Genomic DNA, 70,963 nt, shown 5'->3' on the forward strand with positions numbered 1-70,963 from the left:
GCTGGGATGCTATGCCCTTCACCCGGAATTAACTTGACCCCGAGTGAGGCTTCGAAGGACAGCTAAGTTTGGCAGGTGTACGTGGGAGCTGACAAAGTCAGGAAGGGGCCAAGACGAGAGTGAGCTCTCCTCAAGCCGGCCTGGTGGAGGAGGAGGGCTGAGGGGCGCTCGCTCCGTGTGCACCTACGCTCCTTGCTGGCAGAATCACGCTCAGCTTCTTCAGTGACTTGGGTTCAGCTGCACCTGAGGTTGTGTGAAAACATGCACAGCCCGACTGCATTAGCCCCGAATCCTCCAAGAAGCAGTCACCAAGGATTGGGATCAAACACCCAAGGTCTTTATTTGGGGAAGTGATTGTGTGAGAGAAAATAAGGAAGGAGCTGGAGGCGCTGGGAGACCCTCCAGGCCTCGGTGCAAGTCTGAGCCTGAGTGAAGGAGAGAGGGAGAGAACGTGAAGTGGGGTGTCCTAAACCGCCTCCCGCCCCGCCACGGAGCAGTCTGTAGAAGTTTCGACAAAGCCGTCGGGGAATCCTGGAGCCTGTATCTCTCAGGAATGGGTTGATATCCCTGCCACAGTCAGTCACTGTCTGGGAGTTGGGGGCATTTCTGCTCTGACCCTAAGGACCCACCACACACACACACAGGCACACCCGCTGGGTTTCGTAGGCCCTTCCATCAATCCAGGGTCTTGGCTCTGCCAGATTTTCCTCCTCCTGGAGTTGGTGAGGAGACTTCAGCAGTGTGAAAGAGGAGGAGAAGATGAAGGAAAACGGCCCTCCATGTCCAGCCTCAGAAAAGCACATCCACAAAACCAGCAAATCTTTCTTTTGTCAGTGTTGACGGCCTTACCACGTTGGTGCACTGCAGGTATCATGCTAAGAGCGTCTCTATTTTGCCCCCTCCATCTTCCTAAAGAGCCCCTCCTAGGAAGAGTGCGGGTGGGGTGAGCAGAGCACGGTCGTCTGTCCTGCTGTTCATGGGTTAGTAGGAGAAACGTCTGGGAAGGTGTGACTTTGGTCAACCCCAGAGGGGGGGCAGCGTGCTCTGAGGGCTGTTCAGCAGGAGGGGGCGCCCACCGAGGGGGGCCATGCAGACGGGCAGCATGGCGGTGGGCAAACTGGAGTTGGGGAGCCTGGGGGGGTGATTAGGGAGGAGGGCCCTGCATGGCTCCAGGGAGCAGGTGAGAGGCGCCGGGGCCATGGTGCCGAGCAGGAAGTATATTGATTTGTGACAGACTTGAAGGGGAGGGGAGAGTCAGCGCCGGATGGAACACCCCCGGGCCGCTGGCACTTCTCTCCTCTGGCTGAGGAGGAGAGCACTCTGGGACCCCACACGCAGCTCTGGCCTCAGCGAAGCCCACTGTGGTCTCTGCTTTCTCTCCAGGACAGCCTGGCCTTGGTCATTCCAGAGCAGCCCAGGGGCTGTGAGACCCCGAGCTGAGTCCTTGCTCCACCTGACTTCCTCCTGTCCTCCTCATGACCCCAGCATCTCTGCCATCCTGTGCTCTCTGAGCCAAGTGATTAATGCACAGAAAACTCCCCAGGAAGAACAAGACCAGGCTGACCTCTGAAATGGAAACCAAGCCCAAAGGGGTGTGATTTGCAACCTGGGCGGCCCCCTGTCATAGATCATGGGTGCCAGGAGAGAGATCTGAGGAAGAGGAAGGAAGGTGAGAAGAGGGGCAGGCGGAGGGAGTGGGTGAGGAGGGATGGGAAGAGATTTCCCGCTGGATTGGGAGCTCCATGAAGGCAGGAGCCAGGTTCGTCTCATGTCCCAGGGCCGGCAAGCAACTGGCATGTAGTAAGCACTCAATGAACGTTTGTTGATTGATTGATCGATCCATCAATTGATTGATTTTGAACAAGTTCATCTAGAGGGGCTGTGCAAAGGATGGTGAAAATGTTTTGTTTTTTTTTTAATTAATTAATTTATTTTTGGCTGTGTTGGGTCTTCGTTGCTGCATGCTGGCTTTCTCTCGTTGCAGCAAACCGGGGCTACTCTTCATTGCGGTGCTCGGGCTTCTCATTGCGGTGGCTTCTCTTGCGGTGGTCTCTTCTCTTTCACCTCTGGGTGAAAAAGGCAGGAGTCTTTTTGTAGAATAACTGTCCTTTAGAGAAGTCTAAGCAGGGGCATGGAGGGGATCTAGAGTGGGCACTTCAGGGAGAGACCTCCAACTGATCCTGTGAGTCAGTCAGTCACCAATGTCCCATAGAGCATTCAAGGAGGAAAGAAGACAGGACGTGAAGGATGCTCCTCTGGGATGTGCTGTGTAGTCATTTCCTGCTGTGTCCTTGCCATGCACATATTCTTCAAAGAGGACACCTGCATGGTCCAATATGACAGCCACTAGACTTGAAATCTGGCTGGACCAAATTGAGATGTACGATAAGTATAAAGTACACCTGGATTTCAATGAGTGGTAGTATGAGAAAAAACATTAAGTATCTCATTAACACTTTTTCATATTGATATGTTGAAATGAAACTATTTTGGATATAGTTGGGTTAAATAAATTATATTGTTAAAATTAATTTCATCTCTTTTTACTTTTAATGTGGCTATTAGAAAATTTAAAATTATATGTGTGGCTTGTGTTATATTTCTCCCGGACAGCGCCACCCTGCACACTGTTGCACATCGTGCTTTTTTTCCATGTTGTGGAAATTATTCCAGATCAGTACATACGGAGCTGTCTCATTCTTTCCAATGGCCTCACGGTATACAATTGTGTAAAGATATTATGATGAGGTTTCAACATGATGCGTTCGTAGGAATTACAAAATCCCCAGGAATTCATTGCTGGGAGCTCTGAGTCTTTCATTACACAATTTAAAGGCACAAAGGGAATTCCAAGTGGGACCTTGCAGGTTGCAGGCAGTGGGAGAACTTAGGGTCAGATGTATGGACCGGTGAGCCATGCACACAGAGAGACCCAGATGCCATTGAGGGGATGCGTCATACGCTGGAGAGAACTAAGACTCAGGTGTGGAGGAAAGCTCACAATTGGGAGGCGAAGGAAGACGAAGAGGAAACAGGAAGCAAGTAGACAAAGGACTAGTCAGAGTGAGAGAAGAACCAGGATGGCCCAGGGCCACAGAGGACAGAGAGTGAAAAGCATTTCCTAAAGGAGGAGGGAGTCAAGTGTAGGTGTGCATCATAGGGACACAGGGCCTTTAACTTCTGCAAAGAGTCTTCAGGTTTGTGACTTAAAATCATTACGCGGTTAAAAAAAAATAAAAGCTATTTTCACACTGAACATATATTAGTCATTTAATATATATTACTGAGTCCCTTCTGTGTGCCAGGCCCTGTTCTGAGGTTGGGTTCAGAGGTAAATAAGATTCCTGCTCTCAGGGAGCTTATAGTTTAGTGTGGAAAAGAGATAATAAACAAGCAAATAAATTTAAAAGACTACAGGTAGATGTAAGTGCTAAGAATGAAATGTGATATCTGGAGACTGGGGTAGGTGGTGGCATGGCGTCATCAAGGAAGGCCTCCCTGTGGAGGTGACACTGAGTGGAGATTGGAACAAGGAGAAGGGGTCAGCCACGTGACTGCCTGAGCCAGAAGTAAATATGAGTGCAACCCAGTGTTCTAACTGCCATGGGGAGGCTTGTGAGGGGTCTAGTCCAGTTTGGAGGGTGGGCAAGAGATCAAGAGAGAAAGTGGTCACCAAGGTGAGTCTTGATTGATGAGCTCCTACTTGTCCAGGAGACAGCCTGGCTGGCTCAGGACAGAGCTCAGTCAGTTGGAGTGTAGATGCAAGATGAGGCAGAGGGCCAGGCAGGGCTTCTGTCCTGGAGGGATTTGTAAGCCATGATGAGAAATTTGAACTTTATCCTGAGGGCAGTGGGAAGGCATGGAAGGGTTGTAAGCAGGACAGAGACCTGGTCAGCTCTGACAATAAGGGTCCCTCCCACCACGATGTAGAGAATGGACGGAAGGGACAGAGCTGGAGGCAGGGTGAGAGTTCAGGGGATTGGGGGAGTCATCTGAATGAGAAAGGAGGGTGTCCTGACCGGGGGTAGGGTCCAGGATGGGAGAAGGGTGGGGAGGAGAGATTTAGAGAGGGATAGAATCGACAAGACTTCAACCTTGCCTGACTGGATTATGAGGGAGAAAAAGACCAAAGAAGACATCCCGATTTTTGGTATGGAACACAGGATGAAGGCTGCCACTCAGTAGATAAACAAGACGGGCATAAGAGCAAGTATGGGATGAACAGACGGCTGTATAGCTATATAATGGAATATCATTCAGCCATAGAAAGAAATGAAGTACTGATACATGCTACAACATGGATGAACCTTGAAAATTTATGCTAAGTGAAAGAAGTCAGATACAGAAGACCACATATTGTGTGGTTCCGTTTATGTGAAATGTCCAGAGAATAGGCAAATCCACAGGGATGAGTGGTTGTTAGGGGTTTGGGGAGAGAGTAATGGGGAGTGACTCCTTAACGGGTACAGGGTTGTTTTGGGGGGCGGTGTGATAAAAATGTTTTGGAATTAGTGGTGATGGTTGCACAGCATGGTAAATATACTAACACCACTGAACTGTACACTTTAAAATGGTTAAAGTGATGAGTTTTATGTTTATGTGAATTTTATCTCAATAAAAAAAGAAAAGGAGCAGGTTTGGGATGCAATGATTAGTCGGGGAGAGGTGAATTTGGAGTGTCTGAGACACATGGGGGAAATGCCCAGGAGGGAGTTGTGACATTTGACTCATAAAAGAGGCCGCAGGTGGAGTTATCAATACAAACAGAGCCACAGAGAAGCCACTTCAGCCTCAAGCTGTCCCTCTCCTTCTGGTCCATCTTATTTTGGGGGCCCCTGCTCACCGCCTTAGGTCTGTGACCATGGAGACAAAGGTCAGGTTACCCTTCGTGTTAATCATTAGTCTTCTTTGTGATGCATATTTCTTATTTTCACGTGAGCCCTAGTGCACACACCGTATAACAATAAGAGCTACCAAGGCAGCCCCAGCCCACCACGACTTATACATTTTGTCACAGTGCGACCTCAGAGGCAATTCTATGGCACTACAGATTTCCCGGGGCAATGCTCAGAGTTACTCACTGGTTGGTTTCTCTGAGGTCAAATTAAACCCCAGGTCCACCTGAAAGTCTTCCCACACTCACTGTAATCGCAAGTGTTCTTTTGTTTTTACTTCTTTGATTCTTATGGACTGAGCTTCTTTTCTACATTTCACATCTCCATTTATAATTCTTTCCCCTCAGCAAGAGGTTTATAGTCATTCAGTTACCACGTAATGCAAATATTTGATCTTTTCATGTGACTCTTCATTTTTTTTTTGGTTGACTGGGTAAAAATCCTACCACTCATTTCTTCTCCCGACTCTTACATTTTTATCATCTCCAAAGAATTAATGGTTTCCTGTTTTCTCTTTATAATGTATCAGGTGTGTATCTATTGACAAATACCCTGCTAGGCTGTGAACTTCTTGAAGGACAGTGTCCGTCTGTGTCCTGTGTCCTAGGCACCCAGTTGGGGCCTGGCATAAGGGAGGGTCCCAACTTGGGGCTATGGAATCACCCCCAAAATGCAAATGGGCTTTACGTAATGCCCAGGGCCATATGCACAGTTTTTGTCTTCCTTCTTCCTTCAACTTCCTGAGTCCACATAAAGGCCTTTTTTGTAACCATGGTTTGCCCACTTTTGTTTTCCTCCATAATCTTGTCTAACTGGCTCCTAAAGCATAATAGTGGTTATTCAGAGCTCAGAATGAGGGATCCTTCTTAATGCTTGAATAGGAGAGAATCAAGAGACAGACATGGGAGCTTCCCTGGTGGCGCAGTGGTTGAGAATCTGCCTGCCAATGCAGGGGACACGGGTTCGAGCCCTGGTCTGGGAGGATCCCACATGCCGCGGAGCAGCTGGGCCCGTGAACCACAACTGCTGAGCCTGCGCGTCTGGAGCCTGTGCTCCGCAGCAAGATAGGCCGCGATAGTGAGAGGCCCGCACGCCGCGATGAAGAGTGGCCCCCACTTGCCGCGACTAGTAAAAGCCCTCGCACAGAAATGAAGACCCAACACAGCCAAAAAAAAAAAAAAAAAAAGATAACCTGAAGGTGGTGCTGCTTTTTAAAAAAAAAAAGAGACAGACATGGAAACCAGCTCAGGACTCAGAACCAAACAGACATGACTTCAAATTCTCATTCTCCCTTGTGGTAGTGGAGTGGCCTTGGGTTGATTATTAATATCACTGCTTTTTAAACTATTTGTGCTGAAGTATTAAGTTTAAAGATTTTTAAATTCATCATAGATCAATATTTTTATACAATACAGTACTTTCTGCAAAAGGCAAAATTACAGCTTAACTGGTAAAAAGATCAGTGGTTGCTAAGGGGAAGGGGGAGGAGGAGGAGTTGAGTAGGTGAAGCACTGGGGTTTTTAGGGCAGTGAAACTGTTCTGTATGATATTGTAGTGGTGGATATATGACATGACCCATGTGTAAAAGCCTGTAATACTTTACAGCACAAAGAGTGAACCTTAATGTGTGTGAATGAAAAAATATTAATTTAGGAGGTCAGGAATCCCAGGACAGAATGCAAAATGTGTCAAAACAATCTAACTGTATTACAAATGTATGAAACAATCTCACTAATAGGGGTGGAGGAAATGGTGCTGACATAAGTAACTGTGCAGATGAGTGGCCTATATAAGACTAAAGGCAAAAGAAACTGTGTATCAAATTGTTTCTCCGTTGGGTACAGGTTAACAATTCTGATGTACACTGGTATTGAGCAATTAAGCAAACGGTGATGGCAGCAATCAGGTACCTCCCTGTTAGAGTGGGAGGTTACAGGTAAGCAGGGGAGGAAGATAGAGTTATCTATGGAAATGGATTGGTGTTGGAGACATCAGCATGAACTCATGTTTAGCTTAATATAGATACAGATGATTTTATACAAAATATTTATATATATATGTGTGTATGTATGTGGGTTAGTATATACATATATTTTCTTGTTCTGTCAGCTTAGAGATGCTGTGGTAGCAATGGGCACAGCTAGCATCAAGGATCTTGGTTTCTAATGCCATTCTCCAATAAAAAGGAGCCTGGGCTCCTTGGAGAAATGACTAATTCTAGGATTCAGGCAAGAAATACAAAATATGAACTGGAGCATCTTGTTTGTTTTTTTTTTTTAATTTTTTAATTTTATTTTTTTATACAGCAGGTCCTTATTAGTCATCAATTTTATACACATCAGTGTATACATGTCAATCCCAATCGCCCAATTCATTACACCACCACCCCCACCCCGCGGCCACTTTCCCCCCTTGGTGTCCATACGTTTGTTCTCTACATCTGTGTCTCAATTCCTGCCCTGCAAACCGGTTCATCTGTACCATTTTTCTAGGTTCCACATATATGCGTTAATATACAATATTTGTTTTTCTCTTTCTGACTTACTTCATTCTGTATGACACTCTCTAGATCCATCCACGTCTCCACAAATGACCCAATTTCGTTCCCTTTTATGGCTGAGTAATATTCCATTGTATATATGTACCACATCTTCTTTATCCATTCGTCTGTCGAAGGGCATTTAGGTTGCTTCCTGGCTATTGTAAATAGTGCTGCAATGAACACTGGGGTGCATATGTCTTTTTGAATTACGGTTTCCTCTGGATATATGCCCAGTAGTGGGATTGCTGGATCATATGGTAATTCTATTTTTAGATTTTTAAGGAACCTCCATACTGTTCTCCATAGTGGCTGTATCAGCTTACATTCCCACCAACAGTGCAAGAGGGTTCTCTGTTCTCCACACCCTCTTCAGCATTTGTTGTTTGTAGATTTTCTGATGAAGCCCATTCTAACTGGTGTGAGGTGATACCTCATTGTAGTTTTGATTTGCATTTCTCTAATAATTAGTGATGTTGAGCAGCTTTTCATGTGCTTCTTGGCCATCTGTATGTCTTCTTTGGAGAAATGTCTATTTAGGTCTTCTGCCCATTTTTGGATTGGGTCGTTTGTTTGTTTGTTTTTAATAATGTGAGTTTTTTGATTGTTTTTTTAATTATTATTTATTTATTTATTTATTTTTGGCTGTGTTGGGTCTTTGTTTCTGTGCGAGGGCTTTCTCCAGTTGCGGCAAGCGGGGGCCACTCTTCATCGCGGTGTGCGGGCCTCTCACTATCGTGGTCTCTCTTGTTGTGGACACAGGCTCCAGACGCGCAGGCTCAGTAGTTGTGGCTCACGGACCTAGTTGCTCTGCGGCATGTGGGATCTTCCCAGACCATGGCTCAAACCCGTGTCCCCTGCATTGGCAGGCAGATTCTCAACCACTGCGCCACCAGGAAAGCCCGGGATTGTTTGTTTTTTTAATATTGAGCTGCATGAGCTGTTTATATATTTTGGAGATTAATCCTTTGTCAGTTGCTTAGTTGGCAAATATTTTCTCCCATTGTGAGGGTTGTCTTTTTGTCTTGTTTATGGTTTCCTTTGCTGTGCAAAAGCTTTGAAGTTTCATTAGGTCCCATTTGTTTATTTTTGTTTCTATTTCCATTACTCTAGGAGGTGGATCAAAAAAGATCTTGCTGTGATTTATGTCAAAGAGTGTTCTTCCTATGTTTTCCTCTAAGAGTTTTATAGTGTCCAGTCTTATATTTAGGTCTCTAATCCATTTTGAGTTTATTTTTGTGTATGGTGTTAGGGAGTGTTCTAATTTCATTCTTTTACATGTAGCTGTCCAGTTTTCCCAGCACCACTTATTGAAGAGACTGTCTTTTCTCCATTATATATCCTTGCCTCCTTTGTCATAGATTAGTTGACCATAGGTGTGTGGGTTTACCTCTAGGCTTTCTATCTTGTTCCGTTGATCTATGTTTCTGTTTTTGTGCCAGTACCATATTGTCTTGATTACTGTAGCTTTGCAGTATAGTCTGAAGTCAGGGAGTCTGATTCCTCCAGCTCTGTGTTTTTCCCTCAAGACTGCTTTGGCTATTCGGGGTCTTTTGTGTCTCCATACAAATTTTAAGATATTTTGTTCTAGTTCTGTAAAAAATGCCATTGGTAATTTGGTAGGAATTGCATTGAATCTGTAGATTGTTTTGGGTAGTATAGTCATTTTCACAGTATTGATTCTTCCAATCCAAGAACATGGTATATCTCTCCATCTGTTGGTATCATCTTTAATTTCTTTCATCAGTGTCTTATAGTTTTCTGCATACAGGTCTTTTGTCTCCCTAGGTAGGTTTATTCCTAGGTATTTTATTCTTTTTGTTGCAGTGGTAAATGGGAGTGTTTCCTTAATTTCTCTTTCAGATTTTTCATCATTAGTGTATAGGAATACAAGAGATTTCTGTGCATTAATTTTGTATCCTGCACCTTTACCAAATTCATTGATTAGCTCTAGTAGTTTTCTGGTGGCATTTTTAGGATTCTCTATGTATAGTATCATGTCATCTGCAAACAGTGACAGTTTTACTTCTTCTTTTCCAATTTGTATTCCTTTTATTTCTTTTTCTTCTCTGATTGCCATGGCTAGGACTTCCAAAACTATGTTGAATAATAGTGGTGAGAGTGGACATCCTTGTCTTGTTCCTGATCTTAGTGGAAATGGTTTCAGTTTTTCACCATTGAGAATGATGTTTGCTGTGGGTTTGTTGTATATGGCCTTTATTATGTTGAGGTAGGTTCCCTCTATGCCCATTTTCTGGAGAGTTTTTATCATAAACGGGGTGTTGAATTTTGTCAAAAGCTTTTTCTGCATCTATTGAGATGATCATATGATTTTTATTCTTCAGTTTGTTAATATGATGTATCATGTATCACATTGATTGATTTGCGTATGTTGAAGAATCCTTGCATCCCTGGGATAAATCCCACTTGATCATGGTGTATGATCCTTTTAATGTGTTGTTGGATTCTGTTTGCTAGTATTTTGTTGAGGATTTTTGCATCTATATTCATCAGTGATATTGGTCTGTCATTTTCTTTTTTTGTAGTATCTTTGTCTGGTTTTGGTATCAGGGTAATGGTGGCCTCATAGAATGAGTTTGAGAGTGTTCCTTCCTCTGCAATTTTTTGGAAGAGTTTGAGAAGGATGGGTGTTAGCTCTTCTCTAAATGTTTGATAGAATTCACCTGTGAAGCCTTCTGGTCCTGGACTTTTGTTTGTTGGAAGATTTTTAATCACAGTTTCAATTTCATTACTTGTGATTGGTCTGTTCATATTTTCTATTTCTTCCTGGTTCAGTCTTGGAAAGTTATACCTTTCTAAGAATTTGGCCATTTCTTCCAGGTTGTCCATTTTATTGGCATAGAGTTGCTTGTAGTAGTCTCTTAGGATGCTTTGTATTTCTGCGGTGTCTGTTGTAACTTCTCCTTTTTCATTTCTAATTTTATTGGTTTGAGTCCTCTCCCTCTTTTTCTTGATGAGTCTCGCTAGTGGTTTATCAATTTTGTTTTTCTTCTCAAAGAACCTGCTTTTAGTTTTATTGATCTTTGCTATTGTTTTCTTTGTTTCTATTGCATTTATTTCTGCTCTGATATTTATGATTTCTTTCCTTCTGCTAACTTTGGGTTTTGTTTGTTCTTCTTTCTCTAGTTCCTTTAGGTGTAAGGTTAGATTGTTTATTTGGGATTGTTCTTGTTTCTTGAGGTAGACTTGTATAGCTATAAACTTCCCTCTTAGAACTGCTTTTGCTGCATCCCATAGGTTTTGGATCATCGTGTTTTCATTGTCATTTGTCTCTAGGTATTTTTTGATTTCCTCTTTGCTTTCTTCAGTGATCTCTTGGTTATTTAGTAACGTATTGTTTAGCCTCCATGTGTTTGTGTTTTTAACGTTTTTTTCCCTGTAATTCATTTCTAATCTCATAGCGTTGTGGTCAGAAAAGAGGCTTGATATGATTTCAATTTTCTTAAATTTACTGAGGCTTGATTTGTAACCCAGGATGTGATCTATCCTGGAGAATGTTCTGTGTGCACTTGAGAAGAAAGTGTAATCTGCTGTTTTTGGATGGAATGTCCTATAAATATCAATTAAATCTATCTGGTCTGTTGTGTCTTTCAAAGCTTCTGTTTCCTTATTTATTTTCATTTTGGATGATCTGTCCATTGGTGTAAGTGAGGTGTTAAAGTCCCCTACTATGATTGTGTTACTGTCGATTTCCTCTTTTATAGCTGTTAGCAGTTGCCTTATGTATTGAGGTGCTCCTATGTTGGGTGCATATATATTTATACTTGTTATATCTTCTTCTTGGATTGATCCCTGATCATTATGTAGTGTCCTTCCTTGTCTCTTGTAACATTCTTTAATTTAAAGTCTATTTTATCTGATATGAGTATTGCTGCTCTAGCTTTCTTTTGATTTCCATTTGCATGGAATATCTTTTCCCATCCCCTCACTTTCAGTCTGTATGTGTCCCTAGGTCTGAAGTGGGTCTCTTGTAGACAGCATATATATGGGTCTTGTTTTTGTATCCATTCAGCAAGCCTGTGTCTTTTGGTTGGAGCATTTAATCCATTCACGTTTAAGGTAATTATCGATATGTATGTCCCTATGACCATTTTCTTAATTGTTTTGGGTTCGTTTTTGTAGGTCCTTTTCTTCTCTTGTGTTTCCTACTTAGAGAAGTTCCTTTAGCATTTGTTGTAGAGCTGGTTTGGTGGTGCTGAGTTCTCTTAGCTTTTGCTTGTCTGTAAAGCTTTTGATTTCTCCATCGAATCTGAATGAGATCCTTGCCGGGTAGAGTAATCTTGGTTGGAGGTTCTTCCCTTTCATCACTTTAAGTATATCATGCCACTCCCTTCTGGCTTGTAGGGTTTCTGCTGAGAAATCAGCTGTTAACCTTATGGGAGTTCCCTTGTATGTTGTCATTTTTCCCTCGCTGCTTTCAATAATTTTTCTTTGTCTTTGATTTTTTCCAATTTGATTACTATGTGTTTTGGTGTGTTTCTCCTTGGGTTTATCCTGTATGGGACTCTCTGCGCTTCCTGGATTTGGGTGGCTATTACCTTTCCCACGTTAGGGAAGTTTTCGACTATAATCTCTTCAAATATTATCTCAGGTCCTTTCTCTCTCTCTTCTCCTTCTGGGACCCCTATAATGCGAATGTTGTTGCATCTAATGTTGTCCCAGAGGTCTCTTAGGCTGTCTTCATTTCTTTTCATTCTTTTTTCTTTATTCTGTTCCGCAGCAGTGAATTCTACCATTCTGTCTTCCAGGTCACTTATCCGTTCTTCTGCTTCAGTTATTCTGCTATTGATTCCTTCTAGTGTAGTTTTCATTTCAGTTATTGTATTGTTCATCTCTGTTTGTTTGTTCTTTAATTCTTCTAAGTCTTTGTTAAACATTTCTTGCATCTTCTCGATCTTTGCCTCCATTGTTTTTCCGAGGTCCTGGATCATCTTCACTATCATTATTCTGAATTCTTTTTCCGGAAGGTTGCCTATCTCCACTTCATTTAGTTGTTTTTCTGGGGTTTTATCTTGTTCCTTCATCTGGTACAAAGCCCTCTGCCTTTTCGTCTTGTCTATCTTTCTGTGAATGTGGTTTTTGTTCCACAGGCTGCAGAATTGTGGTTCTTCTTGCTTCTGCTGTCTGCCCTCTGGTAGATGAGTCTATCTAAGAGGCTTGTGCAAGTTTCCTGATGGGAGGTGGAGCATTTTGTAGAAATGCAGAAAGTTAAGGAAGTGCTCATCAATAGATGAATAGATAAAGAAGATGTGGTATACGTGCACACACACACACACACACACACACACACTGGAATGTTACTCTGCCATAAAAAAAGAATGAAATCTTGTCATTTGCGACAACATGGATGGACCTAGAAGGTATTATACTAAGGGCAATAAATCAGAAAGAGAAAGACAAATACTGTATGATTCCACTTATATGTGGAATCTAAAAAACAAAACAAATGAACAAGCATAACTAAACAGAAACCTGAGTCATAGATACAAAAAACAATCAGGTGGCTGCCAGAGGAGAGGGTGGTGGAGTGATGAGAGAAATAGGTGAGGGAGATTAAGATGTACAAATTTCTAGTTACAAAACAAATGAATCACAGGGATGAAATGTACAGTGTAGGGAATATAATCAATAATAATATAACATCTTTGTATGGTGACAGATGGTAACTAGACTTATTGTGATGATCATTTTGAAATGTATAGAAATATCGAATCACAATGTTGTGAACCAGGAACTAACATAGTGTTGTAGGTTAACTATACTTCAAAAACAAACAAACAAACTCATAGAAAAAGAGATCAGATTTATGGTTACCAGAGGTGGGGGTGGGGGTGAAGGAAGGGGGAATTGAATGAAGATAGCCAAAAGGTAAAAACTTCCAGTTATAAGATACATAACTACTAGGGATGTAATGTTAAACATGATAAATATAATTAATGCCACTGTATGTTATATATGAAAGTTGTTAAGAGAATAAATCCTAAGAGCTCTCATCACAAGGAAAAAATGTTTTTTTCTTTTTCTTTTGTATCTGTATGAAATGATGAATATTCACTGAACTTATTGTGGCAATCATTTTCTGATGTAAGTCAAATCATCATGCTGTCATGCTGTACACTTTAAACTTATATGATGCTGTATGTCAATTGTGACTCACCAAAGCTGGAAGGAAAAGAATCAGAAAAAAAGAGAATTACTAGATAAATGAAACATAAAAACCAAAGACATAAAATATTAATCCCAAAATTTTACATGATAATATGCTTATTTTATTTTTTATTTATCAAATTGTTGGGTATCACTGAACCTATTTTATGATTATAAATCCACAGTGATTGCTTAGAGTATTTTTTCTGATTAAAAATAAATTGTAGCACAATCAGATACCCTTCATCTGACTTTTAATATATTCTAATTCAATTACATAGAGCAGAGACTGGCAAACTTTTTCTGCAAAGGGCCATACAATCTCTGTCCATAGCTTTTCAACTCTGCCATGGTAGCATGAAAGCAGCTGTAGACAGTATGGAAACGAATGGATGTGGCTGTGTTCCAATAAAACTTTATTTACAAAAATAGGCAGCAGCTGGATTTGGTCTGTAGCTTGCCAACCCTTCACATTTTAGCCAAACATTTGTGAAATTTATCAGTTTCCCCAAGAGTGTCTTGGTTTTCAAATCACTATCTTGTGAAGCAAACTACTCATTTTTTTTCTTTGTGGAATTTTTTTTTCAAAAATTTCTTGCTTTCAATGAATATTTCTTGATGAAATACAGAATATTTCATGAATACAGAAGTCTTTCCAATGACATTATAAAGTGAAATAAACATCCCTAGAGGCATGTTTATTAAATACATAGAGGTATTATTTCATTTAGTACCAGAGTTTCAATATTGTCAAAAATCTTCATTTAATTTCCATGAATTTTTTCTCTGATATTGTTCCCTTACATTGATCTATTTACCAGTTCTTAGACCAAGACTATACTTTAAGTTACTATAGTTTTACATTTTGATGTCTGGCTAGTTACTCAAAATTTATTTTTCCATGTGAACTTGAGAATCAAATTTTCAAGTTTTGGGACTTCCCTGGTGGCACAGTGGTTAAGAATCTGCCTGCCAATGCAGGGGACACGGGTTCGAGCCCTGGTCCGGGAGGATCCCACATGCTGCAGAGCAACTAAGCCCGTGCACCACAACTACTGAACCCGCATGCCACAACTACTGAAGCCCACGTGCCTAGAGCCCATGCTCCGCAACAAAGAGAGGCCACCGCAACGAGAAGCCTGCGCACCGCAACGAAGATTAGCCCCCGCTCGCTGCAACTAGGGAAAGCCCGCGCACAGCAATGAAGACCCAATGCAGCCAAAATAAATAAATTAAATAAATTAAAAAGAAAATTTTTTTTCAAATTTCAAAAAATAACATTAGCATTTTAATTCTAACTGCAGAGATTAATATGGGGAGAATTACATATTTATACTATTTAAGCTTTTCATCTGGGAACATGACATGTCTTCCTATTTATTCAGGACTTTCTTTTTTAAATCCTTCGTTAACAGTTTAAAAGCTTTCCCCATATGACTTTCTCACAATTCTTTTAAAGTTTATTCCTAGCTGTTTTATGCCAAATGTTTATTATATAAGAGAGAAGCAACTTCTCTGTCACAGTGCTGTAGAAGTTCCCAAACACCTCCTCTCAGTTTCTGTAGTTATCTCACGGTGACCAGCATAAGTCTGAGGGCTACATTTGGGAATGCGCCCATTTGGACCTCTCTGAGCCTCAGTCTCCTCTGGGCTGACATAGGACGGTAACCCCCTTCTCGGGGATTGTTATGAGGGAAGGTAAAGTGTTCCCAGAGGGTACAGAGCAGACCCCTAACTGAGGGAGGCTTTCTCATGCGCTCCTCAGGGCCCTCGAGGAGGCATGCCTTCTCTGCCTACATCCCCCAAACGCTGTAGTTGTTCCCCATGCTTCCCACCCTCCAATCCCCCCTTCCCAGATCCAAGTCAGGAGGGGGTGGGGAGAGGGGAATCTCCCTCCTGGATGTGATGTGACTCCAAGGTACAAGAACTTGGGCACAGAAGCTCCTTGACAACCAGCCTATTTCCAATACTCATTCGCACCTGCTCTTATTCGGTGTCTTCCTCTGTGTCCTTTCTCCCTCATTTCCACATCCTTCTGCCTCTTCTGCCCCATTTCACAGACTATGCCATCTCCATGGCCTTCCTCCTCTGGTACATCCTCGGAGCCATCTTTCCCCCTTCACTCCTTTCTACTCTCAAGCCTTCTTTAATTGCTGGTTGTCACTCTGGGAACCCAGGACGAGTCAACACTTTTTATGTGCGCCTTCTCCCATCGTTGGTTCCTCCCAGTGGGAGATTGTTGAGCGCTCCTGCCAGCCTCAGCCACTCCCCAGCCTCAGCCCCACCCTGGTCACCTCTCACATCCCCTCCACTTCTCTTGCTTGGTGGCTGCCTGGCCCTGTGTGCCTCTGCAGGCTGGTGCTCACGTGTGTCCCTTGCCTCTGGCACAATAAGTCATTGGGCCCCCGAGACTTCCCGTCATTTGCAACCTGCCTTGACCCACCTCCACTGAACTCCTCAGTCTGTTCTGCATCTTCCCAGCTTCTGCCCTTGAGTCTTGTTTTCCTGCCGGCCTCAACCTACCCCTCAGACCTCACTCTTGGCCCTGCTTCACTGTCTATGAGCATCTGTGTCACATTGTCCCACTGGCTGTGCTGTGGTCTGTAGCACTATCCAGTCTGGCCTGAGACCTTACACTCCCCTAGGACGTGACAGGTGTGTGTCCCTGGTGAAGGGATTTGCAGACTGTCCTGGTTGTCAGGGCTGCACAGGCCTCACCTTTTTCTGTCTCTGCCAGAGAGCCCTCTCCTTTCTTTGCCTGGTTAATCCCTACAGTCTTGAAAGATTCAGCTAAGGTGTCACCTCCTACAGGAAGCCTTCCCAGATATGTGCTTACCTGTCAGGCTGGCTCAGCTGGGAATGCCAGGAGGACAGAGACTGTGTCTTTCCAGGCCTAGGCAGAGCTGAAACTTAGAAAATATTTGTCCACTGAAAAGAAAATCACTTGCTTGTGATTTACTTGGCGCTTGGCCTCACATCTCCCTGGGCCCACCACACATAATGTCTTTTGAAGAACAGCTTCTTTGATTACATTTATGTACTGTGGGGCAGGGTTTTGTGACAGCCATGAAAATGCACTGCTCAGGTCTCCTGCTGCAAGGAGCATAACTGACTGACAACCCAGTTGCTGCTTCTCTATGTCTACCGCCACCTTTGCCCAGAGGCCATTCCTTCCCCCTACCCTCCACCCTAGGCTGCTCCCAACCAATGCCTGAGCACAGTGAGAGTATAATGCAGGCCCATTCCAGCAAACCGTGGAGCTTCTCCATTGCATGACTCTGGCTGGAGGACACCCTATTGGCCTGATGAGAACCATCTTAGAACTGGGCTGTGACCTAGGACTCTTCCTACCCAGTCCTTTTTCCTTTCCTCTTTCCCTGAATCGTGGTCCAAAGGCTGCTCTCACCCTCTCTGGTTCCCTCCCTGTGGTAGCCAGTCTCCAAGATGGCGCTCAATGATCCCCACCTCCCAGTATTCGTGTTCCTGTGCAGTCCCCTCCCACATTGTACCAGGTTCGGTCTGTGTGACCAGTAGAATATAGCACAAGTGATAGTATGTCATTTCTGAGATAAGGCTATAAAAGGCACTGTGGCTTCTGTCTTGGTTGCTCTCTCCCTCTCTCTCTCTCAGATAACTTGCTCTGGGGGAAGCCAGCTGCCATGTTGTTGAGCAGCTCTAGCCCACACAGTAAGGAGCTGAGACCTCCAGCCAAGAGTCACCTGAGTGAGCTTGGAAGCCTTTAGCTGACCGTTTCCCCGGCTGACTGCTCAACTGCAACCTTCCAAGAGGCCCTGAGCCAGAAGCACCTAGCTAAGTCTCTCCAGATTCCTGACTCTCAGAAACTGTGAAATAATACATGTTTGTTGTTTTAAGTCACTAAGTTTTGGAGTAATCTGATCTGCAGTAATAGATAACAAATCTACTCCCCTTCTTTCAGAGGCTTTTCCTCCAATTAATCTTTTGCATGTCTAATCCTGTCATGGCAACAGCTTTTCAGAGGACTGAAACAACATAGGTGTCAACAGATGACAATAAAAACAGGTGACAGTGGTGGACACTTCTAATCATGCATCATTTTAGTTAATCTTCACAACAGTCCTATGATAAACTATTATTGTCTCCATTTTATAGATGAGGAAACCAAGGCACAGCAATGTTAACTCTTTTGAATGTGGAGAGAGAACTTAGAATAGCAGAAAGAGCTGTGTTTACCACAGGGGCTGCTAGTTATGGCTCAGCTGTGTGACTCTGGACAAACCGGTTCACTCCTCTGGGCCTCAGTTTCTTCATGTCTACCATGAGGGTACTGAAATAATTGGTCTTTGAAGTCCTTTTTAAGGGTAACAATAAGGTGTCTCTAGGATTCTGAGAGACTAACAAAACTAACATGTAATAGGTAAGATCATACACACAGACACGTACACATGTGTACATATACAAACATATAAGACCCAAATGTCAACTGGAGTCATCCTTTCCTTGAAGTCTAGAGATGGTGGGTTCAAGTCCCATCCCACCTCCCTCATCAAGTTCAATTCTTCTCCCAGACACTGAGAACCCTTTGGTGGTGGGGGATTGGAGGGAATGCTCTTGTGTCAGCCCCCCACACCCTGACCCCTGCTCCAGTTTCCTGCCTGGTGACTTTTTGGGCTCTACCCTGCACAAGGCAGTTCTGCTTTTCTCTCTGTCCCAGTGCCAACCCAAATGTGAGACAAAGCCTTCCTCTCCTGGATCCTGGCCCTGTGCCCCAGCCCCATGAGGCACTCCCCTGTAGCAGAACACTGACTGTGGTCTCCAGGCCACTGGCCGCATGGCACAGCAAACAGCTGCCTGTCACAGAGGGGCAGGCAGTCTTCCTGTCACCTGCGTTAGGCCTGCCCCCAGCACCCCCGACTCCCAGCCACCCAGGCCTCCCCTTCTTGCTGCACAGAGCTGTCAGATAAAATACAGGACGTTCAGTTAGATTTGAATTTCACATGAACAACAAATGATCTTTAGTATAAGTATGTCCCAAATACTGCATGGAATATATAAAATAATTATCTGTTGTTCATATGAAATTCAAATTTTACTGGATATTCTATGTTTTTATTTGTTAAATCTGGCTTCCTCTCTTTTTCCAAGGCTTCTCCTCGCCTCTCCCTCTAAGATCACCCCTGACACTCCAGATTCTATTCACTGTGTAAGTCAGAGCAATTCTGATCTCCCCAGACCTCATCCCCAAAGTCAGCCCAGGTCCGTGCCTGTGCTTCTAAATCCCTCACGGACATCTGCTCCCTTATTGGCTCAGTGCACCTGCAGTTTATGGTTTTTTTCTTGAATTCCTTCCTAAACAGCACTTTCATCCCCTGTTGCTGGCACAGAAGTCGTCTTAAACACAAAAAGGCTTCCCAAGCTATCATCAGGGTATAGAAGGGTTGTCAGAGCCTTGATAATGCAAATAACACGGATAAAGAAGAATTTGCCAGCAGAAACTGGTCAAAAAGGAAAACCAGAAAGGGGGCCCAAGAAGCTGAACCAGGTGGGGCAGCCTGATGGGAGGGGAGAGGCCCTGGGACAGGAACGCGGCTCTCCACTTCCCAGCAACCATAACTCACAGTAGCCCAGCATTAGCCGTCTGATAGTATCAGGGAGTGTGGGGGGAAAACAGTTTCACCGTCAAATAAACTTGGAAAATTTCTTGTAAACTTGTTCATTTCACAGCCTTGAATAGGCCAACACACACTGTGAATTTCCAGGAGGGGGTTGAAGTGTGCAGCCTTCTCCAAATGCAACTGGCTTTACAAGTCCTTTTTTTGGGAAAGTTATTCATGTGAGAATGTTCTGCTTTGGGAAATGCAGCCTTATACTCCCCTCTCCCCTAATTCTGATTCTAGGCTCACCAAGCTACTTAATTTGAGTGTTCAGATACCCACAAGTTGTGAAGGAAGTGCCCTGTCATCAGACGCAAGTGTTCTAATCCTTGCGAAGGGACAGACCCCACTGAAGATGAACAGACTAGAACAGGGGAGAATAAATCAACAGGCATCAAGCATTCAGCCACCTTGGGAGTTTTATCTTATATTTTCAGTTAACTAACTGGCATTTTGGTTTCTATACCAGGTGTCCTCCAGTGGGTGTGGTGAGCAGGCATCTTTTCCCCAGAGGCTGGGGCACTGACAAGACCTCACTCTTGGACGCTGGGCTGAGAGGATGGGCCCGGCCAACGTGATCAGTAGGCTCCTTGTCACCTCCCATTGAGCACCTTCCAACTCTAGAATTATGGGCTTTAGGAAATGTGGCTCTTTCATAAATGTTACATTTGCTGAGGATCAAAGGGGTCATCGTGGGTCGACCATCTTAGCAATAGGCAAAATAGGCAGCTAGTGGCCTGAGGTGTATGAGGGAGGAGAGAATTGAGAAAAAGGGGAAGGATGACAAAGAAGAGGAGAGATGAATCAGGGAGGTGCATAATTAGACACGGACAGGAGATTTGGTAGGTGCCCAATACAGCAGGGCAGTGGGGAGCAGAGAGGTGTGGGAAACAGGAGGGCAGAGGAAGCAGGCTGCTGTGGGCTGGGGCTTCAGAGCAGTTTCAGGTTGAATGCAGGAGAACAAGCCAGGAGGAGATGCATGTCCTAGCCTGGGAAGGCCGAGAGGTGGCTGTGGGTCTGCACAGCCACCTGGAGTTCTGCAGTAGTGGACAGAGTGTGGAGACCATCCCTGCGGGAGGCACCTGCTCTGAGCTCTCACATGGGGAGAAGGGGCAGGTGAGGGCCTGACTGGGGTGCTGAGTGATGGCAAAAAAACTCTGAGGACTGAGAAGTCAAAGCCTCCCATGCCCCATCTTCCTTTTCATCAGCCACTGCCCTGGTCCTACTCCTCTGATCCAACCTGGTTGTAAGAGGAGAGAGAGCTTCTTGTGGGCCTGTGGAGACCAGCACGGTCCCCCTCTAGGGGAGCCCCACCTTTGCCCCCACCTCTGCCAGGATATCATGCTGCTGATTCCATTTCCTCTGCCTGGCCCCGGGGTCTGAGCCCACAGTCCCCTCCTCTCTGCTTGTGACAGCCCCACCCTGCACCCCATTCCCCACCCAGTTCTCACAGCAGCCCAGATTGAAACTGAATTTGAAACATTCCCTTACTTCCTTGTTCCTCTTGGCACTGGGATCACTGCCGTCTCAGCCCCAAAAATCCATGGTGCCAGCACCCTCTGGAATCGGGGACCCACCCAACCTGACTCAGAGTCCCACAGTGTTTGACCTGAAAATGGCTATAGCAACTGACTAGTCCAACCTCATTTCACAAACAGGAACCTGAGACGCAAAGTGGTAGCAGCCGCCCAAAGTCACACAGTGGTGAGACTGTCCAGGTTTCGGTATCTCCATGACCTCCCTGAACCAAAGCAGCGCCCACACAGAGAGCTCCTGTGATCAAAATCCAGAGCTCATTTTTTCCAGCCTCCTGCCTCCAAGGGGTTGATGACAGCAGGGGTCGCTGCTGTCTCATAACCTCTGGAACATGCAAGGACCACTCTGGCTGCCCAGTGGCAAATCCAGTCCTCTTCCTTCCTCAGGCCCTAGCACATATTTCTACTCACTGACTTAACATAGGCCATCAAGTAAATGGTGTCAATCTAAATAAAAAGGTAAAATGAGGTAAGATAAAAATTGTCAAAAAAGATGAGTTTATTCAGGAATAGCAGAGGAATTCCAATTCAGGACACACATGGGCAGGAACGTACAGAAGGGAGAATTCAGTTAGAGTCTGTTAAAATAAAAAACAAATGGAGACCAGCTTTGAAAATTCCTGAGCAGACAAAACCAGTTCAGTCATACAAACAAAGCTCAAGTCAGCTTCTTTTGCGAGACCAACCTGACTTGGGTCATTTCTTCTTCATACCTCTGGAAACCATAAGCAAAATTTCCCAAGGTTGATATGAAGCAACTCCTGACCAACTCTCCATCATTTAAGAAAACTCCAATATTATCAGTTTTCTGTAAATCTGGCACTTACAAAAAAATCAGTCTCTCAGTCCTTAAATTTTGTTTTCCTGAGGGCACAGGCAAGAGATTTTCCATTTTATTTCCTCAGGTTCCATTTTAGATGGAAATTCTTTCACATTTCCCCTTTTTGATCAAGATTTTTCACAGAAAGCATTACTCATCAATTATGCCATTCAGGTGTTTTTGTTAATTTTTGTCTAAGGTATAGTTCTTTAAAAGGTTTAAATGGTTTCTGTTTAAATGGTTTGTAAGCATTAAATTAAAGGCCACCCTGGTGGATTCAATGTCTATAGGGAGTCCAGAATTTTGTTTAAAGACGATTTGGAGTCTGCTATAGTAATCATGAACATACTTGGCAGGCTTTTGGGTGCACGCCTGAAATTTGTTCTAGTTTAGTAGTTTAGAGAAAGCCCTTGGAATGGCAAGATGCAACCTTTGAGCATGGTACGAGCTTGGTCATATAACATACGAGCTTGGTCATATAAAAAAGCTGGTGGTTGACTTAATTGGAATTCTAAAGATTGTTTGGGGCTTTCCCAATTAGCAGTTTTCATCCAATGCTGGGCTTGACCTTCTCCAGCAAACATGTGGACTGACTGATAAAGATCGGAGAAGTCAGGTTGATAAATTTGAATTGCAATTCTGAATTCTTCAGCGAATCTGAGGATCCTCAGTTACCTTGGGAAAAATCTTTTATTATAGCTCTAAATTCAGCTTTGGTCCATGGTACTTAAGAAATCCTCAGGAGGCCTAATTTTATTTACTTATTTTTAATTGAAGTATAGTTGATTTACAATATTGTACTAGTTTCAGGTGTACAGCAAAGTAATTCAGTAATATATTTTTTTTCCAGATTATTTTCCATTATAGGTTTTTATGAGATATTGGATATTGTCACCTGTGTTATACAGTAAATCTTTGTTGCTTATCTATTTTATGTATAGTAGTATGTATCTGTTAATCCCATAAGGCCTAATTTTATTTTATTTTTAAAAATAAATTTATTTATTTAATTATTCTTGGCTGCGTTGGTTATTGTTGCTGCCTGTGGGCTTTCTCTAGTTGCGGTGAGCAGGGGCTACTCTTCGTTGTGGTGCACGGGCTTCTCATTGCGGTGGCTTCTCTTGTTGCAAAGCACGGGCTCTAGGCACGCAGGCTTCAGTAGTTGTGGTGCACGGGCTTAGCTGTGGCATGTGGGATCTTCCCAAACCAGGGAATGAACCCGTGTCCCCTGCTTTGGCAGGCGGATTCTTAACCACTGTGCCACCAGGGAAGTCCCAGGAGGCTTAATTTTAAAAGGGAATGTTTTAACAGGCTCAGTTGGTTAGTTTCAGCACTAGAGAAGAAAGGGAGTTCAGATAAAGGAAGGAGATTAGAAAACAGCAAAGGTGATATAGAGGAGGCAGAGTAATGGGATTAGGGAAACATTGGCTGGTGCTGCTGAGGAAGAGGCCTCAAATGCTTTTTAAAAATCTGGGCTAAGTGAAATAAGTCAGAGAAAGACAAATTCTGTATATCACTCTTATATGTGGAATGCAAAAAATACAACAAACTAGTGAATATAACAAAAAGGAAACAGACTCACAGATATAGAGAACAAACTAGTGGCTACCAGCGGGGAGAAGGGTGGAGGGAGGGGCAAGATAGGGGTAGGGGATTAAGAGCTACAAACTATTAGGTATAAAATAAATAAACTACGAAGATATATTGTACAACACAGGGAATATAGCCAATGTTTTATAATAACCGTAAATGGAGTATAACATTTAAATATTGTGAATCATTATGTCATACTCCTATAACATATAATATTGTACATCAACTATATCTCAATAAAAAAAACTAGAAAAAAATTTAAAATCTCCTTGTGTATTTGCGTCTGTTAACTTAGAAATAGTATTTTGTAAAGAAGCAGTTTTAGAATTCTGAATACTTTAGAAGCCTTTAGTTACCAAGTAAAATAGCTATTCCATTCATAGGTTTAGTTCTATTGACACAGTCTTCTAATTTAGTCCATAGAAAAACAAGTTTGGGGAGATCTAGGGTTCCCCATAATGGCCATTGAAGTTCTAAATTATCTTTAGTAAGGTTGGTCCATTTAGTCAAAAATGCATCTGAGGAGAGACCATAATTTTTTAACATAAAACCAGCCAGGGTCCTTGAAGGAGGGCCACCCTTAGAGCATTCAGATGACCGGGATCACATATCTCAGAGGTTTTCTTCAGAACAAAAGAAAATTCCTAAATAGCCTGAAGGGGGTGGTTTCAGAGTTGGGAGTTGTGTTTTGTTTCACAGAGTGCCTTTCATGGGATTCTCTCTCTCTCTCTTTTTTTTTTTTCCCCTGGCAGACAGCCTTTGTCTCAGTTGTTTGACCCATGACCCCATCCCTTGTTACACAGAAATTGTCTTGCAGTTGGCAGGCGACCTAATGTCAATCTGGCCTGTCCACAACCAACTTAGCTCTCATGGGAGTCTTGCTTCAAGATCGAAATCTCTCATAACAAGGAGCGGGGAGTGCTCTGATAGTGTTTATTTGCTTGACCTGTGCCCACCGACTATTTATTTACTTATTCATTCATTCATTCATTCATTCATTTTTGCTCTCAAGAATTCCAAAGGAATTATACCAAAATTCTAGCGTGCTTCCAATAAGAAAACAAACAAGTACTCTCCAAAAAGGACAAAGACTTTAAATAGAGCCCAAGTAAAGTCATAAAGTTGGAGAACTCAACCAAAGGGAGGGACCTCAGAATCTGAGCATAGACTCACCAAACTGGAAGTCATGGGTAACACATGGAAGCGATGAGTACAAGGGGCTCAGTGCAGGCACCTGGCTGTATTCTGAGGGTCGTCGTCCTTTAGAGGTCGTTTCCTTTGGATCTTACTTCAGACGCCAAGGAATGTTGATCTAAATAAAAAGGTAAAATGAGGCAAGCTCAAAATTGTCAAAAAGATGAGTTTATTCCTGAATAGCAGAAGAATTGCAATTGAGGACACGAAAACTGTAGCAAGCTACAGGCAAGTCTGATGAGGATTTGGGGTAGTCTGTATTTATGGGCAGGGACTGTAGAGAGTAGGGGACTCAGTTAGAATTTGCTAAAATAAAAAACAAACAGAGACCAGCTTTGAAAATTCCCCGAGCAGACAAAACCAGTCCAGTCATACAAACGAAGCTCAGTTCCGCTCATTTTGCAAGACCAACCTGACCTGGGTCATTTCTTCTTCATGCCTGTGGAAACTATAAGCAAAAATTTCCAAGGTTGATATGAAGCAACCCCTGATCACCTCTGTACCATTTAAGAAAATTCCAATATTATCACTCTTCTGTTAATCAGGGATTTATGAAAAATCAGTTTCTTGGTCCCTAAGTTTTGTTTTCCTGGGGACCCATACATGAGATTTTCCATGTTATAGCTTCAGGTTCCATTGTACATTGAAATTCTTTCACGGTGGCTTCACCTAGGTGAGCCTCAGTGTATTCACTGGGGAAGAAATAGAATGGTCCCAGTAGACACTTCCTCTTCACAGTGGTACAGTATTTGTAAAGCCAAAATGAGATTCAGATGCAAAAGTACTTGGGACGGGAACATGTGAGGCCCTCACAACGTGATGGGGAAAGGAGACCTGAGTCCTGGCTCTGCTCAGGCCAGTGGCTGTGGCTGCCCTGACCCCCTACCTCCGAGCCACAGGGATTCTGGCTGACACTGTTCCCTCACCTGGAGTGTCCTTCCTCCAGCCCTCAGTGCACCCATCTGACACCACCTTCCTTTTAGGAAGAGACAGTGTCCCCTGCTTTGGGAATCAGATGGAACTGGTTCAAATCTGTGCCAGCTAGCATGCTGCATGGTCTTGGTCTCAACAGCTTCCCCTCCTCTTAGGAAAAGTCTGAGATCCTTCAGATGGCTGATGAGACCTACATCTGTACTCCTTGAAGTGTCTGTTTCTGGCTACCTGCCTCAGCATCACTTGAGGAAACAGGTAAAAGTGCAGGTGCTCTGGCTGAGACTTGGTGGAGGGTGGGCTCCAGAGCCAGCCTTGAAATCAGCTCCCCCAGGAGATCCTTATGCCTGCAGAGCTTGAAAACCTGAAGGATCTGACTCCTACCCAGCTCTCTAGCTTCATTCCACTCATTCCCCTGCCTTGGCCCCAATCCCTCTGGCCTTCTTTCAGATCCTTGATTAGGCCAAGTTTCTAGTCACCTCAAGGCCTTAGCACATGCCATCGCTCTGCTCACAGCCATCTTGCCCCACCCCTCCCTGGCTAATTCCTGCTCCTCCTTTAGCTCCTGCCTGCCCCCCGCTAAAGTAAGTGCTCCTGCTGTATATCCCTAGAACGCTCTCTACTTTCTTTCATGGCACTTATCACAATTTTATTTTTTTAATCTCTTTTCTCTGGCAACTTTACTATATAACTTTTCAAAATCAACTTCAGTAGATAAAATTTGCATGAAATAAAATGCATGTATTTAAAATTTACAACTTGATGAGTTTTAACAAATGAATATTGCCATATATAAGCACCACTATAATTGAGATAACAAATCATTCCTATCATGCCAAAACATGCTTTTTGCAGCCAATCTCTGTCCCAGGAAACCACAGCTCTGCTTTATGTGACTATAGTCTTGCCTTTTCTAGAATTTCATATACATGGGATTATACATTATCATGCTTTTATATCTGATTTCTTTTGCTTGGTCTAATTTTTTTTTTTTAATCAATCATCAATTTTATACACATCAGTGTATACATGTCAATCCCAATCACCCCATTCAGCACGCCACCATCCCCACCCCACCGCGGTTTTCCCCCCTTGGTGTCCATACGTTTCACAATTACTGTTTGCTTGCCTTTCTGTTTAATATCTGCTTCCAGACCAGACTGAGGAGGGCAGAGACTGGCAGTCTTGCTCCCCACTGCCTTTATCTCTGCTTCTAATCTCATACCTTGCACAGACAGGTGCTCAATAGACATTATTTGTACAAAAAATTAACATCTGTGTTTAATTTTCTCATCTGTAAAACAGGATAAACACCTACTTCAAAAAGTTTCGATGATTAGAGATAATACATCAAAATGCCAAACATAGTGGATACTAAATAAATCATAGCTTAAAAAAAAAAAAAAAGACCAGAAAAATTAGATAACCAGCACAAAAGAGCTGGCATAGACCTTTAAGCTTAGTAGCAAGTAAATTCCAGGAGGATGGTTCTGTTTTATTCCCCTACCTGTGCAGGAGGTGGCTGGCACAGGTACCAGTCATCAGGAATATTTGGAGCCTCTGGGGGAAGGGGGAAGTGAAAGGCAGAGGCTTGTGTGGCTTCGGGCTGCTTGCTGGAGGGACATGCCTCATCCCAGAGCTGGCTGAGGCCCAGAGGAGCTGGCGGGCAGGTGGCGGGCATTGCCTGTGTGATGCACAGAGGCAGGCTTCTCTCTGCTCAAGCAGAGGGAAGACAGCATGCTGAGGTCCCTGGGTGAATGTAAGTCTAGCTGGCCATCATGGGCAACATAGCTTAGTCATGACAAACAAGATCTGTGCTGACGCATCTCACCCCACCAGACCACGGGATCCCCATGGCAGGTGGCTGGGTCTTCCTTCCTTCCTTTCCTTCTTTGTATCTATCTTTCTTCTTTTTCTTTTTTGGCAAATGAGAGTTAAGTATTTATTATCTGATAATGCTTTTAGTTTATTTTTCTGCAATGATTATTTGGGGAAAGAGTGTTTTCAGGGAGGAAAAAGTGACACACTTACAAGGTTCCCAAAATTGGACAGAATGTTTATGAATAGAGCTCTTCCTTTAGGATTTTTCTACCAGTAAGCTCCTAGCACCTAAATTTTCACATGCTGCACCACGACCTTTCTCAAAACGACTGCCAACTTCTACAACCCAACAGCTTTTCAACCCACCCAAGTAAGGGCGGTGGACACAAGGTACAATGGGGCAGACTCAAGCGAAGAGTGAAATGTCAGTGTAACCCCCGAGGAAGGAGCTGTGGCAGCTTAAAACTCAGGATGTCTCTGAAAATATCAACACAATCAATGAGATACGAAACTGAATTTTCTCGATTTTTGTGGTGTTTAGTGTTTCTGTTAAAGTGATTCATAATTTTTGTGGTGGATTTAAGTTAAGAAGAAAGAAGGACAAAAATCCCAGAGCCTCCTGCCAAGCACCTATTAAACAAAACCTAAAGTAGCTTTGATTCTCCTCAGTCAAGCCTTTTGGCCTAGGAGATAGATAACTGCAAAACCAACCTGGATAGGCTAAATAAGGATGCAAAAGCCAAAATAAAGAAAAATACACAATCAATGGCTTGATGTTACATATGGCTGTAATGCGGAAATACTGTAAATGGCAATATAGTGTTAATACTGTCAACTAATCAGAAACTTCTGAAAACAGGCAAGGCCTAAACCATAAGAATAAGTATAGCTTATGTTTTAAGTCTATCAGCTTGGGATTGAAACTATTCCATGTCTGGTAGCGTACACCCTGAAAAAAAAATGCACAGCTAAAACAGATGAGACAGAAAGTACCCCAAACTTAAAAGACAAGAGCATAGCTCTTAAAGATAAAAATCCTTACTGGGACCACAGAACTTACTGAAGGGGGGCCATTCCACTTAAGTTTTCTTTTCATTTTAAAACCCTATTTTCCCCAACTCTATGTACCACCAGTCCCTACATTCAGGAAACCTGCACAACCCTCTTACATAGTCTCATCCACCAGAGGACAGACAGCAGAAGCAAAAAGAACTACATTCCTGCAGCCTGTGGAACAAAAACCACATTCACAGAAAGATAGACAAGATGAAAAGGCAGAGAGCTATGTACCAGATGAAGGAACAAGAAAAAACCCCAGAAAAACAACTAAATGAAGTGGAGATAGGCAACCTTCCAGAAAAAGAATTAAGAATAATGATAGTGAAGATGATCCAGGACCTCGGAAAAACAATGGAGGTAAAGATCGAGAAGATGCAAGAAATGTTTAAGAAGGACCTAGAAGAATTAAAGAACAAACAAACAGAGATGAACAATACAATAACTGAAATGAAAACTACACTAGACGGAATCAATAGCAGAATAACTGAAGCAGAAGAACGGATAAGTGACCTGGAAGACAGAATGGTGGAATTCACTGCTGTGGAACAGAATAAAGAAAAAAGAATGAAAAGAAATGAAGACAGCCTAAGAGACCTCTGGGACAACATTAGATGCAACAACATTCGCATTATAGGGGTCCCAGAAGGAGAAGAGAGAGAGAAAGGACCCGAGAAAGTATTTGAAGAGATTATAGTTGAAAACTTCCCTAACATGGGAAAGGCAATAGCCACCCAAGTCCAGGAAGCGCAGAGAGTCCCATACAGGATAAACCCAAGGAGAAACACGCTGAGACACATAGTAATCAAATTGGCAAAATTTAAAGACAAAGAAAAATTATTGGAAGCAGCAAGGGAAAAATGACAAATAACATACAAGGGAACTCCCATAAGGTTAACAGCTGATTTCTCAGCAGAAACCCTACAAGCCAGAAGGGAGTGGCATGATATACTTAAAGTGATGAAAGGGAAGAACCTCCAACCAAGATTACTCTACCCGGCAAGGATCTCATTCAGATATGATGGAGAAATCAAAAGCTTTACAGACAAGCAAAAGCTAAGAGAATTCAGCACCACCAAACCAGCTCTACAACAAATGCTAAAGGAACTTCTCTAAGTGGGAAACACAAGAGAAGAAAAGGACCTACAAAAACGAACCCAAAACACTTAAGAAAATGGTAATAGGGACATACATATCGATAATTACCTTAAATGTGAATGGATTAAATACTCCAACCAAAAGACACAGGCTTGCTGAATGGATACAAAAACAAGACCCATATATATGCTGTCTACAAGAGACCCACTTCAGACCTAGGGACACATACAGACTGAAAGTGAGGGGATGGGAAAAGATATTCCATGCGAATTGAAATCAAAAGAAAGCTGGAGTAGCAATACTCATATCGATAAAATAGACTTTAAAATAAAGAATGTTACAAGAGACAAGGAAAGACACTACATAATGATCAAGGGATCAATCCAAGAAGAAGATATAACAATTATAAATATATATGCACCAAACATAAGAGCACCTCAATACATAAGGCAACTGCTAACAGCTAAAAAACAGGAAATCGACAATAACACAATAATAGTGGGGGACTTTAACACCTCACTTACACCAATGGACAGATCATCCAAAATGAAAATAAATAAGGAAACAGAAGCTTTAAATGACACAATAGACCAGTTAGATTTAATTGATATTTATAGGACATTCCATCCAAAAAGAGCAGATTACACTTTCTTCTCAGGTGCGCATGGAACATTCTTCAGGATAGATCACACCTTGGGTCACAAATCAAGCCTCAGTAAATTTAAGAAAATTGAAATCATATCAAGCATCTTTTCTGACCACAACATTATGAGATTAGAAATGAATTACAGGGGAAAAAACGTAAAAAACACAAACACATGGAGGATAAACACTACGTTACTAAATAACCAAGAGATCACTGAAGAAATCAAAGAGGAAATCAAAAAATACCTAGAGACAAATGACAATGAAAACACGACGACCCAAAACCTATGGGATGCAGCGAAAGCAGTTCTAAGAGGGAAGTTTATAGCTATACAAGCCTACCTCAAGAAACAAGAACAATCTCAAATAAACAATCTAACCTTACACCTAAAGGAACTAGAGAAAGAAGGACAAACAAAACCCAAAGTCAGCAAAAGGAAAGAAATCATAAATATCAGAGCAGAAATAAATACAATAGAAACACAGAAAACAATAGCAAAGATCAATAAAACTAAAAGCAGGTTCTTTGAGAAGAAAAACAAAATTGATAAACCATTAGCCAGACTCATCAAGAAAAAGAGGGAGAGGACTCTAACCAATAAAGTTAGAAATGAAGAAGGAAAAGTTACAACAGACAATGCAGAAATACAAAGCATCCTAAGAGACTACTACAAGCAACTCTATGCCAATAAAATGGACAACCTGGAAGAAATGGACAAATTCTTAGAAAGGTATAACCTTCCAAGACTGAACCAGGAAGAAATAGAAAATATGAACAGACCAATCACAAGTAATGAAATGGAAACTGTGATTTAAAATCTTCCAACAAACAAAAGTCCAGCACCAGATGGCTTCACAGGTGAATTCTATCAAACATTTAGAGAAGAGCTAACACCCATCCTTCTCAAACTCTTCCAAAAAATTGCAGAGGAAGGAACACTCTCAAACTCATTCTATGAGGTCACCATCACCCTGATACCAAAACCAGACAAAGATACTACAAAAAAAGAAAACTACAGACCAATATCACTGATGAATATAGATGCAAACATCCTCAACAAAACACTAGCAAACAGAATCCAACAACACATTAAAAGGACCACACACCATGATCAAGGGGGATTTATCCCAGGGATGCAAGGATTCTTCAATATACGCAAATCAATCAATGTGATACACCTTTTTAACAAATTGAAGAATAAAAACCATATGATCATCTCAATAGATGCAGAAAAAGCTTTTGACAAAATTCAACACCCATTTATGATAAAAACTCTCCAGAAAGTGGGCATAGAGGGAACCTACTTCAACATAATAAAGGCCAAATATGACAAACCCACAGCAAACATCATTCTCAATGGTGAAAAACTGAAAGCATTTCCTCTAAGACCAGGAACAAGACAAGGATGTCCACTCTCACCACTCCCATTTACCATTGCATCCAAAAGAATAAAATACCTAGGAATAAACCTACCTAGGGAGACAAAAGACCTGTATGCCGAAAACTATAAGGCACTTTTGAAAGAAATTAAAGATGATACCAACAGATGGAGAGATATACCATGTTCTTGGATTGGAAGAATCAATATTGTGAAAATGACTATACTACCAAAGCAATCTACAGATTCAATGCAATCCCTACCAAATTACCAATGGCATTTTTTACAGAACTAGAACAAAAATCTTAAAATTTGTATGGAGACACAAAAGACCCCGAATAGCCAAAGCAGTCTTGAGGGAAAAAAAAGGAGCTAGAGGAATCAGACTCTGATTTCAGACTATACTACAAAGCTACAGTAATCAAGACAATATGGTACTGGCACAAAAACAGAAACAGATCAATGCAACAAGATAGAAAGCCCAGAGGTAAACCCATGCACCTATGGTCAACTAATCTATGACAAAGGAGGCAAGGACATACAACGGAGAAAAGACAGTCTCTTCAATAAGTGGTGCTGGGAAAACTGGACAGCTACATGTAAAAGAATGAAATTAGAACACTCCCTAACACCATACACAAAAATAAACTCAAAATGGATTCGAGACCTAAATGTAAGACCGGACACTATAAAACTCTTACAGGAAAACATAGGAAGAACACTCTTTGACATAAATCACAGCAAGATCTTTTTTGATCCACCTCCTAGAGTAATGGAAATAAAAACAAGAACAAACAAATGGGACCTAATGAAACTTCAAAGCTTTTGCACAGCAAAGGAAACCATAAACAAGATGAAAAGACACCCCTCAGAATGGGAGAAAATATTTGCAAATGAATCAATGGACAAAGGATTAATCTCCAAAATATCTAAACAGCTCATGCAGCTCAATATTAAAAAAACAAACAACTCAATCCAAAAGTGGGCAGAAGACCTAAATAGACATTTCTCCAAAGAAGACATACAGATGGCCAAGAAACACATGGAAAGCTGCTCAACATCACTAATTATTAGAGAAATGCAAATCAAAACTACAATGAGGTATCACCTCACTCCAGTTAGAATGGGCATCATCAGAAAATCTACAAACAACAAATGCTGGAGAGGGTGTGGAGAAAAGGGAACCCTCTTGCACTGTTGGTGGGAATGTAAACTGATACAGCCACTATGGAGAACAGTATGGAGGTTCCTTAAAAAACTAAAAATAGAATTACCATATGATCCAGCAATCCCACTACTGGGCATATACCCAGAGAAAAGCATAATTCAAAAAGACACATGCACCCCAATGTTCATTGCAGCACTATTTACAATAGCTAGGTCATGGAAGCAACCTAAATGCCCACGGACAGAGAAATGGATAAAGAAGATGTGGTACCTATATACAATGGAATATTACTCAGCCATAAAAAAGGAACGAATTTGGGTCATTTGTGGAGACGTGGATGGATCTAGAGACTGTCATACAGAATGAAGTAAGTCAGAAAGAGAAAAACAAATATCGTATATTAACGCATATATGTGGAACCTAGAAAAATGGTACAGATGAACCGGTTTTCAGGGCAGAAATTGAGACACAGATGTAGAGAACAAACGTATGGACACCAAGGGGGGAAAGCGGCCAGGGGGTCGGGGTGGTGGTGTGATGAATTGGGCGATTGGAATTGACATGTATACACTGATGTGTATAAAATTGATGACTAATAAGAAAAAAAACAAAACAAACAAAAAAACCCCCTATTTTCTAGCAACAAGTTAAAGACAGCTCCACTTGCATTAATCTACAGAACCGTCCATATGCCAGTGTGAGGCTGCTATTCCAATACCAGCACAGCTAGTCTGCCTTTCCACTAGTGGTATTTTGGCAAAAATGTCAAAGACAGGACAGGTCGGTGGGTTTCTCCCTAAGAAGGTCATCCCGTCATCCCTCTCTTTCCCTCCCCAACACGATCCCCAGCTCACGCAAAAAAAATAAATAAATAAAGATTGCAGTAGTAGCCTCAGCGTGCGCTGCCAGTCTGCCGGCATCGTCTTGCTGATCACTTGTCCAGAGCGTTAGGTTCTGCGAGGAGCTGCATATGAGCGTGGACTCCCTGTAGGAGTCTCCACCATTGAGAGTGTCGAGCTTGGCAATAGCGCCATTGAAAGTGGTCTTGGCCAAGTGGCAGGCTTGCTCTGTGGCATTCTGGATCTCATAGTAGAAAACGCAGTAGTTAACAGCCAGGCCTAATCTAATGGGGTGAGTGGGCTGAGTGTGCCCTTTGCTGACCTCATGGGCTTCGCTACAGGTCTTCTCAGATGACTCCTCGAAGGTCACCCTCTTCTCTCCAGTGGTGGCTTTGGCCAGGTAGCAGTAATAGTCCCCTTTCATATTCAGGTAGAACACTTTGCTCTCATACTGGCTGTCCTGGCAATTCTTGATCAGGTAGTTATCCAGCAGGCTCAGCTCATCCTGACGCACCACCTTCCAGCTCCTTCTCTATTTTTTCACGGTAAGCACGCACCATGTCTACCTGCTCGTTACCCTCTGCAGATGTCTTCTGCTCAGTGCTACTAATGACCCTCCAGGAGGAACGGCGTGCCCCAGCTACACTCCTGTAGGCCACAGAGAGAAGGTTTCCTTCTTCGCTAGACACTGGCTCATTCAGCTCTGTCACGTTCTTCGTGGCCGCGGCCCTGTAGTCCTGGCGCTCTGCCTGCTCCACCAGCCGGGCTTCTGCACCAGTTGCTCGCGGTCCACCATCTTCACGGGCTGTTTCGGGCCGGGCGAGGAGACCGGCGCAGCCTGGAGCCCGGGTGCCAGAGGGACCGACACAGGCTGCGGCTAGAGCTGCGACCCTGGGACCGGGCGCGAGGCATCTGCCGGGTCTTTCTTATTCTCTGGGGGTCTCCCCTGCACCCAGCACAGAGCCGGGCACACAGTGGGTGCTCCCTTAATGATATCGGATGAATCTGTGGATTCATTAATGAGCAAAATGGCCTGGCATGGTGGCTTCAGTCTTGGGGGAGGGTCGTGGGCGTGTGTGTGACACTTTAATGGACCGGGGGCGGGGAGAGGATGACTTAAGAAGAGACAGGGGAGGCAAGGGCCTCAGAACTGGGAGTGGGGGTGGTCAAGGAGTTGAAGGGGTGGGGAGGCAGGCCTGGACTCAGCGAGACTTGGTGGCTGCCTTCAAACGTCTGAAGTGCTGCCCTGGAGGAGGGAGTTGGGGGCTGATCGGGCATGATGAGAAGCCAGAACTCATTAAATATAAGGAAGTCTGTCTAAGAGTTTGTACTGTCAAACACCAGCACAAAGGTAGTGAGTTCCCCATCACTAGAAGGGCTCAGCCAGGGCTGGGCAGTGCTTGGTGGGGCTACTGTAGAATAATGTCTCAAACTTTTTTTTTCCAAACTACAACCCATATAAAAGTATAGTTCATGCTGTAGTCCTCCTCTACACATGCACAGAGAGTTTTTAAAAATGCTAGTGCTGACCCACTCTGTTCGCATGAGACCCTACTGTCTGGTGCTCAGCACAAGCCTGGGGAATGCATCACACTAGTTGGTCCCAAGGCCCTGTCAGGTCTGGGACCCTGTGGCTGTCTTCTCAAGGAATTCCAACTCCTGTTAATAGTCAGAGGAGAAAAACTCATTTAGGAAGGTAAATCTTCGTTTTAAAAACTCACAGAACATTTACTCTTTTCTTATAAAAGAGTACTTAGTGTTGAATATACCAAAGAGCAAAAAGAATGAATGTCACCGACCACTCAGAGAATGCCAATGTTAATATTTGGGTATATTTTATTCCAGGCCTTCTTTTTTTTTCTCATTGTATATAGCTCTTTTAAAAACTTTTGCAATAACATGGCATAAATGATTTTGTGAACGTTTTACTGCACACTGTTTTATTGTTTTCCCTGATTGCTGCATATTCTTCCACAAGATTATTTTTAATGAATGCATTATATTTCATTGTACTAATGCATCATAAGAACTTAACCAAATTCTAGTTGTCATCAATTAGGCAATTTCCAGTTTTTGCTATGTACGTATGTCTTAGTATACTTGGCCTGTAATTTCATTTGGATAAATTCCTAGAAGTGAATTTTGAAGAGTAGAAGTAAAATCTTAAGACTTTCATTATATATTAACAAATTACTTTCCAGAAATATACGAATTTATAATCCCAAGAGCAATTATGAATGTGAGCTTCTCTATATGCTCACCAATCCTGGCTATTGTCATTTATTTGAAATCTTTACAAATGTGATTTTTTTTAAAAACTGGTATCTTGTTTTGATTTTACATTTCTTTAAATACTAGTGGGATTGAAAACCTCTGGGTATTTCTTTGTTTATTCATGTCCTTTGCTCCCATCTTTATTTTATTTTAAAGTATTATTATTACTTTGTAATAATAACATATGATATTTAATATATAAACAGTAAATATATATATTTATAAACATATAAATATTATGTTTATATATTAAGGATATCTTGCAAATATGTTGCAAATATTTTTCTTCAGTTGTTTAAAATTGCTTTTCAAGTTGACTTATGCTTTTTGTTTTACATACAGGGTTAACCTTCTTTTAAAATATTGCCAAATGTATTTGAAATGTTTGGACTTTGCATGTGATTCTTCTTTCTTCACTGCCCCCTCTGCCTCTTCCCTCCCCACCATGCACACTACAGATGTAGATAAGCAAGTACTCTTTATGCTTGGTGAGGGTTATCTCATTTTCCAATCTCATTTTTTTTCTGCCACTCTCCAGGTCACAGTCAGATTATGACCATATAGTTAAACAGAAGGGTCATGGTAGAAAAGGCAGCTGTGGATATTCTATGTTCTAGATTACTCATCCCTATAATCCCAAACTGCAGCCATGCTGGGGATTCAGGCCCCACTCTCCTTCCTGGGCACAAAGCCCTGTCACCCTGACTCTGCCCCACGTGGGACAGAGTGGGGTTAGCCTGCACTCCTCCTGGTGTCCTCACCCCTGTCCCTGATGGGCTTGTTGGGAAGATTCCAGGGTGGAAAGGCTTTCGAAGCCCTGCCTCTTGGGCCGGGCACAGCCATTCCTGTCTGGGATCGGGCCTCTCACAAGCCCCCAACCTCCATCTGCCTTTCCAGCCCTGACCGCTCCACCAGCACACTCTCTTTCAAACTACAGGTGCTTTCACCGTTGGAGGAGGTTAAGTAGCAAGAGTGAAAAGCTGTGGAGAGAGACAGACCTGTGTTCTAACTCTGACTCTGGCCCCTGTTAGCTGCAAAATCCTGGACAAGTTACTTAACCTCTGAGTTACTCAGAGACACTTAGTTAGTTATCTGCATGCAAGTAATTTATTTACATATATGCGGCAGGACAGCAAATAGGCTGTTGGTAATGAACAAAAGCAAAACAGGATTTTTTTTTTTTTAATGTATTTATTTATTTATTTTTGGCTGTGTTGGGTCTTTGCTGCTGCGCTGGCTTTCTCTAGTTGCAGTAAGCGGGGGCTACTCTTCGTTGAGGTCCGTGGACTTCTCATTGTGGTGGCTTCTCTTGTTGTGGAGCACGGGCTCTAGGGCACACAGGCTTCAGTAGTTGTGGCACACAGGCTCGGTAGTTGTGGCTCGCGAGCTCTAGAGTGCAGGCTCAGTAGTTGTGGCATACGGGCTTAGTTGTTCCGCGGCATATGGGATCTTCCGGGACCAGGGATCGAACCCGTGTCCCCTGCATTGGCAGGCGGATTCTTAACCATTGCGCCGCCAGGGAAGCCCAGGATTTTTAAAAGACGGGAGAGGAAAAATTTTTCTGGGAACTGTGATTTTGTTTTTATATTTTCTTTGTCACTTGATAAGTGGGTGGCTGGGTGAGAGGCCCATTTAGGCAATCAGCCCTGAGCAGGCTGGCTGGGCCTTGGAAGGCAGCAGTTTTCATTGTTTATGGATTCTCTGGGAAGCTTGAGAGTTTAGCATGTGGTATACAGGAGGGCAGACTCTGTGAGGTCCGCCATGCCCCTCATGTAGGCTGAGTCCTCACCACTCCCTCATGCGAATCTCTCCCAGTAACCACCTCCCGGGTTAGAACTGTGAAGGCTTTATGGGTAAATACCTGTAAACGTTAAAACAGTACAGTCAGGTCTGCTATAATGCTTGTCTCAGAAATACTAATTTGTTCCAGTGCAATTGACATATGAGGGAACAATTCGAACCTACTGCAAATTTCACATTTGCTGATGAATGATTTCATCTTCGGGAAACACTAGGTGAAAGCAGAAATCTGCACCCAGATGAACCAAGCCGCCTAGGAATACAAAAAACACACATGGCCACACCCCAGACATCTCCAGCTACCTCAGTTCACCATATCCTTCCATATCTGGTATCACATAACTGATACCCTCGACCGTCCACCATAACACGCAGCCACCCATGTCCAGGAGCCAACATCCCTTCCAACACCCACATCCAGAAGCCAGCTTCAGGTCTTTCTTGAGGTAAAGTGCCATACTTATTATAGTACTGATGAACTTCTTAACCATTCAATGTGTAAAACCATGCTACTGTTTTTACTAGGTGTATTTTTTACGTATCATTGACAAAGTTTTTGAGTGTTGTGCCCCAACCTCATTTTCCCCATAAGCCCTGTGATTTTTATTCCACGATTTTGCAGAGCGCTGTGAATTTTAGTAACACATATGCAGTACTATAGCCAGGACCAGCTACATAATATGTGGGGTCCAATGCAAAATGAAAATGTGGGCCCCCTTGTAAATAAAAACATTTATTGAGAATCATCAGGGGTCAGGCACTGTGCTGGGCGCGGAGACCTGGGGGAAGGGAGTACATGGCACTTGAATGAGTCGCCCTAGTAAACCCAAGGTAGGGGAAAGAGCCAACAAGCTGAGCCAGCTCACTTGGGTTTCCCTGGTGTCGGATGTTGGGAGACAATTCTCCTTTGGTCTCTCCTGTTTCTGCAAGTCTCTGGAGCAGAGGTACTGACAGCCTTTTGTTCTCCACTATCTTTTCAAGGATGTTTATAAAGTGTGAACAGCCTTGGAAAACAGAGATAGTGTCTCCCTCTGAGACAGAAGACTAATTTGTTTGCCATCCAATATAACAAAGATAACATCTACATTGGGGGAAAGGTTGGGCAGGTTTTCTTGCAGCCCCTTACAAAGATTGGTGTTTTCTAAGGTCAGGGTTCCTCAGCTATGATACAAATCCATTGTGTCCCAGCATTCACTTGGGCCTACCTCTGCACTGCCCAGTGGGACTTTGGGGGCAAGGGAAGCCAATGTGAACATGAAGTTCAGGCTACTTGCTGCTCCTTGAGTAATAAAGTCCTTTGTCTCTCTCTTCTACCTGAATCCATGAAACTGTGCAGGCCAGTCCAGGAGAGACCAGGAGGAGAGGCCAGGCTGGGGCACTGGGCACCTGGGAAACACCTGACTGAGCAGGATGGCAGGCAAGGAAGCTAAGGTTTGCCTGGGAAAGAGCCTCAGCAAAGACCTGATGAATAAGCTTCATTCAAACCCTGAGGCACTGTGAGGACCAGCCAGGTAGAGTTGGAAATGGAAAAGACAGCTGCAGGGAGAAGGGAGCCGGGGCAGGAATCCCTGGGGGCAACCCGAGGGAGGGCCTCCTCCTTAGCAAGCAGGTGTAGGCCACCTGGAAGCGTGGTCAGAGCTTCCTGATTTGGGGATGGGAGATGGCGGCAAAGCCAGTGAGGAAGGGTCTGAGGTCTCAAGGAATCTTTGGGCACCGGAGGGAAGCCGGGAGCCTCTGGCTAGTGCTGTTCCTGTAGAAAGCCCCTCCTCCCAGAGATGATGACTTTCACACCCTGGTTCCCACCTACCTTCCCTCTCTCCCTCCCCTCCACGAACTCAAAGTCCTCCATCCCAGGTAGAAAACAGAAACACCCACCCAAGGAAACCCCCAAACACAAGTGCCTTCTGCACAAAGTCCCCCTCCTAACCCTCGCCTCCCAACACAGCAAGCTGGGAGCTGTTGCTCCTTGCAAAGCAGGCTCCTGGGATGCTCCTCAGGCCCTTCTCCGCAATTTCCCTCCTTTCTGAGGCTTCTCTCACTCAGGACAGTCATTCTAGAGTCCAGCCAGGTACCCAAAGGATTTCACCTCCATTCCAGGAAATCTGGGTGAGTCAGCTGCGAGTACTTCCCACGTTTCTCATAGTGCCATGCAAGCTGGCAGCACCAAACTACTAACACCTTGTAGGAGCCCTAGTTTCACTGCCTCATTTACTCTTATTACCACTCCTTCCACGCCCACACCTGGGCTGCATCCACAGGGGCTGGACTCCTGATCTGCCTCAGTCAGAACGACCATCTTCCTGTGTTCTGGGGACTCTGCCCACAGCCCTTTCCCGTGGTTCGGTAGTTCAGGGTCTGGCCTGGATGCCTGAATCAAACCTGTAAGTTTGCTCAGCTCTTCCCTTCTGGCCTCTGCATTTTCTCCTTGCCTTCCTCACCCGCTGTACTCATCTGATGAAAGGCTGTACTTTAGGTCCTGAGAAGAGAACAAGAAGTCGTTGCTTTTTGTTTGTTTGTTTGTTTTTAATACATTGATCATTTATACAGAAACACAGACTCACGGATATGGATAAAAGCACCAGTGAATTTTGATTTTGCCTCTCATTCCTGCAGAGGGCTGGTGGGGAAGGAAGGAGAGGCTTTAACCAAAGAATAAGGGTTTGGGTTTCACGTTCTTCATTTTTTTTTTTTTTTTCCTTTGCTTCCAGTTTATTTTGACATCTATAGTAACAAGAGTCATAACATGGGTTTTAATTAAATACCATAAAGCAGTTGGAAAGAAACAACTCCCTTAATTGTTTTACTGGTAGAAAACCCTCTGGTCAAAAATCTCACCTAAACTCAGACACATATATCTGTTGTCACCTTGATATCTTCACTTGAGTATCTCATCGGTACCTCCTACCTCAATACATCCCCAAACTCGAATGAATGACTGTAGGTCTGATTTGCCAGGTACAGGCTCAGTTTATGTTGTTGTCCCAGTTGCTCCAATGGTGCCTCCTTTCATTTTCAAACGTGTGCTGCTCGGGACAGAAATACTATGGTCACCCTACCGAAAAGAGACTCATGTCTTCCCCTCCTGCAACCTCCTTCCATGCCTCCAACTTACTACTCCACTGATGTTCCCTTTCTCAGTTACTGGCACCATCCTCCTTCCTGTGGCTCAAAGGAGAGCAGAAGAATGACCCTCTCCCATTAAGCCTTGTGGGTTCTATCTCTGAAACCTTTCTCCAACCAAGCATTTCTCTACCTCCCTGCCACTGTACTTCTCCATACACCATCATCTCTTGCCTGGGCTATTCTATGAGGCCTCCTCTCTCATCTAGTCTCGCTCCTTCGCAACTTGATCTCCACCTTTTTTGAACCAAAAGTCGGATCACGTCACCCCTGCTTAAATCCCTGTAATGGTCTCTCATTGCCCTTGGATGAGGAGTGCCAAAAGGAGCAGCCTTTTGTGATAGGCCCTAGTGTGATAGCCTAGTGTGATAGGCCCAACAAACCATGAGTTTCATGTTCTTAATCCTTTAGGCAAAGTACAGTGATCTTTACTCCGATGGCATGGGGTGGGGGGTTGGGGGGTCCTCTGAAAGCCAGGTCCTTACAGGTGTGTGCCTGCTCTTGGCAGAGGGGCAAACTAACCAAGGGCGGTGGCCTAACTATCTCAAAGGGACCAGGGGTTTGGGGTTTGGCTACCCAGGACTGTTAAAAGCGACCAGACATTCAGGGGCTCTCCAGGCAATAACAGTCATGAAACATTTCAAAGCATTTTTAGAAAGCCAATCTCACACTTAAATTAGGCTAATACGATAAGTATAAATTATATATACTAGTATATCACATATCACAATAATTTAATAATTATACAATATATATTATTTATTATAAGATATTGGAGCCTACATTTGATGTCCTGACATACAGGTTGCATCCAGGGCCTGTAGGCTTTCACTACTCTGTGAGATAGTCTAGTGTCAGAATAAGAAAAAAGCCCTCAAAAATATCCTTCCAGGACTGGCCTCTTCCCTGCTCTTGCATGTTATGCTTCTTAGTAGCATGGATTAGAAAGAAGATTAGGTGGATTCAGTACGATTGCTTCTGATTCTCGGAACCTCATTGTCTCGAACAGGCCCCTCTCCCCCAGCCTCTAAAACACAGTCCTTGAAGAACTTCACTGACTTGCATAATCACTGCATAAAATGAGCTTATCTGCATAAGACTAACACCAACTCGCTGGATCTAGCCTAGCTGACCATCTCCCAGTTTACCAGTTTACCAAGACCCTGGTGGGGATAGTAACCTCACAAGCCTGTGGCCAGGCTTGCCCACCCCCACTGACCATCTCCCTTCCAGAGCAATTCACCCAGCAAGAATCCTACTATAACCCCCTCACTTTCATGAGCTGGCCTCTCCACCCAGAACAACCCCAGACTCTTACTTGAAACCACTTTTTGGCTCTTTTTCTATGTCCGCCTTCCCTGTGGGGGACACTGTTTGTTGAGAACCTTCTATGTGCTAAGCTCATAGGAATGATTATTATTATTCCCATTGTGTAGGTGCGGAGACTGAGGTTCAGCTAGGAAGCAGCTGGCCCTCGGTGACTCCAGAGCCCTTGCTCTTTCCCCAGGAGCACTCACTCTGCCTTCAGGGGGCTCACACCCTCCTTCCCCGAAGGAGAACAAGCCAGGTGACTCCTCCCTCAGGCTAATCTCTTGGACCTGGGGCCAGGTCCTGGCAGTTTATTCTGGACCTGGTACCTCGCGACTAAATCAATCTCTAGACTCCAGAATGAATGTGAACTTCATTTCAGTGAAAACTTCATCTTGCCGGCCTTGCGGCCACGTGGGGAGCAGACTTATCAATCATAATCCTCTTGCCTCTCCCCCCCTCCTCTGTCCCAGGGCTCCAGGTCTCCAGGGAGTGTGTGTGTGGGAACTGGGGAGAGAGAACATTCCAAGTGCACCTGAAGAAGTCATTTCAAGGGGGCAGGGCAAGGTGGGAAGTTACTTTCTCCCATCGAGGGAGCGTCTGGGTCTGTGTAGATGAAAGAGAAAATGTCTGGATCTAGTTCTTCCCCGCCCTTGGAGAGTGGTGTGTGCGTGTGTGCGCAGGGCAGGGGTGGGGGGCAGGGAGTGGGCTGACCAGCCCAGCTGTGGAATGCCTGAGGACAGGGTGGGGTGGTTTATTTTTAAATATATTGTCCTGTCCCTCACCCCTTGCCCACCCTTATTTTCTTCTCCACGTTGAGAAGGAAACCAGGAAGTGTGACACTTTCACTCAGCTGTAGTAAGCCCACACTGGGGAGCGAGTGCAAGGCTGAAATCGCGGTGGCGGTGGCGGGGGTAGGTGCGGTCAGCTCCCTGCTTTTCTGCTGTATCCACTTCCCTGGGCAGTGGAGGGTGGTCTCGGCATGGCAGGAGGCCGCCAGGCTGGGGGCTCCTGGGTCTGCTGCCTGCCCAGCTTCCCCCCTCCCTTGGGAAGTTAGATCAGGTGATTAGTCCCGCCCATTTCCCTGGGTCACCCAGCCTGGCTTGTGGCTCAGGGGTGACAAGGGCAGGCGTTTGGGAATTTCCAGGGCCAGCCCGGGGGGAAGTGGCTCACCTGCCGGGCTTCCCTGCGGAGGCCATTTGTCCTCTACCGTAACGACCCACACGTACCCTTCGCAAGCTTTCTTCAAAGGGGTTTTATTGGGCTGGATAAGTGTCCCCCCAAACTCATGTTGCCTCAGAATGTGACCGTATTTGGAAATACAGTCTTCACGGATGTCATCAGCTAAGTTAAACTGAGGTCATGCTGGATTAGTGTGGACAGTACTCCAATGACTTTTGTCCTTATAAGAAGAGAAAAGAGACAGAGACACACAGCAGGAAGATGGCCATGTGGTGACGGAGGCAGAGACTGGAGTGATGCAGCTGCAAGCCAAGAAATGCCAAGGATGCCGTCAACCACCAGACGGTAGAGAAGGCAAGGAAGGATTCTTCCCCGGAGCCTTTGCAGGGAGTGTGCTCTTGCCAGCAACTTGATTTAGGATTTCCGGCCTCCAGAACTGGGAGAGAATACATTTCTGCTGTTTTAAGCCACCAAGTTTGTGGTACTTTGTCACGGCAGCCCTAGGAAACGAATACAAGAGAGATCCTCTTGGACTGCCCTCAGTGGGTCTGTTCCATTGCTCAACATACACTCAGACCTCAGGACCGCAAACCCAGAGGGCCCATCAGTAAATGCCCCTCCCCCCATACCTAGATCCCTCTAGACTGTGACCCTGTGAGGGCAGGGGCTATATCTTATTCATCTCAGCATCCCCTGTGCTGGGCACAGTGCCTGGCACACAGGTTCACAGAATAACAGGGCTGTTGGAGTGCCAGGCTGACCCTGAGTTTTGCTGCCTCCACTGTACCCTGGGGAGCAGGGCTTGCTGGGCCTCCCTGGCTCTGCTCTCCTTCCCTCCCCTTGGCCGACCCCTCCAGCTTCGGCTAGTTCCTCTCCGCGGGGAGCTGGGGAGAAGGAGAGGACCTCACTTCCCAGCTAGGATTTGCTCCAGGTCTATTTCCATTTTCTTCTTCTCTGTTCCTCTGCTTAAGTTCCCCCACCCCATCCCCTTCTCTTTCAAATTCCTTCTGGATTACTTTCTCTAGAATATCACCTGGGCTATGTATCAAGTCTCAGTTCTTCAAATGAGAGGCCTGGCAGCTGGTCCTGGATCAGGGCTGGGAGCTCACCCAGGAAGGCATCCTTGAGGGACTCTGTTTCCCAGTCCACCTGCAGAGTCCTTAATCCACCCATCAATTTTAGCTCACCTGACTAATGATCTCATTTTACTGTTGGTTTTGCCTCTACCGTTAGACTGTCAGCATTAAACCCCAAGTGTCTGAGAATACGCTCACACCCTGTAGACTTAGCTAATTCATGTTCATTGACTTCCTGCTGTAGGAGAAGGAAGATCAGAGCAGTGTAGCAAAGCATACCAGTCCTGATTCTTGCTTAAGGAAATGAACTTACATAGGCAATCACCTCTGCATTACTTGTAATAGGGACAAGTAAATAGCCTGTGTCCAACTTAATTAAATAAATTATATGGCAGTCCACTCAATGGAACATTATGCTGACTTTAAAAATGTGTGCGTGAAGTGTTTCATAACAATGAGAGGAAATGTTTAGGTTTAAAGTTATGTGGTAAAGTAGAATCCAAATTTATCTATGATGTGATAGATTAAAGCTATGTATATGAGCTGTTCCTGGAGAAGTAGCTAGAAATCTATCAGTGTATTAAGAGGGGTTTTTCAAACGTACTGATGATGTTTTTCTCCTCTCTACTTTTAAATATTTTCCGTATCTGCTATCGTGAGCATGTATTACTTTCAAAAGGGGAAAAAAACAGCGATGGTAAACTTTATTTGAAAAAACTCTTTAAGGCCTGGGCTGGGCTCTCTGTCAGAACCCTGTGTTGGAAGCCTCTGCTGGCCGCCCTGTCTGAGAGGGCAGGAGGCCCCATCATGACAGCCCTTACTGAGCATTGCCTGTGGACAGAGGTTTAGGCTAGAGGCAGCGGGTCTGACTGGGGTGCTAGGAGTGCACAAGACAACCTAATAACCATGGGAGGAAGAGTGCAGAGCAGAATGAACACTGGGGGCGTGGGCGCAAGCCCGCATCTGCCGCTGACCAACCGTGTGACCTGGGACACTCCCTTCTCTGTGGGCCGGCACCTCTTCCATGGCAGAATGAGCAGTGTGGACTCCATGATGGGCAAGGTTCTTCCGGTTCTAAAATTATGTTGAGACTTTTTTTTCTTTCAGAATTTGAGAAGGGAAGCCTACCCGTGGTCACAGATAGTGAATCTGAGCCCCTAGGTGCTGGCTTTTTGACTGAGCACTGTTGCTAATTTCCAGGACTGAGTTTTCTTCTCCTTAAAGTGGAGTGAATGGATAAATTTAGACTCCTGGGCCTCAAGTCAGTCTGCCCCTTCACCCCTGCCCGGGCACTCAGCACGGAGCCTCCTTCCTGGGGACCCCAGGCCTGGAAGATGTTGCTTGGGGAGGCATTAGTCCCCCTCCGCCACAGAGGGAAAATGAGAAATGAACTAACTGGCGTGAGAACGCAGGGCACTTTTAGAGAAAGGGCCTTGAAGCCCAATCCTGGGGGAATGACAGGGGCCTTTGTGTGGCCCAAACACCAGGGCCCCGGCTTCCACCACAGCCTGGGAGTCAAGATCTCACAAGCAGAGCTTCGCCTTTGTCACCTTGGCTCCCTCCTCCGCAGTGGCCTGACACCAACACATAGCACACTCCCGTGGCGGGTCCAGCCATGGGGGAGCCCCTGCCCCAAACGGCGTCAATCCCATTGGTCTGTATGTTTTGCAGCCTGGGAATCTTGTCCTTGCAGGCAGATCTCCCCCTCCTCTGTGTAGCAGAAGCCACACCCACCAAGATCATAACCACCACCCCTCCCCTTGCTGGACTGTTGAGTACAGAGCAGTGGTCAGAGAACTTGGAGTTGTGCAGATCTGGATTTGAAACCCAGCTCAGATGGTCAGTCTCTATATCGTAAAATGGTCATCCTCTTTTTTTTTTTTTTTTAATTAATTGATTTATTTTTGGCTGCGTTTGGTCTTCGTTTCTGTGCAAGGGCTCTCTCCAGTTGTGGCAAGTGGGGGCCACTCTTCATCGCGGTGCGCGGGCCTCTCACTATCGCGGCCTCTCTCGTTGCGGAGCACAGGCTCCAGACGCGCAGGCTCAGTAGTTGTGACTCACGGGCCTGTCGCTCTGCGGCATGTGGGATCTTCCCAGACCAGGGCTCGAACCTGTGTTCCCTGCATTGGCAGGCGGATTCTTAACCACTGCGCCACCAGGGAAGCCCGGTCATCTTTTAAATGAGTGTCTCAGGTTGGGTCCTGCTGGAAGCAAACACTGAGGTGGAGTGAAATGGAAAAGTTTATGGGGAATAACACCTGTGAAAGGACAAGGCAGGAGGCAGGATTGGGTGGGAGCCAGCACAGCTGACAAAGCCACGAAGTCCCTACAGTTTCTGTGGGATGTGCTGAGGCGCAGACTGCCTCTTAAAGGAATCTTGTGGGACTGGAACTAGCCAAGTCCTTGCACCACTGCCTTGCTCAGTCATTGACCTGAGGGTCACCATGAGAAGAGAGTGCTCTTGGCTTGAAAGTTGAGGTGCACCTGAAGGAGCTAACAGCTGGCGCTACCAACTAACCACTCTCCTTGCAGCCAACAGTGTATCCATTCCTAAAGGCGTATCTCTGCGTCTACCTTGGGGAAATAACAGTTCAGCATATAAGCCCCCACCAGCAGAGGATAAGCGCTTAGGGCATGTTAATTCCATTCTTTGGCTTTGGAGCCAGGCAGACCTAGGCTCGAATTCCAGCTTTGCAACTTCCCCGTGTGACCTGGGCAGGAGTGATTCAGGGCAGTTAGCATTCCCCAGTTCCACCTGATCACACAACCCGGACCGTGACTCAGTCATGACGAGAGTGCGTGTTCATCTCCCTGAACGTCAGTTTTCTCAGATGTGAGATGGGGATGGTGATATGTACCTTGCAGGGCTACGGGGACATACACAGGGCCTGGCACTCTAGTTCAAGCCTTAAGATTGAACAAATCAGGATGAATAAATATCTGACTTCCTGCCCCATCTCAATCTAGGTGTTTTAAGGCTGGCCGGGAGTAACTTTATTAGCAGCATGAGGGTCTATCAGGGCATAAATTATATGGAGGTAAGCAATTTTAACCCCACCCCCAGATGAGAGTCTCCCACTTTGGGTAACCTAGGAGAGAAGTCTCCTTTAAAGATCTTGACACGCTGCCCAGAACCCAGGCTGAGTCTATTCAGGCCACATCTGTATCTTCCTTCCATGTGAAAATGTCATAATCTTATCCTTGCTCCAATTTACTGATACCCCAAGTCAAGACTGAACTCTCTGGCCCCCCATGGAATATCAACCTCAATTTGGTTTCAGATTCTTGCCCCCGAGTACGCCCAGCAGTCTGCAGGTCCAGGAGGTCTCCACCAGACAGACCTCCGGGAATCTACTCATCTCTTCCCTTCTCACTCACCCCTCTCTGTCCCCATCAGATGCCTTGGGAGGGGAGAAGGAAGGACAAATAGAGAAAGAGGGGCATTTGTCATAGAGACCCGGAAGCATACCAACCCTGGAAAATGGGCAAGCCAAGAGGTAGCTGGGCTCAAAGGGAAATGGGAAAGGAACTGGAGGCAGGCAGGGAGAAGATGAATTAGATTCACACGTGCCAACATCCTAAAACCCAAAAGAGATGCAAGAAAGACTCAGTATGCAAATGAGCCTGGAATTCTTTTCCAGACTCCTCTTCATGCCCTGCTTCCCTCACTTGTTTCTACCTTCAGGGATGATGTCAGGATGAAACGAGAGGCCAAGTGCCCTCTACAGGTGTCTTCACACCTATAAAGCACTTTTACGTGTTTGAGCTCATTTTATTTTCACAACCTTTTGGGTAGGTGTTATTTGACATAGACTTTTGTTTGACTGAACTTTAGTCAGGCTCCTAAACTTCCTTCTAGGCCCATCTGTGCACTTCCCTGTAAAATCCAGTTTTAGCAAGAGCCCTGCCAAGTCAGTTTAGCAAGAGTGTCCCATCCTCAATATCTGGAAATCTCAATGTCTGATCAGGCGCCTCACCCTCCTCCATCCCTCCAAGGTGATGTCTGATCACCCTGGCCTGTCTTCGGCCAAAAGTCCTGTTAGGTTGGTTTAGCCAGAATCCCCTCACCCCTGATGTTTTTTCTTAGTAATTTTCTATCCACTGACCCTTACCCTGCTTCTTGGCTATAAATTCCCACTTGCTCATGCTATATTTGGAGTTGAGCCTGGGCCTATACTGAGGTCCCTTTTCTCATATTGCAAGAGTCCTGAATAAAATCTGTTTTTATGCTTTAACTACCTGTCCAGCTCTGTTTTTTCTTTGACATGTTATCCTTATTTTATAGATGAGGAAAATAAGTCTCAAAGAGGGTGTGACTTGCCTTGGGTGGCAGAGCTGGGATTCAAGCTCAGGTGTCCTGAGCCCAGTTGGAGTCTTGGCCACCACAGTAGCTTCTGGAGAACATTCTGTGCCTCCAGCGTTCCTTGCATTGGAAAGTGGGAGGTTTGCTGTGTTAGGTCGACAAGATGTCCAACTCTTACTTTGGTCTAACGTGGAATGCTTTTTTCTCTTCTAAATACGAAACTGTAGTCCAGTAAATGTCACCAAACAAAACACATAGCAAGTTAATAGAAAGAACTCATGAGCAAGAACTGACACAGAAAAAATGATTAAGAGGCCAAGTTGGCCTTGGTGTCTATGTACATTTTTTTCAGTGATATCTTCCTCGTATCCTGTCCCACTGCTCTATGCTTAAAATTCCTCTTTACCCTTATGAATTTCCTTCTCCTGGGAAAGAATGGGATCAACAGGTCCATACAGAGGTGGGACTGTTTGGGGGACCATGCTACTTCTCTGAAGTAGTTGCACTATAACTGGAAAGTCCAGCCTTTGGGCTTTGGCTGTAATTGGGATTTCAGCTTCAGAAAGCAAGTAGCTGACAAGGTGGTGGAGCCTTCCTGGTCCTCTGAGACGGCACCACAGTGTAGCCATCCACTCCTCTTTGGATGGCTCCAGGTTTCTGCCTGGGAACGTGGAAATGCCGATTCCTCATCCTAGGCTGTGCAGTGAGAGCCTGAGCTCCCTGCCTGGGGACCAGTCACTCCACAGACCCCACACTCAGGGAATCAAGTCTGGAGAAACCAGAAGCAGGGGTTCACGCCGTGGCAAAGGGTGGGGGAACATCGCTGTTGCTGTCCTTTGCAGAACTATACCAGCTACCTCCTTTCACCTTCAAACTCTGCCTGGCACACTCAGTTTGGAGTTCCTGTCCCTTCTTGGTTATGCTTGTGAGTCCCAAGAGGTCAAAATGGGGTGCCCTGGTCTCCAAGGTCTCCAGGAGCAGCCCCTACTTCCTCGTGGGCTCACAATTCCTTCTCCCCAGGTTCTACTCTCTACCGCACTACCCACCCCAGATCTCTCAAGCAGCTTCCCCAGGTTGCCTTGGGCTTTCTGGACCCTGGCTCTGTTGCGTCCTCTGCTGGAAAGAGGAAATCCACCATTTGGTGAGGGTCTACCCTGTGCCCAGCACTGAGCAGATGTTCCCAGCCCAGTGTTCCATCCCACAAGTAGCATACGGGGTATTTCTGATTCCCACCTCTCACCCCACATTGCTCCCCCTACTTGCCATGTTTCTTAGGGTCTCCGCAAATTTCACTCTCCTATTCATATAGCCCCAAACTCACTCCCTCTTAGCCCCTGTCTTCCCCGTTCTGCCCTGCCCTTCCTCCTGAAATGAGCCGGCTGCTCCCGCTGTGTCAGTCCGAAAAGCCGGCAAGACAGGGGCAGCCCAGGACACCAGGCAGGAGGGTGGGCCCCCCATTTCCGTGTGTCCTGGTTTCTATTCCTCTACATGCCCCTCCCGTCCCTCCCCCCCCCCCCCTACTTGGCTCAGGCTGACTAGAAACGGAGCGAAGGGTGTATCTGTGTTTATATTTTTTATTTTTTCCTGGTGGGGGAAGGGGGTGGAGATTGAGGAAAGAAAAGATATGGCAAGGATGATTGGCACGGGGCCCCGCCTTCTTTTGTCCGCTTCCCCTGGTACTCTGGCCCCTCAGGGAAATACACCTGTTTAAGGCCAGCAGCCAGCGGGGACAGGTTCACCTCTGCTCCTCACACAACCACTTCTGTGCTGACGAGCTTCCCCAGGGGAGCGTGAGGGACTCTTTCTGGAGCCATGAGGGGTGTCCACTGGAGGAGGGTCCCCTGTGTGTTCCTGGGCTGCTTGTGTTCCTGCGTCCTTGGGCCAGTGCTCCTGGGTAAGTGATGCACCTGGGGCAGCATTCTGGGGATGGGGTACCTGACTTCACCGATCCCATCCGAGGAGCTGGGGTCTGTCATGGGAGAGAGACAGAGAGGCAGAGAGAGGTGAATGGATAGAGATGGGACAATCTCATGGGGGGAGATGGGGGAGAGAGAGGGAGAACGCTAAAGAGACCGAGGAAGGAGGATGTAGAGACAGAGAGAAGCAGGGAGATGGGGGAGTGTCCTGGTTTGGGGAAACCCACTGGGGGAACCAGGGCTTTTTTTGTGGAAAGAGACAGGTAGGCAGAACTGTAGAAAAAGGGAGAGAGAGTTGAGAAGGAATGACACAGAAAAACAAGAAAGCTGGATAACAACTGGAAGAAAAACTTACAGAAAGATATAGAGTCAGAGGAAAAGACAGGCGAGAAACAGATGAGTCAAAGCAAAGTAGATCCAGAGAGAGGAGGGAATCAGAGGAGACAGGCAGGATGGAAAGGAAGGACCAGGGGAGAAAAGAAGCGACTGGCTTGGAGAAAAAATGCAGGACTAAAGGGCAGCTGAGACAGGCAGTCGGCTCCTTGCCTCTGAACTTGGGTTTAAAAGCTTCCTCCTGGGCTAATGCCCCCAGGGCAGGGCTCACAGCCCAGGTGTTGGTGTTGGCCTTGGCCTCCGCCACACCCTGACTGCCCGCCTCTGTCTGGAGCTGCAAGTAGAGCTGGAACTAAGGCCTTCTGGAGAAGCTCCCCCTGGGTCCCCTGTCCCTTCCTCACTACCTTCCAAGCTGCCCCCCTGGCCCCAGGGCCAGGTTTCATTCTGTATTTCAGGGTGTCTGAGTCTTCTGAACGTCTCTGGGGCCAGGGGAGTGTGAGGGGTCAGGACCCCAAACCGAAGATATAATCACAGCTCCCTCCCCTCCTCAGCAGGCCTGGGGAACCTTCACCCAAGGAATCATTTCTCACACAGTGGGTCAGAGGAACACACTCTCTTACAGATAGTAAGAGGCACAATGCCAGGGATGTGGAAGAGTCCACCTTCCTTGAAATGTTTAAGGGCTTGGCTAAGACCAAACAGAACGCCCACCCTCTACACCACCCTCACACCCAAAGCCCCTCATCCTCCCTACTCATCATGCAGTGAGGAAACAGAGGCCAGAAGGAGCCTTCGGAACCTTCTGTTGCCAGCCCCATAGGGTCTGTTCCTGGGGGTAAACTAAGGGGTGTCTGTAGGAGTCATGACCATGGGCAATGGGGAGAAGGTGGTTTGGATTTAGGGACCTTGGGTCCAGTCTTGGCTTTGCTGCTAAGTGATCTGGTCCCATTACCAGGTCCTAGTGTATCTCTCTCCAGGCCTCCGTTCCCCAATGGAAAAAGGATGGCATGACCTCTGGATTGCTGAGTTCTTAAGTTTTGATATTCTGTGATTTAAAGTCAACACAAAAAGTGTTCAGTACCGGCTCTGCACTCGGCCCTGCGTTAGGGTTGTCAAGGTCAGGAGGAGCCACGAAGTGTGTGGAGAGGAGCCCGAAGGGGCAAGGACTGGGGTGGGAGTGGGCAGGGGAAGGCAGGTGGGGAGCAATGGGGTATGAGCGAGAGGAGGACCTTGAAGTTGGAAGGGAGTCCCCATGATGGCTCTGAAGTCGCGCAGGGTGCCCTGGAACCGAGTCCTGTGCATTGCGAAAGGGCACAAGATGGAGCAGGGCCAGGAAAGGAGGGGGAGTGGGATGGGAGGTGGTGCCCCAGGCATGTGACTGAGCATCCAGAGGACCTTGGAGGGAAAAGTAGTCTCCGCCGGACAAGCAGTGAGTCCCCCACGTCTGCCGGGGTGGGGAGTTCTGGGAAAGTGGGAACTGGTCAGTCCCATTCCGTTGGCTCCCTGAAGGGGACTCACGAGTGATCTGCCTATATCTGAACCCAGGGTCTGCTTCCACATTGCTGCCAACACCCTCACCCAGGCCTGGGTCATCCTTGGAGCAGGTGTCTGAGCCTTCACTCCAGGGTGAAGGGAGAAACCCTGGGGTTTCCATGAAGGTGCTATAGTGTAAGGGCTTCCTTAGGAAAAAGGAAAAAGCCCTGGATCCTGAAGGGGAAACGGGAAGAGAAGGGTGGACAGAGGCGGACTGGACAGGGAGCCAGCGGAGACGTGGTGCCTACAGGTGGCTCCCGGCAGGAATGGCTTAGAAGGAAGCCTGGCAACCCTGATTCCACGCGCTCTGGCAAGAAAACAAGGTAAAATAAGCCTCAGTCTCCCATACTATAAGTGGCCCAGTAACCTAGGGGCCACCGCCCTGCACAGCCACTGGGAGGCTATGGGACTGTAGCAAGTGCAGGACGGTGGAGATCCACGGCCACAGAGGGCCCCAGGGAGGGCTCTCCTGCTTCCCTTCTCTCCGAGAACCTCTAATCTGTCTGTCAGTTTAGGACAGGCCCACCCAACTTGCCACCAATGGCACCCAAGCCCTCCACAGGCTATCTGCCCCCCACCCCAGGAAACCCTCCCTGTGCTTGTGGACATCCAAAAGGAGACAGTCCCTGAACAGGAAAATCAATCAAATTTCAGTCAATGGCTTGCAAAATGTATAGCAAAAATCAGGAAGTTCAAACCAGAAGACCCCATGTCAAAATTGCCTCTTACCAGCCCAGGGGATGTGAGAAAAGAACCTTTAACTTGGTGTCTTCATTGGCAAAATTAGTGAAGTGGAAAGAAGCTATTTCACAGGGTTGTGGTGAAGATTAAATAAGATAGTATCTGGTACAAACTAGAAGATCCATAATATCTTGTTTGACAGACAGACCGCATGTCATTTTTTAAATTTTAATTTAATTTCATTTTACAATGTATTAAACTATAGTTGATTTTCAATATTGTGTTAGTTTCAGGTGTGCACCTTCAGATTCTTTTCCATTATAGGTTATTACAAGATATTGAATACAGTTTCACGTGCCATACAGTAGATTCTTATATATCTATTTTATATACAGTAGTGTGTATCTATTAATCCCATACTCCTAATTTATCCCTGCCCCTCCTTTCCCCTTTGGTAACCATAAGTTTGTTTTCTACATCTGTGAGTCTATTTCTATCTTGTATACAGATTCATTTGTACTGTTTTTTAGATTCTTCATATAAGTGACATCATATGATGTTTGTCTTCCTCTGCCTGACTTACTTCACTTAGTATGATACTGTCTAGGTCCATCCATGTTGCTGCAAATGGCAATATGTCGGGACCACTGCATTTCAGAGCTGGGAAGCTGGGGCAGGAGGATGATGGAGGCAGAGTGGAGAGGGCACCTCTGTTGGCTCGGAGGCACTCCCATTCATCCAAGGATCTTTGAGCTCTAAAAAGCCACCCTCAATCTTCCTGTGGGTTTGCAAGGGTCCGCTTGGTTTATTCAGAATGTGGCATCTCGCATGAGCTGATGCTGAATGCCAGTTCCACCGTGCGGCAGAGGCCCCGCTCCCTGACATCGCAGCTGCACGCTTCCTTGCGTGGCAATCTCCCCCACACCCTTGGTTTCTGGACTCAGCTCCAGAGGCAGAGGCTGTCCTGGCAGGGTTTGACACACCGGTGATTTATCTCCGTTGCCAGGAGAGGGCAAGAAGCCGTCGGCCTTTTCCGTGCTCAAACAAGCAGTTTGCTACCATGTCTGTTCTCTGGTTTCGTGGTGCGGCTGAACGCTTCAGAGATGCACCCACGAAGCCACCTCTCCCAAGGCCAGGACTAAGGGCTTTCCAGCCATCTCTCCTCCTACTTCCAACCTTTCGCCTTCCACCAGGCTGAATTCATGGCAGCAAATACTTAGTCACTGTTGTGTCCCTGTCCCCAACACAGCACTGAAGAGTTCAGTTGAAATGAACTCAATTTGTTGGCGTTTCATAGAGGTTTAAATACTCAACATTTTCCATGAGACTCCAAAGCAGCCCCAGGAACTGGGCGTCTGTGTTTGCACACGAGGCCTCCATAGTCGTGGCCAGGCTCCTACAGAGGGTGCTGGCTTAGCGGCAGGCAGCTCGGTTCTCCTCGTGTGCATTTTTAAGGTCTGCATAGACATCTCCGCTCTATACAGATGTCCCCAACTAAAATTGCAGTTTGAGTTTGACAGTGGGTTTGGAGAAATTCAGAACAGGAAAGAGTGTGGAGTTATTCATTCACTTGCTGAATTTCCACCCATGCCAAATGCTCTGGACACAAGGATGACGAAGTCATGGTTCCAGCCTCCCAAGCTTGTGTGAGGTCACACAGCCTGTAAGTAGGGCAGCTGGGCCTAGAAGGCAGGTCCCCTGACTCCTCGGTCACTGCATTTGCATTGTGGTACACAAGCTCTATAAACCAGCCCTGCTCATTGATAGAGGATGAACAGAAGCACCCACACCTCGTGCTGAGATATTCATTCGTTCATTCGTTCATTCTCCATTCATACATTCGTTAGTTAAACAACTATTTAAGGAGCGTCTCCTATGTGCCTGACATTGTTCTAGGGCAGTGCTGTGTGAACACAGTGAAGAATGGAACAGATGGGGCCCAGCCTCCTGGAGCTAAGATCTAGTATGCAGAGAGATATGAAATAATTACAGAAAAATTCCCAACTGCAAATGTGGTATTATGTTGAACAGGTATTATGATGAGAGTAAAATAGGGAAACTTCATTTGGATTAGTAAGTCCACCAAGGCCTCTCTGAGGAAGTGCCGTACGTATGAGCTGAGACCTGAAGGTTAAGTGGTAAGTGAGGTGGAAATTGGTAGGGTTGGGGGGAGTAGGGGGGGAGTGGAGGAGGGAGAGGAAGCATGAACCAGGCAGGGGAAGATGTGCAGAGCAAGGAAAGAGCTTGACTCTTCGGAGGACTTGAAAGAGGTAGACAGGTCCAGATGATGTAGGGTCTTGTAAGCCGTGGAATGGATTGTGGATTTTAGGGAACTAAGACACGCAGACAGTAAGGGGTTTTAGGTAAAGGATTGATGTGATCAGCTCTGAACTTTGGAATGGTTGCTCTGGATACCATGGAGGGAAATGGATTGGAAGGGGACAAGGGTAAAACAGAAACTAGTTAGGAGCTGGCTGCGGGAGTCCAGGCAGAAGGTACCATGGCATGGCCTGGTGGTAGCAATGGAGATCTCTGGGAGGAGAGTGGATAACTGTAAAGACAGCAGCAAACAGAGCTTCTGCCATAATAAGGACGTAGTCACAAGGATTGCTGCCTTTGCCAGGATCGCAGGACCTTGTAAAGACCAAGATAACAGGCAGTGCAGAGTGCCGTTTATTGAGCTTAGGTACTGAGCTAAGCATTTTACATACATTACCCCATTGGTATTACTATTATCTACCATCATCGCACTTTTATAGATAAGGACCTCAAGCCTCAGAGAGGTCAAGTAACTTGCCCAAGTCAAACAGTGAATGTTGGTCAGTTCGACTCCGGAAACAACGGTCATTTTTTTTTGAAATTGAGGTATGGTTGATTTATAACGTTGTGTTAGATTCTGGCATACAGCAAAGTGATTCAGTTATATGTACTGATATACACATATACATTATTTTTCATATTCTTTTCCATTATGGTTTATTTTAGGATATTGGATCTAGCTCCCTGTGCTATACAGTAGGACACTGTTGTTTATCTATTTTACATGTGGTAGTGTATATCTGTTGATCCCAAATTCCTAATTTACCCCTCCCCGCTTCCCCCTCGGTAGCCATGAGTTTGTTTTCTATCTATGTCTGTGAGTCTGTGGAACCCACACTCTTAACCACTTGTCTCCATTGACTCGTCCCTGTCAGTCTCAGAAAGGACCTTGCTAGGGGGCATCAGCAGTACCACGTCTGCCTGGAATCACAGCTAAACCAACCGAACAAACACCAAGTCATAATAGTTAGTACCATATCATTTTCCTGCTTCATTCCCTACTCCCCCAAGTCAGAGACCAGCTGACCTGTGTTCTGAGGGAACTGGGGTATCGGAAAAGTCACGGACGTCGTTACAGCTTTCTCACGCCTCCCTTCTTTTCCTCATCATGGAGCAATCTCCTTAGAGCTGACTGCTAAACAACATGAGGTCAGTAACACCAAAGAAAATTGGCTTCGCAGTTGGCTTCAAAGCAAGGACTTTCTCTCTCCTTCCCAACTGTACCCGCTGAAGTCACACCCCAAACAACGCCTATTCTTCACCTTGGATGTCACCACAGGTCATTTGACCTAATGTCTGGTGTGGCAGACATTAGGTGTAGCAGCACTGAGGTTGCCCTGGTGATAACCCCAGAAGCTCTGGAACCAAGTCAAGAGGCGTCACAACCTAGCTTTTACCGTCTGCTCAGCACAGCTCCAACGTTCCTTTTCCTCGATGCCCTCCTTGCCTCGGAAGTCCCATCTCCCGCTTCCAATATCTTGGTTTTGGAGCTTGTCTCTCCCTGGCCCCAGTCGAGGCAGGCCCACCCCCCTAGCCAAGGGTGGCCCTCAGGAGTCTGGCTACCTTTTGCCACAGCAGTGCTCACACTGCCCAGGCTGCAGCCACCGTGTCGGTCTTCTGACCTCAGGACCACTGTGACAGTCGCAGGAGAAACTGATGCCATTTCACCCTCTCTCAGCTAAAGGGACCAAAGACCAGGGGATGGGAACACATGAATTCATTCATTCAACAGATGGCTATGAAGTAATTCCTGTATGCCAGCCATCGTTCCAGGTGCTGGAGATATCTTGAGATCAGTTATCCTAAGGGCATTTTGAGTTAGCATCTTTCCTCATCATGAACTCTAGGAACAGTGGAGGAAAGATACACAGCAGACACAACAGTGGTCACCGTTTCTGTTTCCTCTAACAGCAGGAACACAAACACAACCGCCAGCTCCACTGTCACCCATCACAGTTCCTATAGCAGGGGCTCCGACAGCCATCACATCCATCACCTAACACCCATCCATCATCCCTGAGGGGCAGCTCTGGGAAGTCTCCAGCTCCCAAATCCTGACCACAGAGGGGCAGAAGCCTGACATCACCCACAGCCCAGAAACCTCTCAGAAATTTCAGCCTTTGGTCACCAAGAATTTCTGAGAGGATGACAGTCTTCATCCTTGATCCTGGGAAGTGCAGACCCAGCTGTCTGTGAGCAGCAGTTTCTACATCCTCCTTCCTCCTCTGTGGGAGGGGCTGAGGCTGCATCCCGTTGAAGATGCGGGGCTATGCCGATTCTGAGACTGATACACATACAAATGGCCCTGCTCTCCCTGCATAGGATGGCAAGGAGGGTGGTTATGCCTCTTTCCTCCAACTTCTTCACAACTTTCAGAGCACCTGCCACCCATCTGTGAGTCAACTTTCTCTTCAAGGTGAATCTTGCAGTTGGGTGATTTCCTTGGCTCTATACTGCCCTAGGCACAGCCCGGTGAAGAGCCCCACAAATCAGGAAATAACAGCAGAAAAGTGAAACTTTGTGGGTGATATGGCATATGGGTTCCTCACCTCCAGTTCCAAGAATAACTCAAGACAAACAGACCAGGCACTAAGAAGAAGCCTCTGCCCACAATGCACGCAAGCAAGACACAGGCTTTGTTTTCTCCTCAGGGAGTGACTTCACCACTATGTGGGGACGCTATCTCCCACTATCATCACCGCTTCTGCCACCATTCCTTCACCTGAGTCAACAGCAAGCACACCCATCACCGCCTCATACCTGTGGAGTCACCAGAGGGCCACACAGGAGAAATGAGGTCTATCAGCACCATCACACTGGCCGTCCCCGCAGCCCTGAGAGCACTGGGGTAACAGCTGGCCATCTCCCCCTGGACACAGTTCAAGGGGAGAAGAATAAAGGCCTTGCAGGGAGATCTCTGACTGCAGTGGTAGCAGAGAAATCCATGGCGGGTTCCAGGACTGCGAGTGAGGAACGCCTCACCTCAGTGCCAGCTCCGGTGTCCTCACTGTCCTTAGATGCAGGTTCCTCCTCTGGAAGAACTTCCTCCACTAAAACTATCCATTTTAGGTGACACGTGTCTTCTGACAGCAGTCTTATCACCGCAAGAGGTCAACAGCCATCACAACTCACTCCAACATCATCACAGACAAGGAGACACCAAGAAAATTGGCAGAAACCTCCCGGTGTCACTTGCCCCTGAAAATGTGTCAGACTTGTTCCCAGGCTCAGACCACTGCACGTGGCAAGCCAAGAGCTCGGGCAGGTCAGTCACCGTCCCTTACTTTATCTCTCCTGAGGTAGCGTTAGGAGAGCCCAAATTGTGGAGAGGCCATGAACTTGGTGACAGCCCCACAGCTGAGCCCTGTCCCTCACAAGGTATGCAATGTTGGGCAAGTCACTTAGCCTGTCCAAATCTCAGTTTCCTCATCTGTGAAATGGGGGTACTGTTAACTAAGAGAAGCTATAAAGCACTCCACAAATATGTGGTATCAAAATTGTTATTATTTATAGAGTGAAAATATGCCTGATGGGAGAAGTATGAAATAAATTCCTATTCCCAATGGTGGGGGTCAGTTAATCACAAGTCAGTTGACACTCAAGAACTTGATGTGAAGACAGTGTCTCCACACAACTGTCAATAGGGTAGAAATGCCTTGGTAAGAGGCATTCCTTATTACAGAAACCATTCTGCAGGGCAGACAGAGCCACTGACAAGGCTCTCAAACACTCTTCTCAGCCACAACCAGAGGAAGGTCAGCCAGCACCAAGTGGCCTCCCTCTGAGGATCCTGGTTTCCTTATCAGTAGTGAGAGGATGACAGGACCAATTCCAGCCACCAGTCTCCATGGCTCTGATAAAACAATGAGACCCTGCCCTCAGGATCCAAGCAGCTGCCTTCTAGGGCAGGCAATCCAGGTGTTTTCTAAAGCGATCCCTGCTACAGAGACGATAGTAGAAATTCCCCTTCCTGGTCCCCATAGCTGAAGATCAGCTCAGCAGTGGTGTGATGGAAGCTAAGAGTCAGGGTGGGAAATGGAGGAATCGGGAAGAGCAGTTAAGAGGTAGCTGCAATAGTTAATGACGATAACACAGCAAAGTGAACAGGAGACAGTGTGGGAGAAATACAGTAATTTGGAGGAATAATAGTTGGTCCCAAACTCTGTTGCTGGCAACAAGGAAGAGGAAGGAATCAAAGATGACTCAGGGATTTCTGGCCTGAATATCTGGGTTACAGTTAACTGAAGTTACAATTAACCTAAGGAAGGAAGATAGAAGAAACAGTTTGAGAGAAAGTTCAACTTGGACATGTTGCATTTGACAGGCCAGCCAGGAAGTGGCTGGAAAAGTGAGTCTGGAAAATGGGTGTGAAGTCAGGGTAGAATTATGTATTTGTAAGGTGTGAACATAGATGTAATTTAGCCAGAGAGAAAGTGTGGAAGGAGAGGGGAAGGGCTGGAGTTGATCCCCGAAGGCTGACTTCATCTGGGAGCTGAGGAGGGAAGAGAAGAGGTGAAGGGAACAAAAGGAACAAGGAATGTGTTGGGAGGAAAGAATCCTTCAGCTTCTGTGAGGGCAATACTGTGCAAATACCAAAGGGACACTGGTCAGGGAGAGACTGTTGAGGTAGATGCTCAATAAATGTTTGTTGAATGAGTGAATGGATGGTGCCAAATTTTACAGAAATTAATGGGAACTGAGAAGAAAATTTGTTTTGGTGCTTAGGAAGGAGTTTTTTGGTAACATTGGGGGAAAGTGTTTTCAGTGAGGTGACTGAGGTGGAGGAGAGAGAATAAGGAGTAGATGATAAAGAACACGTGGAGAGTGTAGACCCTTCTGTCAGGATGCTCACCTGAAACGACAGATAGGGATGTGGAGGACACAATATGGATGAGAGACTTTTATTTTAGGTCAGGAAAGACCTGGGCATGATAGTCAGGAGAAGAGAAGGAGCAATGCAGAAAGGGGCCCTCGGACAGAGAGACGTGATGGACTAAACCATCTGAGGGGGGAAGGAGGAAACAGACAGGGCACTGGGCATGCGTACGTGCGTGCGTGTACACAGCCTTTCAGTGAAGACTTAGCCTTTCTTTTTAGGTAGGATAGGGTACCTGGTGAAGGCAGAGACATTTCCTGGTGGAGAGGTTTTTGGGACATTGAAGGAGATCAAGTTAGACGGCTTTGGTCTTTTCAGTGAAGTAGAAGGTAGAGTGTCATAGAGAAAGGAGGGAGAGGACGGGAGAGGAGAGGAGGGAAGGGGAGGGGAGAGGAAGGGAGAGGAGAGGAGAAACATATTTCTCTCAAATATCAACTCTCCACAGTCAAATCCTTAGCTCTCTGCTCTGCAAATATATTACGTATTTGGCCAGGGTGAGAATGACAACGGGCTTCCGTTGTCTAACAATCTGATGAAAACTGAAAAGCCTGACTTGAGTTCTGCTAAAAGACAAGGTCAGTTCATTCCAGCAAAGCTTGAGCAGCAAGAATAAGGCTGGGAATATTCTTTAGAACAAAGCTTGGTCAAGACCCCCAATATCTGTGACTTCAGTAAGGTGGTTTTAGCTTACAAAAAAATGTTAAGAGCAGATACTATCATTTTAAGGATGGTGTTTCTTAAAATGTAGCCCATAGACCACCTGTATCAGAATCACCCTGGGCACATGTTAAAATGCAGGTTTCTGGATCCCATCCCACACATGGGGAATCGGAAGGGGTGGTAGGACCCAGAACGTATCCTTACAAGCTCCCGTAGGGATTTGGATGCACCCTATCTTTTGAGAACCACTTTCTTACCAATAACAACTTCTCTATAGCCTTCCTCCCTCACCAGGATTTCGTGCCTAAGAATAACCTACTCAAGTTTAGCAGGTTGGGTTATCTGCAAATTGTTTTCATAAATAGCTGAATAATCCGCTGAAGGAGCAGCTTAAGATATTGTTTAAATGGTGGTGAAAGACAAATACAATACTGTAGTTTTGATGTAACTAATGCTAATCTCTTCCTTCTAACAACGAGCCCAACAGATTTAGAACTTGTTAAGACTGCACCTAACAGTAGAACTCTGTCATCAACGTGAAGGGGCTCACTTGCCTTCTTATACACTGGAGCAGGAGACTCTAATCAACTCAGCGCATGGTTAGCAAGTTCTTTAAAGATTCAAAGGGACACAGCCCTGTTTGACAATATTTAAAATTGGTACTGCCAAAACAAGATTTTTCTCAAAGGGAGTGGGTATTGGGAAACATGTACTTGCTCATATACTGCCAGTGGGACTGTACATTAGCACAGCTTTTCTGCAAAGAAATTTGGCAGTATGTATCAATGACACGAAGACTTTTATAACAGCATTAACCAGTAATTCCACTTACAGAAATTTATGTTGAGGAAATGAGCTGAAATAATGAAAACAAAACAAAATATCATACAGAAAGATAGTCATCAAAGCTTTATTTATAGTAAACAGCCTAAGTGTCAAACAGTAAGTTAATTATGGGAATATTATTTGATGGAAAAAGGTGATGTCCAATGTTCCACAAGGGACACAGACTCTCTCCCTCTCTTTCTCTCTCTCTCTCTTTCCCTCTCTCTCTCTCTCTCTCTCACCCACACACCCACACCCACACACACACACTAGCAACACATGGAACAAGCATAAAATAAGGTTTATTAAGGAAAAGCTTCCAAGCAAAGTGCACATGATCCCTGAGCTCTCATTATTTCACAGAGAGAGGGTTATAGCAGGACACAATGGAGGAAGTGTTCTAGGAGAGAGACCTGCCCTTGTGCTGCTGCTGTTTGTAGGGAAATGGGAATGGTAACAATGCAAGTTTTCAGGTTGAGGGAATGGCTTTGTTAAGAAAGGGGACCTCCAGAGCTCAGCCAGTGGTGTTCACATAAAACACCCAAGATCTTGCTGTTGACATTAGCTGGCCCAATCCCCCTGAGCCAGCTCTTCCATGCTTACAAAAGGAGGAAGAGAAAGAACTACCATCAGAGACAGGAAAGATTTGTTTTTCTTCAGGCTATCTGTACAAAGAATAAAAGCATGAAGAAATGCTTATGATATCAGGTAAAATGTTTAAAAAGAGTGCAAAGTTATATATGCTAGGTAAGTTGAACTATATATTTTTTAAAGCATAGGAAAAATCTTGGAAGGACACATAACAATGTGATTGTCTGGGGAGTGAGATTATGGGGTTTTGGTCTTTCAAAGATCTATAGTTTACAATTTTTATATAATGAGTATGTCTTCTTTAATATATCTCAATATCGTATAACTTTGTCCATAAAGATTAAGCACATCTTTTGTTGGATTTATTCTTAGGTACTTTATATTTGTCACTATCAAAAACACTACCACCAAAAAACTTTTTTTTGCTGATGTATAGGAATGCAGTCATTTAAAAAATTTTTGGCCATATATGTAAAACTTTGCTAATGATTTATAAATTTAGGGAGTTTTCTATGTAAACAATTATATCACCTGCAAATAATCACACATTTGTTTCTTCCCTTCCATACCAAAAAGAACTTCTCTATACCTTCATACCTTTGTTTATTTTTCTTATTTTATTGCACTGGCTAGACCTCCAGCCTGATGTCGAATAGAAGTTGTTATAGCTGGCATCCTGGACTCATTCCAAATTTTAAAGGAAATATTTCCAATGTTTTATCTTTAAGTATGATGTTTACTATGGGGTTTTATTGATATTGTTGAGCAGGTTAAGGGAGTTCACTTCTATTTTTAGTTTGCTAGGAATTTTAACGGGATGAGTATTGAATTTTATCAAATAGTTTTTCTGCATCTGTTGTGATGATCATGTTTTCCCTTCCTTCTGTTTATATGATGATTTATATACTTTAATAAAGTTTTATATTCTTCTTGTATTTCTGGTTTAAACAGCTTGATCATGATATATTTTTTTATAAATCCAATATTGAACTTGGCTTGCTAGTATTTTGTTTAAGACATTTCCATCCATATTATTACTGAGATTTACTGATCTATAGTTTTCCTTTCTTACACTGTCTTTGCATCTTGGTATTATACTAACCTTACAAAATTAGTTGTAGAGCATTCCCTCTTTTACTAAACTCTGGAAGAGTTTGTATAAATTGAAATTATCTATTCCTTGAATGTCTGGTGAAAATTGCCTATAAAATCATCTCGACCTACATTTTGTGAGGGATGGACTTTTTCTCTTTTAACTGATGATTCAGTTTGGAATAGTTTATATTCAGATTTCCTATTTTTTTCTCAATTACTTTTCTTTTTTTTCTTTTTTAATTTATTTATTTATTTTGGCTGTGTTGGGTCTTTATTACTGCCCATGGGCTTTTCTCTAGTTGCGGTGAGCAGGGGCTACTCTTCCTTGCGGTGCGTGGGCTTCTCACTGCGGTGGCTTCTGTTGTTGCGGAGCATAGGCTTTAGGCACGTGGGCTTCAGTAGTTGTGGCTCACGGGCTTAGTTGCTCCGCTGCATGTGGGATATTCCTGGACCAGGGCTCGAACCAGTGTCCCCTGCATTGGCAGGTAGATTCTTAACCACTGCACCACCAGGGAAGTCCTCAATTACCTTTCTTTTCAATTTTTTAAATTGTGGTAAAATACACATACATAAAATTTACTATCTTTACTGTTTTTGAGTGACATTAAATACATTTATAATGTTGCGGTACTGTCACCACCATCCATCCCCAGAATTCTTTTCATCCGTAAAACTGAAAGTCTATACCCATTAAACAATAACTCCCCACTTCCCTCTTCCCCCCAGCCCTTGGCAACTGCCATTCTACATTCTGTCTCAATTTTGACAAGTCTAAGTACCTCATATAAGTGGAATCATACAATATTTATCTTTTTGTGACTTGCTTATTTCACTTAGCATAATGTCCTAAAGATTTGCCCATGTTGTAGCATATGTCAGAATTTTGTTCCTTTTTAAGGCTGAATAATATTCCATTGTACATATATATCACATTTGGTTATCAACTTATCTATCAATAAATGTTGTCTGGGTTTGGTATCAGGGTAATGCTGGCCTAAAAGAATGAGTTAGAAAGTGTTCCTTCCTCTTCAATTTATTGGAAAGGTTTGAGAAGGATTGGTGTTAGTTTTTCTTTAAGTGTTTGGTAGAATTCACCAGTGAAGCCATCAGGTCCAGTGCTTTTCTTTGTTGGTTCAATCTCCTTATGAGTTATAAGTCTGTTTGGATTTTCTATTTCTTCATTATTTCCTTCCTTTTGCTAAGAGTGTGTCTATTTTGTCTTCAAAAAAACAACTTTTGGCCTTATTCTGTTTTCAATTGTTTTTCTATCACTAAGTTCTGTTCTTTTATATATATATATATATATATATATATATATATGTATATATATACACACACATACATTTATTTATTTATTTTTATTTTTTTAAATTTTATTTTTGGCTGCGTTGGGTCTTCGTTGCTGTGCGTGGGCTTTCTCTAGTTGCGGTGAGCAGGGGCTACTCTTCGTTGCGGTGTGCAGGCTTCTCATTGCAGTGGCTTCTCTTGTTGCAGGGCACGGGCTCTAGGCGCGCAGGCTTCAGTAGTTGTGGCACGCAGGCTCAATAGTTGTGTCTCGGGCTTCCCTGGTGGCTCAGTGGTTGAGAATCTGCCTGCCAATGCAGGGGACACGGGTTCGAGCCCTGGTCTGGGAATATCCCACATGCCACGGAGCAACTGGGCCCGTGAGCCACAATTACTGAGCCTGCGCGTCTGGAGCCTGTGCTCCGCAACAAGAGAGGCCGCGAGAGTGAGAGGCCCGCGCACCGCGATGAAGAGTGGTCCCCACTTGCCGCAACTAGAGAAAGCCCTCGCACAGAAACGAAGACTCAACACAGTCATAAATAAATAAATAAATAAATAAATAAATAAATAAAAGAACGTGAATTTCTTAAAAAAAAAAATAGTTGTGGCTCGTGGGCTCTAGAGCACAGGCTCAGTAGTTGTGGTGCTTGGGCTTAGTTGCTCCTCGGCATGTGGGATCTTCCCAGACCAGGGCTCGAACCCATGTCTCCTGCGTTTGTAGACAGATTCTTAACCACTGCACCAGCAGGGAAGTCCTGCTGTTCTTAATTACATTGTTCATTCAGCTTTCTTTTTCTTTTTTCTTTCTGATTTTTCTAGTCCATCTTTTCACTGAGGGTTCCAGCTTTATGCAGAAGATACTCAATTTACAGTGTCTTGATCTAAGATTCTGTCTCCTTTCCCCATGCAGCCCTTAAATCCCCTAACTCTAGATCTCAGAAATACATGCAAATCTTGCGAGAGCACTTACTTATCCTCTTAGTTTTCAACCCCTTCGCTCCTGAGTGTCTCCCTCTCTTTCTTCTGTTCTCAGTTCAGCATTCAGACAACACTTGTTACACATTATTTGTCATTTGCAGGTTTTGTAAAGGCTTATCTCTTCTGCCATATTGCTGGAAATGGAGCTGTACTACTTTTATAAACAAAAAAATCTTTACTTAAAAAATTGGGCTGTGCAGTCATGAAACTTTTGCTGCTGATACTGATTGTAGCAGAAGTGATGCAGGCTCTGACAAGATTTAATTGCCAAGAATCTATAATAAGTTTAGTAAGTTTGGCATGTAAATAGCTTCTGTCTGGTGACTCAAAGCCAGATGACAGAGCGTTGCTTTTATTTATGTTTTTAGGAAAATAAAATAAGCCTAATAATAATTGCATAGTGTATGTTTTCCAATCCAAACCTTATCTGGAGAAACCAAGTTTTGGAACTTTACTGAGAAGAGAGCAGGTATAGAATATGGAGTCTTACAAACAAATCTACTCATAATTCTGAATAAAGGAAGTCCCCTTTTAAAGTCTAAGCAGAGTCATTTTGGGTTAAATAGGAACCCAAGGACTTTCTAACACAGCTCTGCAGCTCAATCCATGCATTTGTCCATACCAGCTTAGAAGCGTGTCACCTGTAATTAGTTACTATTAATAAATAGTAGGTGAGTCACTTTCTTTTTAACAAATTAGAGCTGCAGGTGAGTCACTTTCTTTTTAATAAATTAGAGCTGATTCATAGTCATTCTCACTCGAAAGTCTCAATTGCTTTCTTTTTAAAAAATTTTTGCAGAAGTATAGTTGACTTACGATGTTGTATTAATTTCTGCTGTACAGCAAAGTGACTCAGTTATACATATATATATATATATTCTTTTTCATATTCTTTTCCATTATGGTTTATCACAGGATATTGAATATAGTTCCCTTTACTACACAGTAGGACCTTGTTTATCCATTAAACTGCTTTCTTCAGAAGAGAAAGTGGTGAAATTGCAGTCACCTCCAGGAACAGCACTCAAACCTAAATTCTTCTCTAGGAGTTTGTCTCACTGTGAACTATATCCCTCCAACTAGTTGTGAGCACAGAGGTTAAAAATTTTTTTTGAGAACAGCAAGGGACCTAATAAAAACCAAAAAGAGTAAGTTCCTAAGGGGGGGAAAGACTCACGTTTTCTTGGTTTCTTCTTGGTTTAGAAGACTCATGGACCTTAAAGTTCAGGAGGATGGTATTCTCTCCTGGCTGACAGGGTTTGTCTGTAGCTAGTGTGAGTGCAGTCAAATATTTTAATTAAAATAGGTTGACATTTAAACATTTTGCCTGGCCAATAAATTGAAAAAAATTAGGCATGATCAATTAAATTAACATCATGTTATGATGTGGTCAGGGCTAGAGTATGTGTACTTACTCATTAGGTTTCTGCTAGATTGGGACAAATGTTAAAAATAAAAATTAAAATTAAAAAAGGTAGAAATTTAATTTGCTTTTTAAAAAATGCTATAATTCAGGTTGAAAGGGTTAACACTCCCTCCCATTATGGAGTTTAAAATAGTCTGGTCACTATTCTAGTCTAATGCTGCCTTCTTTCTCATAAGGAAGATGAATTGTTAGATTCCTGAGATTTTTTTCTTAACAATTTGAAGCAGCCCTAATCAGGCTGCCTCATTCTGTGGGAATCCTGCTTTTCCATCCCTTAGCCTTTATTGTAGCATTTTTTTAAGCTTCCCTCCAGGCATGTCTAAACCTCCGACCTGGCACAAGTTTTATCGACCAGACCTAACCTGGGCTCATTTAGCCTCGGTACTGCCTGGCAACCCAGGAACGCACACACTTGGGACTGAGTCATTTCCTTCTGCACGGATACTGCTTATTCTCCACAGTGACGGAACTTGTCTTCCTCTTTTGTACCTCTCAGGGCGGTCTTAAGGGAAGGAGTATTTGGTGACTTTAGCAGGAAGACTGGCCATTTCAAATCAAATACAAAATATTAAAATTTAATCTTATTCTAAATTCCTTGAAAAAAATTGATAATGCTTTTTCATTTCAAAAACACATTCACGTTATAGGATTTTTTAAAAATTAGTGTATGTAGTTGACAAATTTACTTTTGAGGCCCTGAATGTATATGTCAGAGGCCTCAACCACCTAGAGAAGCACTTTCTTCTAGATATTAACCTTATTAATGCTCTGAGTGTTTTGAATTTGACTAATCAGGAAAAATCTCCCCCTTCAATTAAGTATTTTGAAACTGGCTATTGTCATCACCTTGGAGAAAAGAGCTCTTTTCAAAGAAAGAGTAGTGTCTTAGCCTTGATGTTCATATTACTTAAGAGAATAACATCTCTTGGTAAATGGAAAAGGTACTGCTATATAGAACCAAATACTGCAAATTTGTTTAAAACTGGATTCATTGTTGTACTCTATAACTACTGGAAAAAAATTAGTGTCAACATAAAGGTTGAATCAAAAAGAAGTTAGCTCTGTGGTTTTTTCAATAAAGTTTTTTGGAAGTTAAAGATAGTTTGGGGGGGAAAATCAGATAAGGTATCTGAACTAATGTAAAATATAAAATGAAGTTAGATTATCATCAGTGAACTGCCACTATTATGCCTATCTCTTTATCGCTGGGTCGAGACTTTTGTTGAGACCGTCTACAAAAAGGGCCACACAATGACTTTCATGGGCGCTAGGCACTTTTGTCTTCCTGGGCTTCTTCCTCTGATTAAAAAAAAAATTAAAAACTATACTTCATTACTGTGTTGGACTAATGCATTCAAGGCTGGATTCATTATTACATATTCATTATAATTACATTGATTTTTTTCCTTCTGATTGTAAAAGAAATTAACATGAAAACAATTTTATTGATCCTAAAAGTAGCTTGGGCCCCAGGCCCTGTGGCTCTATGCCTCACCTACTTGGGGGCTTGCTGGCAACACTAAGGCAGTGGTGCCTTGAGAAGCAGCTTGCTGAGGTTTGTTAAAAGGGGGTCGGCCTGTTCTCAGGACCTCCCACATGGTTCTAAAAACCAACAGAATTCATGCTACTCCCATTTAAAAAGAAAAAGTAAGGTAGCAAGGGAAAGTCTGGATTGTAGGTAGAGGGACCACCCACAAAGATGGTCCTCAGAGACAGTAAAATGAAATAAAAATAACTGTGTATCTGAATATAAGAGAGAGTCCAGGGCTTCCATGGTGGTGCAGTGGTTAAGAATCCGCCTGCCAATGCAGGGGAAACGGGTTCGATCCCTCGTCTGCGAAGACCCCACATGTCGCGGAGCAACTAAGCCCGTGTGCCACAACTACTGAGCCTGTGCTCTAGAGCCACAACTGCTGAAGCCCCGTGCCTAGAGCCCGTGCTCCGCAACAAGAGAAGCCACCGCAATGAGAAGCCCGCACACCGCAATGAGAAACCCACACACCGCAACAAAGAGTAGCACCCGCTTGCTGCAACTACAGAAAAGCCAGCACGCAGCAATGAAGACCCAATGCAGCCAAAAAAAAAGAGAGAGAGCATCCACCCAAAAAACACCCACAATATTCCAGAGAAGAGGGAGTCCTCATAAATTCTCTTGTATTATTCGGTCTACTCCCAAATGCTTTATACTGAATAAACAAAGTTGTTTAAGACAGTACAAGTAGTTGACATGTACTGTCAACAGTACATGTATCTAGTCGTGTCAGACATTCAAATACACAAGTTCATAATATTTCCCTTTCCTTGCTCTTCAAAGAAGGTCCTGATGAGTCAGCAAAATTCTTAGGTATTTGAGATGGGGTACGAGAGAGAAATGAAGGAGGAAAAGAAGATCAGAAGGTTATCACTGGGGGAGAAAACTAAAGGATTTTTAGAAATAGAATTAGGAGACAGGTGAGAAGGAAAACTGAGAAATAAGCACTAGGTTAAGGAAAAGAAAAAGAAGCTATGAAAAAGGCAGAAGGCTACTCATCTCCTTTATCATCTTTGAGAAATGTTTATATAGGATATGCAAAAATTTGAATGTTTTTCATTGAATGAACAGTGTGCGTATTTTAATTAAAACACTGTTCTGAGACTGCAGCTCATGGATCTTGGCTTCCATATAAGCCTTATATGGGGAAGGTAGGAGTATACTGGGCCAGTTTCAATTACCATACCCACAAAATTAATGGTAATGGAGAAAATGTTAGCACAAAGACATTCATTGAAATATTACTTATGACTAGGTGCCACAGTGTTGGTAGAAACCTTAGACATGGTTAAATAATTAATCCTGCAGCCATTTATTCTGAAGCCCTGTGATATAGAGTGATACATGTGCAAAATGATTGTGTTATAAACGTTCCAGCTTCACAGAAGGAACCTTTCTTGTCTCATGAGTCCTTGTATCTTATATTTAAAGGCACTGCCCAAACAAGCACAGCTGGAACTCCATCTGCCACAAATGGACACTACCTGACAAATAGTGTTACTGAGGAAATGTCCCCTTCTAGTATCAGCCACACACCTCTCCCAGCATTGGAAACGTCCACAGTAACAACCTCAACAAAGTCCATTGTATACCAAGCAAAAGGCACATCACATTCTGTTACTAGCGATTTTGCTCCAGTCACTTTGGCAGTCTCAACAACACCTGGAGAGGAGGGAAAAACAAAAGCATCCTCTTCCAGATCCACTACTCAGGAAACATTAGCATCTTCTCAGAGCCAGCAGACTCAGCCCACAGAGACCAGGGAAAATAACCAAACCACCACCATAGCAGCAGGAAGCCAGTCATTCCCTTCATCCAGGTCAGGTAGACATATAAGAAAATGGAGAATTACTCAGGACACATCCCCTTCAGGTGAAACAACCAATTCATCCCCAGCCAGTGTGAGCCACACACCTGCAAAAACATCAGAAATGTTGACAACACCAACCTCAACAGACAGAAATTTCTCCCCATCTAGTGGAAGCAACACATCTCCTAAAACATCAGAGAGGATGACATCACCAGCTTCAACAGACACCAGTGTAGAAAACACAAGAAACACATCACCAAGTGTAACGAAAAATATCACTCCAGTGACCTCAACAGTCTCAAACACAACTGGACTAGAGGAACAATCAACCTTATACTCTTCCACCAATTCTACTGAGGAAACATCAGCATCTTCTCAGGACCACCAGACTCTCAGCATGGAAACCACCAGAGAAACTCAAAGCACCACCATCAAAGATGTGACCACATCAACTCCCTCATCATCCCCAAGTGGACACACTCGTACAGAAGGCACTCCCCGGGAGACATCCTCTTCAGGTGAAACACCCACTTCATCCCAAGGCGGTGTGAGCCGCACACCTGCAACAACATCAGAAATGTTGACAACACCAACCTCAACAGACAGAAATTTCTCCCCATCTAGTGGAAGCAACACATCTCCTACAACATCAGAGGTGATGACATCACCAGCTTCAACAGACACCAGTGTAGAAAGCACAAGGCAAACCTCACCAGCTGTAACAAGAAA

At 44.5% G+C, this 70,963-nt stretch overlaps 1 pseudogene; it reads right to left on the minus strand.

Annotated features, from left to right (window-relative positions):
* Window positions 1-1,017: 1,017 nt before the first annotated feature.
* Window positions 1,018-34,109, minus strand: LOC137765904 (14-3-3 protein gamma-like; annotated as a pseudogene).
* Between the last annotated feature and the right edge of the window lie 36,854 nt (window positions 34,110-70,963).

This window comes from Eschrichtius robustus, chromosome 6, assembly GCF_028021215.1.
Source record: "Eschrichtius robustus isolate mEscRob2 chromosome 6, mEscRob2.pri, whole genome shotgun sequence".
In the NCBI taxonomy this organism is placed as follows: domain Eukaryota; kingdom Metazoa; phylum Chordata; class Mammalia; order Artiodactyla; family Eschrichtiidae; genus Eschrichtius; species Eschrichtius robustus.